Below are 72,089 nucleotides of genomic sequence, written 5' to 3' on the forward strand. Positions count from 1 at the left end.
TAATCATGCTGCTATTCGATATCTGGTCTCGAAGAAAGATTCAAAGCCTCGATTGATTCAATGGATTCTCTTGTTACAGGAATTTAAGCTGAAAATCAAAGACAGGAAATGTACAAAAAATTAGGTAGCGGATCATCTCTCACATTTGGAAGATTAAGGAAAAGCTTCACATGATAAGACGTTGATCAATGAATCTTTTCCAGATGATTAATGTTTTGGGGTGCAAGAAGAAGAACCATGGTCTACAGATATTGTGAACTATCTTGTGAGTAATGTTATTCCCCCAGAACTCTCTTATGCTCAAAGGAAGAAGTTTCTACATAAGGTGAAGTGGTATCGATGGGATGAGCCGTTCTTGCTTAGATAGGGGGCATATCAAATTATCAGGAGGTGCATTCCGTATAGTAAGACGGAGGGTATCTTGCGAGACTGTCATTCTACTGTGTATGGTGGCCATTATGGTGGAGAGAAGACAACTACCCGTATACTTCAAGCGGGATTTTTCTGGCCTACTTTGTTTAAAAATGCTCATTTGTTCATGTTGAGATGTGATCGCTGCCAACGAGTTTGAAATATGTCCAAGAGAGACGAGATGCCTCTCAATGTGCTTCTCGAAGTTGAGATTTTTGATGTTTGGGGAATCGACTTTATTGGGCCATTTGTCTCGTCATATAATAATCATTATATTCTTTTGGCCATGGATTATGTGTCTAAATGGGTTGAGGTTAAAGCTTTGCCAACCAACGATGCTAAGGTGTGATCAATTTTTCTTCATAAACATATATTCATACATTTTGGTACTCCCAGGGTCATAATCAGTAATGAGGGATCGCATTTCTGCAATCACAAATTTACTATATTAATGGAAAGATATCATGTGAATCATCGTGTGGCCACCGCTTATCATCCTCAAACTAATGGGCAAGCTGAAGTCTCTAATCGAGAGATCAAGCGAATCTTGGAGAAGGTTGTGAGTCCGTCAAGGAAAGATTGGTCTTTGAAGCTAGATGAAGCTTTTTGGTCCTACAGAACAACATTCAAGACTCCTCTAGACATGTGTCCTTTCTAGTTGGTATATGGTAAGGCCTGTAATTTGCCTGCAGAGCTAAAATATAAAGCATATTGGGCTTTGAAGAAGCTGAATCTTGACATGGAAGTTGTTGGAGAAAAGAGAATGTTCCAACTTAATGAACTCGACGAATTTCGTCTACAAGCTTATGAAAACAACAAGTTTTACAAGGAGAAAGTCAAGAGATGGCATGATAGGTGGCTAGTGCACAAGACATTTATGCTTGGTCAGCAAGTTCTATTGTTCAATTCTCGTCTCTGACTTTTTCCAGGAAAGATTAAGTCATGGTGGTCAGGTCCTTTCATTGTCAAAACTGTGTTTCCACATGGAGCTGTGGAAATTTTTGATAAGCATCCGGACCAAGCGTTCAAACTAAATGGTCAGAGGTTGAAGCATTATTATGGGGATATGGCGAACTGTGAGGTGGTGAGTGTCTTTCTTGCGATAACTTGATTTCGAAGTTTCACGTCAAGCTAAAGACGTAAAACAAGTGCTTCGTGGGAGGTAACCCATGCATTTGTTGTATTTTTGCTGAAAAAAACAAAAAAAAATCAGTCAAAAAACTGAATTTTTTTCCCGAAATGCAGCGCGCCCACGCTCTACACGGCGCGCCCGCGCGAGGTCCCTGGAAAAGAAAAAAAGAGTGAAAAAAATTAGAAAATCAGAATAACCCAAGCCCAAATCCGAATTGTACCCTAATTCTAATCCTATTTCTACACCCTTAACAACTCCCCACCCCTCTTATCTCTATCCTACATATATATGCATCTACATACATACAAACACATTTCTTATACCCACAAACCCTTGCCTCTACTACATACAATACTTACATCCAAATCTCTATCACTTATGATTATGGCACCTAAAATAGCATGAACCACGGGGAGTAGTAGCACTGATCCCTCACCTACCGAGTATTCTAGTGTGAGTGGAACGGAAAACAGATTTACTTCACCGGAGGCTCAAGCGGAGTTCACTAGGTTGATGTTTAAGCCGATTGCTAAGGAGAGGGGACTTTTACCCACGGCTAAGGATGGGAAGCTGTTGGAGATGATTGTTGAGAAGGGTTGGCAGACTTTCTGTGAGACACCCGTTGCGGTTCCGATGAGTATTGTGCGGGAATTTTACACAAATACTAAGGAGGACAAGAATGGGTATTTTGTTGTTCGTGGGTTGACTTTATTTTCATCTGGATGCTATTCGTCGGGTTATAAATTAACCCATGAGGCCTAGGACTGCAAATGATTGGGTGTAGAAGACTAGGGATGATTTGGACTTAGATTACATTTTGGCAAAGTTCTGTGTTCCAGGCACGGAGTGGAAGTACAAAGCAGGCACCACTGAGCCGCTTACTTTTCCTGCTTCTTGTATAAACATGTATGCTAGGGCTTGGAACCTGTTTGTGTGTGCTAATATCATGCCATATTTACATTCACACGAGGTTACTGTGGATCGGGCTATTCTGCTATTGGGGATTTGAATGAAGAATATGTTGATCTCGGCTATGTGATTCATCAGATTATGCTGCATTTTCTGTGAGGAGGAACCACGGGGGCGATTCCTCATGCCTCTATTATTACGAAGTAGTGTACTTCGGTTGGTGTTAGGTGGCCCGATCATGAGCAGCTGCAGATGCCGAGTGCTCCCATTGATAGCTCGACAATTTCGGTGATGCAGGGGTGGTATGGCGGTAAAGCCCATGAGAAGGGATTGGGTTATACATATGATCATCTACAGGGTGGCCAGCCAGATGACCAAACATATGCAGGGGGTTCTTCTCAGGCACAACAGACAGCTGCTAGTTCCTCTCGTGCAGCCGTTAGATCTTCTCGTGCACAACAGACATGAGATGCTCAGTACAGGAGATTGACTGGGTGTATGGATGCCATGCATGACATTCACAGCCATTTTTCTCAGGATTTGACACAGGCCTGTATTTGGAGTAAGCACTATTTACCCGCCACCTGATTCTCCACCCGAGGAGGGTGATCCTACCGACGACTAGGTATGCCTTGTATCCTTATTATTAACTTTAATAAGGACATTGAATATTTTAAGTTTGGGGGTGATAATGTAAGGATTAGTTGTGTTTCGTATTCATATAGATTCATATTACATGTTTAGTTGTAATTTGTTCATTATTTTTGCATGATTGTTCATATAGGCCAGATTTGTTTGCATATTTTTTCATGTTATTATGTGAGTCCATGTAGTTACATTTGCATGCATATAACATGATCCCGTAGGATGAGCTATTTCTGATTGGTAGGTTGGTGTTGATTTGAGTGTAGTGATGTTGAATAGAGGGATGATTAAGTCCTAATGAATTGATTTGCATGCCCAGAAATAAAGTTTTTTCACAAGTCTTATAGGTTGCTTTTGAACTATATCATGATCATACTTGTTTATTTGTTGGAATTTAATCACTTGGTTATATTTAGATTTTTTTTTATTCTAGTAATGACGCAGGAACACTGAATTTTAAAACTAGGGAAAAACATGGATATCATTGCTAGTTGTGAATAAAATTAGGCGTCCAATGGCTAGTAGATGGCTCATATTTTTATGAGTAGTCTAAGGTTGAATGAGATAGAGCGAAATGCACTCATTCATAATCATTGAAAAATAAAGCAAGAAAAAAAGAAAAAAGAAAAAAGAAAAGAAAAGAAAAAAAATTGTGTTGGTATATGCAGAATTGACCAAAGGTGAGCTCTTTAATACTCGAGCAATTAAGTTCTAGGGGACTTTGTGCCTAGTGACCTAAGGCTTATATAGTCTGGGATCCACTAACCTAACGTTCGCTACATGGGTATTATTATGAAAGTCTTTTGGGACCTCATTCATTGCACGGTCAAATAAGCATTTGTGTTTGATGTGTTTCAGTATTATAGCATGATCCTTGTAAATCTCTAATAAAATTGAGGTGTTGTGAGTCATTATGTGTTTAACGTCTATTCTATTTATAAATTTGTGATTGTTTTGGCGAAGGATATGATATGGTTATTGATATAGTGTTGAGAGTATATCTGATAAGCATCTCACCCATGCACGTTTCTGGTTTGTATGTTGTTTATGGGATTTAGTTGAACTCTGTTTAAAGTCATTGCATTTTTAGAGATATTGCTTATTGATTTGCTTATGGTTATTCTGAGGGGATCGTTGCATTGTCATTTAGTTGCATTTTCACGTAGTTGCATTCATGCAGTAGTTTTGTTATTAGTGTCGAGTCTATTTATGCTTGAGGACAAGCATAGATTTAAGTTTGGGGGGTGTGACAAGTGGATTTTATATCTACTTGGAACGTTTCATATCGGCTTAAGTTGGTGTCTTGGACTCAAGTATTTGGTGTTTTTGATGTGTTTTGTGTTGAGTCATTGCAGGGCACTAGTCAGAGGTGGAAATGAGCTTTTAAATGATTATATATTGATAAGAGATCAGGGAAGGAGTCATGGATGTTTGTACGAAGGACGGAGCACAAAACAAAAGCTGCAGAAATTCTACAGAAAGCAGGCACGCCCGCGCCCAAAAGAGCGCGCCCGCACCCCATTTGTCAGACACAGAGCGCGCTCGCGCCTGTTCAAGGGCGCTCGCGCTAGCCAAATTCTGCAGATTCCGGATTTGATTATAATTTGGTTAGAGCGAGAGTCCAGGTCAGCCAGGGCTATATATGTAAAGAAAAGAAACGTTTTTAAGAAAAAAGGAAGTCAGGAAGAACATTGAGAAGACCTAAAGCACACAAGGAGAAGAAGATTTAGTTTTCACTTTTTTTTTCTTCAATTTAGGAGATACTTTTGGATGCTTTTTTTATTTGTTCTAAGCCCTAGTACTTTTATATTATCTCATTGTATTCTGAACTTATTTATTATCATGTTTTCATTGGAACCTATGGTGACGATGTGTTCGATCATGAACTAACTGTTGTCATGGGGTTCTAGCGGATTTATTTATGGATTTCAATAGTTGATTGTTCTAAATCGTTAGTGTGTGGTGATTTATGATTTCCTAGTATGGTTATGCTTATTCTTCTTAGATGCGTAGCTAACATCTAAGTTATTTGTTAATCTTTATGGAAGCGAAAGTGGATATAGAGGTTTAGAACTTGCCATGCTAGCATAGGTTTATGTATATTGTCATGCATGATTCTTAGTGTAATTTTAACCATCTTACGCTACCCTATGTAATCTCAATAGGTAACTTGCTCATTAAACCGTTGTGCTTTCAAATCTTATAGACATATTGGGTTTAAGTATAATTGGTGTATGCTCAACTTCTATCTTATTTGTGGATGTTTAGTAGTAGGGTATACGTATATCAAAAGATAGCGTATACTAATTTTGTGTTATCTGATTAGTTGTCATCACCATCATATGCTAAGATTAAAGGCATAAACTCTGAATGAAGTATTTAATGAAGTTAGAATCCCATGTTTTATCTCATATAAGTAAATCAGTTTTATTCTCTTAGTTAATGCATGCTAGTATAATTAAATCAAAATTGACACTTGTCTTAGTAGTGAATAATAACCATACATTATTGCATAAGTGCATATTCTGTTTAAACCAGTCTCTGTGGGAATGAACTTAACTTAATCTTATACTACTTGTGATCGCGTATGCTTGCGTGGTTTTGTGCGAACATAGACCGATAGAAGGTTACGTATATTTGAGCATCTTTGGAAAAGCCCCTGAAGGACCAATTGACAACTTTCCTACAAAAGAACAGTGATGTGTTTGCTTGGACAGCAGTTGATATGCCTGGGATTCACCCGAACCTTATAACTCATAGGCTGAATGTTGACCCAACTCGAAATGTTATGAAATAGAAGAGGAGAACTTATGCCCCTGACAGGCTGGAAGTTATTAAGGAGGTGGTTGAGAAGCTCCTAGAAGCTAGATTCATTGAGGAAGTACAATTCCCTGAGTGGTTAGCCAACCCCGTAATGGTCAAGAAGGCAAATGGGAAGTGGAGGATGTGTATCGACTTCACTGACTTGAATGATGCTTGTCCTAAGGACTGCTACCCCTACCAAGGATTGATATCTTGATCGATGCCACCGCGGGGCACATGATGTTAAGTTTTGGGACTTAAGAATGCAGGAGCTACTTACCAAAGGTTGGTAAATAAGATATTTGCACATCTAATTGGGAAGACCATGGAGGTCTATGTTGATGACATATTAGTCAAAAGCCTAAGCAAGGGTGATCATATTAGTCCCTTCAGAGAGGCATTTGAAATATTGAGACACCACAAGATGATGTTAAACCCCGCCAAGTGTGCTTTTTGTGTTGGATCTGGAAATTTTTGGGTAACATTGTCTCAAAGAGGGGCATAGAGGTCAAAACTGACAAGATTAAAGCCATTCTGGACATGGAGCCACCACGCTTCATCAAGGATGTTTAGAAGTTGACAGGAAGAATTGCAGCTCTAGGGAGGTTCATCTCCAAGTCTGGAGATAAATGTCTCCCCTTTTCAGAACCCTTAAGAAGATGAAGAATTTTGAGTGGACAGCTGAGAGCCAAGAGGCCTTTGAACAGCTAAAGAAGTACATGACTGAGGCCCCGTTTATGGCCAAATAAAGTTCGGAGGACACCCTATATATATACCTAGCGGTGGCTGAACAAGCCGTGAATGCAGTCCCTATAAAGGAAGAACAGAAACTCCAAAATCCTGTATACTATGTAAGCAATGTGCTCCACGGAGCAGAGTTAAACTACTCCACCACAGAAAAGTTTCCACTTGCCCTCATCACAGCCTCAAGGAAGTTGAGACCATACTTCGAGGCTCACAAGATCGAAGTCCTGACGGACTAACCTTTGAGGAACATTCTTCATAGCCCGAAGGCCAGTGGAAGGCTCATCAAGTGGGCAATTTAGTTAGGAGAATTTGACATCAAGTACAAGCCTCGAATGGCCATCAAAGCTCAGGCCTTAGCAGACTTCATGGTTGAATACACTATTAACGACCAAAAAGTCGGGGGGTAAGAGATTGTAACCCCAGAAGGAGGAGAGAAAGAGAAAGAGAAGGATAAAGAAATGACCCTAAAAGAGTATTGGGTTCTCCATTTTGATGGATCATACAAAACACAGTCTAGTGGTGCAGGCCTATTCTTGCAAAGTCCCGAAAGATTCATGATTGGGTATGCTTTGAAGTTGGACTTCACAACTACGAACAATAAAGCATAATACGAAGCATTATTAGCCGGCTTAGGCTTGGCTAGATCTGTGAGGACCGAAAAACTTAAGGTCTGTCGAGACTCAAGACTTGTAGTTGCTCAAGTCAATGGAGAGTTTGAGGCTAAAGACGATACTATAACCAAGTACCCGAGAGTCTTGAAGAGAATACTAACTCAGTTTGATGAAAGGTACGCATAACATGTTCCAAGAGAGGAGAACACTACGGCTGATGCCCTATCTCAGTTCCCCTCGTCCGAAATCGAGAACTATCCAAGAAGTATTTACTTCTAGGTCCTGAAGACCCCTACTATATATGTCATAAATCTGATAGCACCGGTTGGTGAGGCAAGTTGTTGGATAGATCCGATCAAATCCCACCTTGAGACTTGATGGCTCCCCAACGATGCCCAGGAGGCACGCAAGCTGTCGGTGAGAGCATTGAGATGTTCATTGAGTGAAGGCCATCTCTACAAAATGTCCTTTTTTATTCCATACCTTAAGTTCTTGAGACCTCTTAAAGCATAGGAGGCGCTTAAAGAAGTTCATGAAAGGATTTGTGAATAACACTTGGGGGGCAGGGCCCTCGCTCACAAGATAACTCGATTGGGATTCTACTAGCCTACTATGCTAGCCGATGCAAAGGCTAATGTGAAGAAATGCGATAGATGCCATAGCCACGCTCCAATAATACGACAGCCCCCAGAGAGGCTTATATATATATCAGCACACCCATCCATTTTGCAATGTGGGGAATGAATATACTTGGACTATTTTCTGTAGCATCGGGACAGAGGAAGTTCATTATGGTAGCCATAAACTAATTCAAAAAGTGGATTGAGGCTAAGGCACTAGCCAAGATAAGCACCAAGCAAATGGCCCAATTCTTCTGGGAGAATGTGATATGTCAATTTGGGATCCCACGCATTCTTGTCACAGATAATGGGCGATAATTTGATAATGCAGAATTTAGAGAGTATTGCAATGGTAACAACATAGAGCTTTGCTTCACCTCGGTTGCACACTCACAAGTGAACGGACATGCAGGAGTTGCTAACAGAATCATCCTTGATGGACTTAAGAAAATGGTTGAACACTCAAGAAACACTTGGGCAGATGAGTTGCTACCTATACTATGGGCATATCGTACCACCTGCAAAGTGACTACTGAAGCTACCCCATTTATGCTGGCTTATGAAGCCGAGACCGTGGTGCCCCTCGAGATCACCCATGGATCCCCTAGGATCGAAGCTTATGAACCAGAGACCAGTGAAGAAGGCACAAGGCTCGCTCTCGATCTCATTGATGAGGTCAGAGATGAGGCCAATGCTCGGAATGTAGAGCATCAATGAAGAGCCTTCCTCTATTAGAATAGTAGGGTTAAAGAAAGGTTATTTCAGCAAGGAGACTTGGTTCTAAGGAATATTGAGGCATCAGGAGTCGGGGAGAGAGGAAACATAGCCCCTAACTGGGAAGGGCCTTATAAGGTTAGGAAGACATCAGGACGAGGATCCTACAAGTTGAAGAGCCTGAACGATGACGAAGTACCCCGTACTTGACACGCTTCGAACCTGAAGATTTATTATATTTAGGAATTTTTTGATATGTTCCTAGTACTTAGTATCAAGTTTACAAATAAGGTCGACGAAACCATCTTACCTAAGGGTTGAACCCGTTTCTCAGAGATATTATCTATTTATGCAAGTTTATTTCTATCATCTTGTCTACAAATTTATTTGAGTACGAGCATCTAAAGAATGTAAGTCCCGAATGACTAAATTCCAAAAATAAAAAATAAATATGAAATAAAATTAAACTGAATGAATGGATAAAGATCCTGAAAGATCATAAGTTAAGTCCCGAAGGACCAATAGAATACAAGTCAATATAATCCAAATAAAAAAAGTCTGAAAATATAGCCACATGGCAACCAAAGCCATGTAAGACCATTATAAAGATCAATCTTCTGAAGAACCCTCCCCCTCGTCCTCATCATATTCCTCATTTGAACCTGCCTCAAAGGAGGAGCTGTTACTCCCTGTAACTGGCTCCCTGATCTTCCCATAAAGGGCTTTTTTGGAGCCGGGTCTACCCGAAGGGGCCTTACCCTTGGAACCAGAACCCCCACGGCTGAAACTGGATTGAGACCGCATACCGGGAGTCTCAGGCACAGAACCGGAGGCCTGCCCATATGGGTCCATACCAAGTAATTCCAAGGGCAAGATAGGAGACTCGGGTCAATAACGTCCAGATACATGCCACGAGCATGATTGACTCCCCACTTCTAACGTAAAGCCAGGTTAACCGGGCAGATCTCATCGTCATGCTCATCCATCATCTTATTGAAAGACGAGAATCTATGGTATGAGTCCACTAGCCCTTTCGATTCCTTCTTCCTTTTCTCTACAACTTTAGAGCACTTCATCTCTAAAGCAGCAATCCTGCCCTCCACCTCATTAAGCTTTAGACTCCCACTCATCTGAAGAGATCTTCATCTTGTTCATAGAGGACTGCAGCGCTGTATAGTCACTTCTCATCTTTATGCTTTGAGTGGAGGACATAGCGAATTAAGCATTGGCCTGACAAGGAGAATATAAAAAGGAGTTATAAAAAGTTTAAGTCAGAAGGGATGAGTCCCCAAACACAAGGCCTAGGCCGACCAGCCTTGGCCGAACAGCATTGGCCGAACAACATAAAACAAGGCCTTTTGGCCAAGCAGGGCCCCCTGTAAGGGTGATTCCTATAAAATTTCTTCAAATTCTAAAAGAAGTACACTTAAACGAAAGTTTATACAAGTTGAAGTGTACCTAATACAAGGCTTGAGCCCCCAACATCTCGACCTTAAGTAGTTTCTCGCCAGAAGAGACAAACAGAAGGTCAGGAGGAGTAACACAGTTCTTCGACCACTCGAGGGATAGGCCAAGACTGCTGAGCATTAATTCATTGGTGGAGATACCCAAGAAGGTTCCCAAGGGATCCTTGCACTCTCATCGAAGTCTTTGGACCTCTTCTGGCCGGATCCAGATGCTTCAAGGAAAACAAGAATCTTAGGGACACAGTTGGCCTGTTTGGCTGCATCCCGAGCCATTCTTCCCGTGACCATATTGCTCTTGTTGGCCATGGCGTCAAGAGTCTCAGCAGCTGAAACAAGATGAAAATAAGGCAGATATAAGAATAAACATGTACAAAGGTGAAGTAGAATAAATAGGGAGTTCTCCTGTCATCATCAATAAGGAGGTCACGGGCAAGAAGCCCAACATCCAAAAGATTGAGGATGTAGTGAGAACTGTCAACCAGACTGCTGAAGTCACATCTGAAGTACGACCCCAGTCTCCACCCTTCCATTCTAAGACCACAAACTTCTTATTTCATTTGTGGTTTGAGTCATGAAGAGAACTCGTGTTCACTATGTGAGGAACATGAGGTCTATGTTGTATGACGACCCAATAATGTCTGTTCGGAGGAGAAGCTTTCATCATGAAGATGATTCGGAACATTGTTACGCTCAATGGGATGCCCAAGTCAAGGCACTTCACTATGAAGAGAATGATAAAAGCATACTCGTTGGGGTAAAGATGATACGAATGATTCTTGAGCTCGGTCATAAGCCTCAGAATAAAGGGGTGCAGGGGAAACCTTAGCCCGGACTTCAGGGCTGCCTTGTACAGAAATAGTCTCGGGGGACTGAAATCGCAAGCCCTCTCAAGAGGCTTAGCCTTACGTATCTCTAAACATTCGGGCCAAGAGTAACTCGGTCGGATCTCTTCAACATCCCCTTCATAGAACATACTCCTATGGTGGAACGCATCAAAATGGACAGTACTTGGGTACTCGTCTGCCCTTTTATCCCGCATGCTTTTCAGACTATTAGAACAACGGTTAATAGAGAAAGGAGAAACAAAAGCTAAACCTTGCAGAGAGCAAATATTAGCCCTCTTGTGCATAGCTTCCTTTATGGAGAAAGAGGATTTTCTAGGACCTTGACCTTGAGACATCTTTGAAAAGCTTGAGAAGAGTTGGGAGCTTGTGAAAGGCTTGAGAGAATTTGAGAAATAAAAGTGTGAATGAAAATGAACACTTCTCATCTTCTTTTGTAGGAAAAGAGCTACCTTATACAGCAGGATGTAACTCTGCCTGGTTCGCGTTAGCAGCACCTGTGACGCCCTCCAAACCCGGGTCAGAAGTTTGGGGTCCACAACACACACACACACCATATTTAAACCTGTATATAAAATATTATATGCATTGACCCTTCTCTACACAACCACGGATCGCAACAGATTAAAGTATAAAAACAAGCCACCACCTTAACTTTTATTTCATCTTACCAAATCCCAACTAGTTCAACTTACAGCTGATAATAATATCGTTCTTATAATCTTACATAACTCATCTACAATATAAAGCTCCTTCTAGCTTGATCCAACTTAACCTGGAATCCTAGCTCGCACACTGGACTGGGAATCCTCGTTACCAACAATTTCCTTTTTAACTATTGAAAACATAAAAAGGTTTGCAAGAATGAGCTAACTTGCTCAGCAAGTCATGTTAGCAATAACTGAGGTTTAACAATAACCAATTGAAACGATTCAGAAAAATCAAGTTTCTGAATAAGCAATGATTAGAATTGGATATTCACTTTTCATTTTAAAAACTAAGGTTAGGCTGCTGATCAGTCACGCACTAACCCCGAGCAAAGCTCCCAACTTTGCTCTATATACTGAATCCAAGGCATGCATTGGCCTATTATGACCACGAATCTGGTCCGACAACAAATCTGGTCCACATTTATAAAACCATCCAATTCTAAAACAATTCAATATGATAACTAATGTAATTCAATAAGCTGAATCATAAAGAACATTTATCTTGGAGCATAGGGTGATTCACAATACCATGAAGGTATAACAAGGAATTCAAAAAGATTGGCTTTCAATCAAGGAAGGAATCAGAAAGTAGAAGACCAAGGGTTCAAGGGTTCCAAGGATTGGTCTTCTGTTAAACAAGGAATAAGGGTTGGTATGTCAATAATTCAATATCATAAATCAGTATATGGTAGATATGTATTTGTGGAGTAGTATCGTATGTGTCTGGCTCGTATCTGAGAATTCAACAATCAATGGGTCATGAAGAATAAGGCTTATGGCTCAAGATCAATAAGAATCAGGGTTCAAGGTTGAATAGTTTAAAGCGCTTGCACTATAAAACATGATTTATTTTGAATACTAGCAACATGTTATGAGAAAGTTTGAAAATATTTGCAATATATCTTGAAGAAGGTTCAGAAGTACTTGCCTTATCACCGATGATTTCCAACTTTACTTGTACTCATCTAACATTTTTACTTTTCCATCACTTTCCTTCTTTTTTATGCCTTGCTTTTATCGATCACTTGCTTTCTTTTTCTACACTTCAGTTCTATTTACTGATCACTGGCTTTCTTTTCTATGCCTCGCTTACTCTGCTAGGCATCATAAGTATCTATCAATACTCAATCTCATATAATTTTAATCGTCACATAAATGTCATAAGCTTTTATCTACCATTCGTTTTACCCAAATCCGATTTACGGATTGAAAGTTATGACTAAAACAGTCAAACAATAACCACATCGGCATATAACACATCAATCAGATATCACGTACCATATAGAAAACAGGATATTCGATCAACATAATTTTTCAAAGAAGATCTGAGGTTAAAACGATTTTCCAGGTGTTCAATACGAATTTTTGAATATTTTTCGGAATTAAAATGGGCCTCCGAATCATTTTATAATTAAATAACAGGGTTTGAACACCCGAAACTGACTTTAAAATAATTTTATAATAATTATATAGCCTTGAAAATAATTTAAAATAATATTTTAAAACTCGAAACTATTTTTCAGAATTTTTAAAACAAAAGAAATTATTAAATCTAATTAAATAATCAATTAAAATTAATTGATAACTAATTAAATTAATTAATCAATTAATATTTAAATTAATTTACTAATTAAATAATTAATTATTAACTAAAATTAATTAATTAAATAATTTAGATTTATTTTGGAATTAAAATAATTTTCAGAATAATAAATGATGTTTTTTGAAATTAAAAATGAATTTTAGAAATTCAAAATAGAACTTTTGAATTATTTTTTTAAATAAAAATCATAAAAAAAAAATTTTGGAAATTGATTTGGGTAAAAAAAGATCAAAGGCGAGTCAAGAAATAACCCAAATGGGTTGGAACCGGGTCGGGACGAACCTGTCGGATTCTGGGAATGAACCCAAATTCCGGTGGCCGTCACCGGACTCCAGTGACCCTTAAATCACCCAGAATTTCATCATTTTTTTCTTTTAAAGCTCCAGTTCAATCCAAATCGCACCCAGTAATTATATGATGCAATCAAACTCTATAAACAACCGTTGAAATTAGTTTTCCGGCAAAAACACATAAACACCGGCTGAATATTGAATTTTCCAACGAGCATGCTCCTGATATCCTTCGAACAAAATAAGACCATAAATCGAACCTATTTTCCAAGATCTATTCAATAGTACTATTTAATTGAATCAATAACCCTTAAAACAAAAAGTCCCAAAATTCAATCAAGAACATTCATATTCTTAAAACCCTAATTTAATAATTCGATAATCAAACTCACTTTTATACATGTTATTGAACTCCAAATTAGTCATATAATATACCAAAATGACCAGGAAGAAAAAATCTACATGATTCTAGCATCAAATCATATCAACAATATCAAGAACAAAAATTCCTAATTTAATCTTTAATTAATTCAAAATAAAATAATTAAATAAGAAAATTAACTCGATTTCTGCACCAAAATAGTTGATTGATTCAGAAAGGTATTTTCGAGAGCTTCGATTTGATATATTGCACGCCCGAATCAGAGTTCGATAACGCCTTCGTTCGTGCATTTGATTCTCAAGAACGTAATATTTTTAGGGTTTTTCTCTGTATTTCACTGGTTGTAACTGACAGATTGTGATTATACGACTAAAATGAAATAATAAAAGGGCTATATATATTTATGGAATATTGGTTCATTTTGGATCAATAAATTAGTTACTTAGCCGCTAATTAACTACAAAAACGATCCGTTTTAATACCCGTATTGGATAACCTAACCAGGCTTTTTACAAAACACTTTATACGAAAATAATGTAATAGTATCCCGTCTTTCGAGAATATGGGTTTTGTTGATATATCCAAATAATTATCGTATCAAAAATTGTACGCCGAAACGCATACGGGTCAAACCGTAATCCGGATCGAAAAAGTCAAAACACGGAATATGTCCGGAATTACCATATTAGGTTAGGATGGAGTTTTCCGAAGAGTTTCGGGTTGTAAAAACGTAAAAATGGTTGAAGTTGGGCGATTCCCAGCTTTATAAAATAATTTTATAATTATTCAGAAAATGATTAATAAATTCATAAATCACTATAAAATCATATAACAGTCTAAAAATTAAAAGAAAATACCGTAATTATATTTTATTCTGGTCATAATAAAATTAACATACTTATACTTTATCACATATAAGCATCCACTTATCCACACCCATCATCAGATAGTTCACCAAAAATTACATAATAATCATATAAAAATCATTTATTGATAAAAATAATTACACGCAATATCCCAGATATTACATCCTTCCCCCCTTAAAAGGATTCTGTCCTCAGAATCACACTAAGGATTAGATAATAATATATTCAAGTATCTCACTTCCATTTTCTCAGGTTGATTACAACTTATCATAAATTTTACTCGCAGCATCACTCATTACTTAACAACCTCTTGCTGACATCAAATTCTATTAATTGCTCATATAAATCAACTCAAGTCTCCATTTTATATACAATAGAGTTTAATTACTTTTCCTGAATATACACCTATAAACACCCTATGAATCAGCTATATGTGTGATGGTGAAACCAGCTAACTTGCACTTATCCTGCCTATTTTACTGTCTCAAGAGGACCAGCATAACGCATATTAATTCTCTTTTCTTTCTAATTCTAGTAATTCATGCTCATGAACGTTTGCAATAGTTACTGGTTATTGAACTCCATTCCCACGTGTTTCTCTGTTCAATTAACCTGGTTGGTAATCGCTTCCAATTTCAAGGCTCTTTAATCGTTCTCTTAATCTTCCCGTCCATCTGCAAATGATATACTGAAACCATGGCGTATTCGATTTCTAACGTTCTCGAAATTTCTTCAAAATTAAAAATTAATGAGAAAATCTCAACTGAATATGGTTAACGCACAAACTTATCACCATAACTTATTTTCCTTGAATCACAATCGAGTATACTTGCTGAGCGAAAATCTCTTACTACTTTGAAGAAAATACACTAACCCGGAGGTATCACCAGCATATTCTAACCCATATTATCATTTATTTTGGTTCTAAAAAGTTCTCATATGACCTATGTCACATGATGTTGGCAAGACTTGTAAAGTGGATACAAGTGTTTCATTGTATGTAGAAGAAATTTGAGAGATTAGATTAGTGATTTGAGAAGTGAGTGTTGGCAGCTCCCCTTGAACAGATGAGGGAGCTTCAAATGATGTGCTCTCAAAGTGTGTGCCATCCTTATTCCTTCTTTAATACACTTGAATGTGTTCAAGTTGTGGTGCAGACTCTTTACAAGATGCACTAGGGAGAGTGGGAGACACCCTGTTGAGAGGATGCCTCTAGAGTCAGTTTTAAACCCTCTTTTACAACTGTATCTTTTTAGGAGGATTTAGAGGAAGCTAGTTGAGTGGTCAACTCAGTTCTCTTTACCTTCTTTGGCTTCTTGACCAAGGTAGACTCTGTTTGTGTTTGATCCTCACCACTCTCATTTGTTATTGTCAAAGGTGGCTGATTTCTCTTCTTTTTACTCACTTCACCCTTTTAAGAGGATGAAGTGGTTGGTTTCCTAGCTTCTAATAGTAGAGAATCAAGGGTCTCAGTTTGGGAAGGCCCTTGTTGGTGTTCCTGTGTTTGTTCTTCCATAGGTACAGGAGCCATTAATGTACTAGTTTGGATATTTGACCTCATATCAGGCATTGGGTAAGGGTAAGTCTTGAATCTCTCCAACATAAATGGAGTGATTCTAAGACTTACAGGTACCTTATTTTTTGTAATAAGTGAGCCAAATAGAATTTTGGACACCTGTTTACCGTTTTTTATCTGTGTTCAATCTATACCATTAAGTAAATGAATGTCTTGAACTTTATAGTAGACATTGTGAGCCTTGTGTTAACTTCCTGCAAAATTAGAAGCCCCGCATTTAAGTGTCTGTTGTGAGCCATGGAGAACACCAGCTTCTGGACCACACTTGAGATGTTATCTTATCCTATCTTTCTGTAGGTGAAAGCCCTCACAATTGAGTCAAACAGGAATGACCATTCCCTCTGTTAGGTCACACACACACTGTAGAGGGGGTGAATACAGTGTATAATACAATCAAATCAAACTTTTATAACTCAAGTAACAGAAAACAAACTTTATTGAAATAATAAACTCTGTTACAGTATGGAACTGTTACCTCTCAGTGATGAACAAATATCACAAGAGCTGCTAGGGTTACATGAATAATCTTCTCGAACCTGATAACACTTTTAGTGTAAACCCTATGTATGTGTTTATATACTACACAGTTACAAGATAATCGCTAATTGATATGGAATATAATTCTGTTTCCTAAAATATATCAATCAGATATCTTTTCTTCCAAGTATTCTATTCTTCATAGAATTCCTTCTTCATGCATATCTCTATTTATGTTTATCTCGATCTTCTTTCCTTTAATCAGCTGTTGTCCTTATCTGAACGTCCTTCAGTACTTAAGTTCTGATATCCATCTTCTGATGATTATCTCCTGATAATATAAGTACTGATATCCTTAAGTCCTGACTTTCAGTAAGTACTGATTTATCCTGTTTAAGTAAGATCTGAAAACTAAACATAAATCATATTAGCCATGACATTATTAAATATATCTAACAATCTCCCCCAACTTGTAAATTAGCATAATATACAAGTTTAACAGATATTTGATGATGTCAAAAACATTAAGTACAAATGCATGAGAATTAGACTAGATAACTACAACTTACAATCCTTAAAGCTTTACCAATCTTTAACATCTGATAACAACTTAAGTCTGTATTCATATCAGAATTTAAGTAGTTGTAGATCTTGACTTGGCTTTATCTTTTGATCTCTCTGATGTCAGGAGTTGTTCTGAGATAGTTCTTCAACAAACATCTCTCAGCATATCTGAGTTCATCAATCATCCTCCTTTTAGCATCTTTAAGTTCTGCAGTATCTTCACCAATTTTAAAGATTGCAGCCCTGAGATCATTAATTCTAGCTTTTCTTATATCCTGATCCAGTCTGATCAAATATGCCTTGTCAGACTCAAGATTGAATTCCACAGCCCTGTAATCCAGAAAGGTAGTTATAATCTTAGCAGTGTTGGGCTTCATTTCAACTATATCACCCTTGAAAGGCATATGGCATAGCCTATTTGTATATTCGAGGATTTAACTCAACTCAAATAAGAATGTAATAAGTAAATAGTGGATCTATCGTCAGAGAGATCTCATATAGTAACATCTGTCAAAGGGTTAAGAAACATTATTCATCTACAGACTTGAAGACTTAATTCACTGGAAGAAGCTCAAGATATTGATCAAGCCTCAGTGATATAAATCAGGATTGTGGATTTAATCAAGTGACAGAGATCTCGTCAGGGTATCAATTAATTACAAGGATTTAGTCTGAAGAAAATCAAGAGTATCAAGGTCAAGACTTGAAGAAACATCACGGAAGTTAGTCACTCATGAACCAGACAGTACATCGAGTGTCAACATTTAAATGGTGGAATTGATTCATACTTGACAGTAATTTTCAGAAGATTTTCAGAAGAATGGTTGCTGCTCAAGATTAATATTAATTCTCTATTAATTAATTAAGTCATATAATTTAATTAAGAAAATAAATTATATCTGCAAAGATTAATTTATTGATTAATTGAATTAATTGATTAATTAATTCAGAATTAATTTTAAGGATTTTCAGAATTATTATTAGATTAAAATCTATTAATAATTCAGTAAGACAATTTTAATTTGAACTACTATGACAATCGGTATGACAATTGATAGTCATACCGAAAGTCTTCTAGTTCATTCTGATTGTCTTGCTAGCTATTGGGATTGTCTTGCTAGTTCAAAAGGATAGTCTCACCGAAAGTCCTACCAGTTCAAATGGATTGTCATACCAGTTCATTTGATTGTCTTGCCGAAAGTCTTGCTGAGTAAACTAGATGGCTTTGTTTACTTAAACAAACAGAAACACAGCAGAAGACGTCATGCAATAATTCAACAAAAACACAAGTCAAGAACTCAGCAGAAAACAAAGGCTCAACATTTTATTTTTCATCTGCTTTATTCAAGATCAAAATTCTAGATTGAAAAGTTAAATCCAATCCACTAGAATTATTTATCTTGTTCTTGTGTATCAATGTAGCGGATTAAAATCCCTAGAACTTAATCTCAAATCGCATTTAGCATTTGATCTTTTAATTGCAAAAATAGAAAAAGTTCATGTCGAATTTATTCTAGATTTGTAATAATTGATTTGAGATTAATCCCTTGTAACCGATACCGTAGTTGTAACACCTTTCAAGTTTAATAAAAGTTTTATTTAACTTGAATTTTGTTTCACATTTTTATTCCGCATTTTATTCGATTAAACGGTATTGTTTACATTCAACCCCCCTTCTACAAACAAATTGGGACCTAACAATTGGTATCAGAACCTTCTGATTAACGAACCAATCAAGATCCTAGACTTTTGTGATTTTTCAACTCTTTGAATTTTTATTCATTCAAAAAATTCATAATGACTTCACAAAAAGTTGGAACCGTTAAAATTCCACTTTTCGATAAAGAAAATTATGTTATGTGGAAGAAGAAGATGCTACTGTTTTTACAAGTGGCTAATCCCAAATATTTGCAAGTGTTAAAGAAGGGTCCAAAAATTCCTATGGTTATTGAACCAGAGGTAATAGAAAATGATGTGGTGATCACCAAAGCGAGAACTTATGTGAAAGATCCTGAGGATTTCTCTCCTGCTGAAATAGAAGAAGCCTCCCTGGATGCTAGCCTTCAACTAATTTTAGTAGATTCCCTTAATCCCTTGATGAATAGACATGTGATGAATTGTAAAGATTCCAAACATATCTGGGAAACTATTGAGATTATTAATGAAGGCACAGAGGAAGTTAGGGAGAACAAACTAGAAATCCTAACCTTTGAGTATGAATACTTTAAATCCAATCCAGGGGAAGGAATCACTGAAGTGTTTGAGAGGTACAATGCATTGATCAACAACCTGAACATTAATGGTAAATACTACTCCATCAGGGAGGTCAACAAAAAGTTCCTTTTAACACTGCCAACTCATCTCGAACATAGAATCACTGCCATAAGAGAAGCAAGAGATCTGAGTGAGATTTCTTTGGAAAGGCTCTATGGTGTGTTAAAGACTTATGAGTTGGAGCAGATTCAGCAGAAGGAAGTTTATGGGAAAGGAAGAGTGGTCAGCACGTCTACTGCTCTAGTAGTTGATGAACAACAACAACAACCACATTATCAACAACAATCTCAACAGTCAGAAAGAATGGTACAGTCTTCCAAGTTTGAAGATAATGTGATAGTAGCAGAATTTGATTCTCCTACTACAAATCAATCAGGAGATGATTATTATTCCTTGGAAGAACTGGAGCAATTGGAGAATGAGTCAATGGCCCTGATTGTCAAGAGATTCTCAAATGTCAGATTCAAAAGGAATCCCAAGTTCAAGTACAAGTCCAACTACAACAGATTCCAGAAAGGTGGATCTTCATCCTCTAACACCAGCAGTGGTGGGTATAAAACAGGGATGGTTGATCGAAGCACCATTCGATGCTTCAACTGTAATGAGTTGGGACACTTTGCCACAGAATGCAGGAAGCCAAAACAAGCAAGGAAGAACTCTTACGATTCTAATCAAAAGAGTAAATCTGAAAGGGCTTACCTGGCAAAGGGAAGAAGATGGGATGATACTGACAGTGAAGATGAAGAAGTTGGGAATCTTGCTCTCATGGCTAGTGATGCAAACACCTCATCGTCAAGAAAAGAGGGTATTAAGCAGGTACAACCGGTAGTGTGGATTCTTGACAGCGGATCGTCAAGACATATGACCGGAGATAGAGCCCTGCTATCAAATGTGGTTGAGAAAGCTGGCCCAGTGGTTACCTTTGGAGATAACAGCAAAGGTTTAACGGAGGGATATGGCTGTTTGCTAGCTGGAAATGTTATCATTGAAAATGTATATGTTGTGCAAGGACTTGAACACAATCTGCTTAGCATTAGTCAGTTCTGTGACAACGGCTACAATGTTTTATTCGACAAGCTGAAGTGTCAGATTCTGCACAAGAAAAGTGAAAAACCCTCCTTAATGGGAATCCGGAAAGGAAATCTGTTCGTAGCTGACATGAACTCTGGAAGCAATCCTGAAGTCAATTGCTTCTATGCAAAGGCATCGTCAGATGAGAGTTGGCTATGGCACAAGAGACTTTCTCATCTCAATTTCAAAACAATGAATTCTCTTGTAAAAAGAGAATTGGTAAGAGGTCTGCCTCAGCTGGAATTCTCTCCAGAAGGACTATGTGAGGCTTTCCAGAAAGGAAAGTCAAAGAAAGCAAGTCACAAAGGCACTGACACATCTTCCATAACTGGTGTTCTGCAATTATTGCACATGGATTTATTTGGACCAGTTAATGTCCTTTCGATGTCAAAAAAGTGTTACTGTCTTGTGATAGTTGATGACTATTCCAAGTATACGTGGGTTTTATTTCTTCACTCTAAGGATGAAATACCACAAGTTGTGATTGATCATATCAAGATGATTGAGTTAGATTCTAACGTCCCTGTAAGAGCAATAAAGTCAGATAATGGGACAAAATTCAAGAATGCACTTCTCAATGAATTCTGTACAGACAAAGGGATTACCAGACAATTTTCAGCTCCTAGAACCCCTCAGCAAAATGGAGTGGTAGAAAGGAAGAATCGTACATTGATTGAAGCTGCAAGAACGATGTTAAGTGAATCAGGTCTTCCAATGTACTTTTGGGCTGAAGCTGTCAATACTGCATGTTATACTCAGAATCGAACTCTAATCAACAAAGACTTCATGAAAACTCCTTACGAGATTTTGAATGAACATAAACCTTCTATCAAATACTTTCATGTATTTGGTGCCAGATGCTTCGTGCTCAAGGATGGAGATGAGCGTCGTGGTAAATTCGAGGCAAAGGCATATGAGGGTATTTTTGTTGGATATGGAAGAAGATCATACAGAGTGTATATCATTGATCAACACAAAGTAACTGAAAGTGTCAATGTTACATTTGATGACACTAAACTCCCTAGTATCCAATCTGAAGATCCTTCTGAGAAACTGAAGTTTGATGATATGTCAGATTCAGAATCAGAATATGGTCAAGAACCTGAGGTTGTTGCTTGTGAAGAACCTGTTAATCTTGATGATACTCAAGGTAATAGTGATGGAAACTTTGGCAACAATGTATATACCACTGCTACTGATGGAGAATCTTCAAGTCAACATGGCAACAACTCAGGGGGAGATGCAGAAGGATCATCTAGTAGGACACAACATCACAATGAATTTCAAGGCGAATCATCAAGATCAAATCTTCCAAGACAGACTGTCTGGAATAAAGCTCACCCTTTTGAGTTGATTATTGGTGATCCAGATGTTGGAGTCAGAACTAGATGTGCTACTCAAAATGAGTGTCTGTTCTCAGGATTTCTTTCTGAGATGGAACCTAAGAAGATTGAAGAAGCACTAACTGATCCAGATTGGGTAATTGCTATGCAGGATGAGCTCAATCAGTTTGAAAGTCAACAAGTCTGGAAACTAGTACCTAGACCTACACACAAGAAAGTTGTTGGTACTAGGTGGGTATTCAGGAATAAACTAGATGAAGATGGTGTGGTTACAAGAAACAAGGCAAGACTGGTAGCAAAAGGATATTCTCAAGCTGAAGGCATTGATTATGATGAAACCTATGCTCCAGTGGCTAGACTTGAGGCCATCAGGATATTTCTGGCATTCGCAGCATTCTCAAACTTTAAAGTTTATCAAATGGATGTCAAGAGCGCCTTTCTGAATGGAAAGTTGGATGAAGAGGTATATGTAGAGCAACCTCCTGGTTTTGAAGATCCATATCATTTGGATTTTGTCTTCTTTCTTTTCAAGGCTATCTATGGGCTCATACAGTCTCCAAGAAAATGGTATGACACTCTCTCTGAATTTCTTATTGAAAATAGCTTTATTAGAGGTGTCATAGACAAAACTCTCTTTTCTAAAAAACATAAGAATGATACTATATTAGTCCAAGTCTATGTGGATGATATAATATTTGGGTCTACTAATGTTAATCTCTGTAAGAGATTTGCTAAGTTAATGCACAGCAAGTTTGAAATGAGCATGATGGGAGAGCTGAAGTTCTTTCTTGGATTACAAGTAAATCAAAGGTTAGATGGAACATTTATTTATCAATCCAAGTATCTCAAGGAACTCCTCAAAAAGTACAATCTAGAGGATTCTACATCAGCAAGGACTCCATCAACTACAGCTGTCAAGCTTGGACCATGTGAAAACTCCATTAAGGTAGATGTCACAAGCTATAGAGGTATGATTGGCTCGTTACTCTATCTTACTGCAAGTAGACCAGATATTATGTATGCTACATGTTTATGTGTAAGGTTCCAAGTGGATCCTAGAGATATTCATCTCGTTGCTGTTAAACGAATCTTAAGATATCTTAAGGGAACACCAAATCTAGGTATTTGGTACCCTAAAGAATCTGGTTTTAACCTTGTTGGATATACAGATTCAGATTACGCAGGAAGTGTTGTTGATAGGAAAAGCACCTCAGGGAGTTGTCAATTCCTAGGAAGCAGGCTAGTCTCATGGTACAGCAAGAAACAGCAAACAGTTTCCAACTCAACGGCCGAGGCTGAATATATTGCTGCTGGAAGCTGCTGTGCTCAGATCTTGTGGATTAGGAACCAGCTTCGAGACTATGGCTCTGTATTGAACAAAATTCCTATTTTATGTGACAATACAAGTGCAATAGCCATCACCAACAACCCTGTGCAGCACTCGAGGACAAAGCACATTGACATCAGGTATCATTTTATTAGAGAGCACGTCATGAATGGTACTGTTGAACTATTCTTTGTTCCAACAGAAGAACAAATAGCAGATATTTTCACTAAACCACTTGATGAATCCACATTTACCAGATTAGTTGGTAAATTGGGCATGTTGAATAGTTTTAGTGACTAATTTAATTAATATCTGAGATCTGTTCTTGAATGAATTTACAAATGAATTTTTCATTTATGAAAAATTTATTTGCAAATTTGTTTTATCATTCTATCATATTTCTTGCTTATTTCTATGGAATTTTTATTATCTTATCTGTTTTATTTACTCGACTTGTTAACTTCAAATATCTCAGAATATTTTAATTTCTCTAAAAATATTTTTCTATGAATTTTATTTGTTAAAATTCAACAGAAATCTATTTTTGAAATAAAAATAATTAATTCTGAAATATTGTCTTTGTTTTTGTAAATATTTTCTGAATTTTTACTATTAATATAACACTTTACTTCAGTTTTCCCTATTTGTTAATATATTCTGTTAATAATATATATATAGTCTTTCTATTGGAATGACAATCGGCAAGACAATTAAAATTGTCTTGCTGAAAATCATTTCAGTACACATGTATATATAAATCTGTTAATACTTATTTTATCTTATTCTAGAATGACAATCGGCAAGACAATTGAAATTGTCTTGCTGAAAGTCATTTTAGTAATAATGATTGCTTATTTTAAAATCAGATTAATTTTATAACTGGCAAGACAATCGGTATGACTATTGATTGTCATGCCAGTAATAAAATTAATATCAGAATTATATTGTTTTATTTTGTACTGGTATGACAATCGGTATGACTATCAGATTGTCATACCAGTTATTTATTTTTATTTGTTTTGTTTTAGTTGTTTTTTTCTGTCTTTAAGCTGGTGTGACAATCGGTATGACAATCCGATTGTCATACCAATTATACTACTTAATGGTTTGTGTGTCTGTTTGTTTTATTTAATTATCATTAGTTCATTTTATTTCCAAATTTCAACAGTCTCCTTCTTTTTCCCTCTCTATTCGAACTGCTACTCCAAAGTCACCATTGTTTCTTGCTCGAGTTCTTACTCAGCATACCAATTCATCACTCTGTGATATATACATACAAGTATATACATACAGAAGTGTTGTTGGATTTTTTTAAAGAAATCAAACCAATCAAAATCAGTTTCTGTTTATTTTGATTTTGGGTATTTTTTTATTTTATTTTATTTTATTTTTAATTTCTGATTTGTGTCTTTTGGTTTTTCAAAACTGTGTTTGTGAGTTAGGAATTTTAACGAGATACATTCCTGTCTAAATTTTTCGATTATAATTAATTTAATTCAAATTATTAAATTAATTTAATTAATTCGAATTTTCTTAATATTATTCTTAAAATTCTGAAAGTGTGTGTCTTATTATTATTTTAAATGGCTCTCAATTTCCAAATTGTCGCGCATAATCAGGTTGGTTATTTTAATCCGGAAAAATGTGATGTTGAAAAATTTAAGCCTTGGATTAGATTTTTAAATGACCATTCGATTGTTAGCTCTGCTATTAAATCAAATGTGATTTTAAATGTCGATCTTCTTAGACTGATTTGCACAACCTCTACTGTGGCCGATGATTCAAAATCTTTTTCATTCACCGTGGCAAACACACAGTATGTAGTTGATGAATCAGTCATCAATCAGGCGTTAAATTTTCCATTAGACAATTTCTGTAATTTACCCTCTGAAAATGATATCACAAACTTTTTCCATGCTATTCACTATCAGGGGGTGATCAATTTAACCAAACTTTCTAAATCCAATTTGGTGTCTGAATGGGATATTTTCTTCGATACACTTTCTAAAGTGTTTGCCAACTGCACTAAATCCAACTTTCACAACATCACTTCCACTCTGCAGTATATTGGTCTTGCGGTTGTTTTCAATCAAAGGATCAATTTTGGCAAACTACTTTTTCCCATTCTCTTGAGACGTCTCACTACTGCTTTACGTGATCATTCTACAAATCGTAGGGTATCATGTTACTATGCTCGTTTTCTCATGCTTATAGAATATCATCTTCTTTCACCTGAACACAAAGCCCTTTTTGCTAACTCTGCAGTAACCGAACCCCCTCCAGTTAGCAAAAAGATTTACACCCGCCAAGACACAACCTTTAAATTCATGCAAGTTCCAGTACTTGTATCTGCTTTCATGGCCACTTATATTCCTTTACCTATTTTCAATCTTCACGGTCATGAACAGCAACCTCAACCTCCAGTGGTTCAAGCCACCCAGGCTCCTCCAACATCAGATGTTCTTCCATTACAGGTAGTAATTCCTCACTCTCACTCCGTTCCTACTTCTGTTGAAAGACCCCCAGTGGTTGATAGGGCTGACCATGAAGTTGTAGAACCACAGCTTCAATCCCAGGTCATAGAGCCAAACACAGAGTCACATTCTATCTCAACCACTCCCCCTCTGTCTAAAATGTTACCCAGAAGATTAATAGGAAGTAGTGCATTGTTAAATATGAGTGAACCCTCAGCTCTGCCTCCTCCAAAGAAAAGAAGAACTTATACTGAGGCATCTGAAAGCCTATCCTTGTCCTCCTAACAGGACATGGACTTTGAAATGGCCGATGAACAGTTACTAGAGACATTCTCTCAACAGGATGAATCTATTGAAATTCGCCATAGGGCCATGGCATCTTGTACTGAGTCAAGCACAATTCCATTACTCACAATGGAACCATACATATCCACAGATGATACTCAGGACACAGAGCGAGGAGCGCACATAGAGTCTGTTAAAGTGCCTGTCATAGTTACGACAGAAGAGCAGTCACATGCTTCTGAGGGAAAATTTGACTCTCAGCCACCCTTAATAGAGTCATTTTCTCCCCTCCCAGATCAAACACCTTTGGCTCCCTCACGGGATTCTCCACTCGCAGATTTATCTGGAGAAAGTGGAGGGCAACTCGGTCAATCTATCCCTGAAGCAATTCAGACATCTATTTCACATGAAATGATAGGTTTGACTGAGGATCGGGACTCGCGAATTCCCATTGCACCACCACTGACCTCTCTTGAAGAGGCTAGGGTGATTTTAACTGCAGGTACAGAAGAACAGCAACAGGAAGACTCCTCACGAGCAATTATACTGAGAGAAACACAAGCACGTGAGGCGAGTGAACCAAACACGAGTGAAATTCAGGTGAGAGCACACACAAACACTGATACTGTAAACCTGTTAGCTCAAATTGCTGCTCTAAAAGAAGAACTTGCTAAAAGCCAAGCTGAAGCTCAAGCATTCAAAGCACAAGTGGTTGAACGGTCTTCTTCTTCCACCTCTGTCAATAATCAGCTGGCACTCATAAGGAATGATATCTCAGATCTCAAAAACACTGTCACACCAAAGCTCAATTCCATTCAGGAAACTCCAACTTTATCAGCTGATGACATTTCTGACTTCTGCTCTCTACATACAAGGATGACTTCTCTTGAAGATTTGGTTGAAATGAATCATTCACTGGATTCCTCTAGATTTCTGAAGATAGAGACAGGTATGGAACATCTGAATGAAGGGATGAAGCACCTGTACTACATGATCAAAAATTCTCACTGTCCCAATGAAGAACAAAGAACTTACTTTGAAGGGCCGTCTGGTGGAGGCTCAGGCTCGGGAGGTGATGGAGGTCATGGAGGATCTAAGGGAAAATCAGTAAAGGATCCCTCAACTAAGGGGGAGAAGAAAGGGAGTAGTGGAAAGGGGAAAGAAAAAGATACCTCTGCTGGGGACAAAGGAAAGGCTGATGATGTCTATTACAGTGGAGAACAGGATGACTTTGACATTTTTGACATTCCCACTGAACCAGTCTTGGAAGATAAAGATGGTTTATTTGAAGCTGAAGAGGAAAGTGATTTTGGAGATTGGGAAGAAGAAGCTACAGTGGATCCTATCTTTGAGAAAGAGTTTCAGCAGCAGCAGTCAGAGATGAAAAGAAAAGAAGCTGAACTCAAAAAGGTCTCCCAGATCATTGACATGAGGAAAGACATACAAAGAACAGAAACTCTACAAAAGCAACGTCTTCATGACATTAAGGCTCAAGAAAGGAGAAGAGATGTCAGACTGAAGATTGGTGAGAAATGGGATGAAGCTAGGAGAGTACTTGATATGCCTCAGCTGAGCACTAACAATGATAGACAGTTTCTACATCTTCTTGACAAGCTGGAAATCTCAAATCCTAACAATGATATGTACATGAATGTTATCAAGACTGAAGTCTCAAGGATCACAGCTGCTTTTGATAGATCCCTAAATGAGATGAGCATTTTTGTATATTGTCAGAGTGAAGGATCTTTCAAGGTGTCACTTCATATGTTTGAGAATCGTTCTTTGTCAGAGACTTGGGTTCTTCTCAACAAGGTAAAAAGAAGCTCAGAGTTGAATGAAGTTCTTCGAGAAAGGCTTAAAGAGTTTGCCAGCAGGACTAGTCCTCAAGTGGTCAACAATCCTCATCAAGTGAGATTCTTTAAGTCTGATTGTCTTCAAATCTGTCAGCTAGATGTACAATCTCTTAAAGACTACTCAGCTAAGCATCTGGTCTGGATGGAACATCATATAAGAACTGCTGGATACTCATCTATGTTGAAGACTCAAGCTGCTGATTTGATTCAAGCTTATTGTGAAAAAAATATTAAAAGGTACAATCAGATCAAGAATAAGCTGAAGTCAGTTGGAGTTCAACCAGTCAGACCAGCAAGCTTCACTTCAGAAAAGGATCGTGTCTTTGACAAAGAGTTGCTTCAAGAGTTAGAAGAAGGTGAAGTCAGAAGAGAAGACAACTGAAGTAAATTAGCTCAAAACTCAATGTAATATGATTAGAGCTTTATGAATCAAGATAGTCTAATGTAGTTATATGTTCAGGCTAGAGGAACATCTATCTTGTATTCACTTGTAAATTCATTTGGAATCTGGAAAATGTTAAATATAATCCAGAACTTTTCTGCTATTTACTTTGCATTACTGTTTATATCTTTTTCTTATTTGTTAGTTGAGTTATCCTCTAGGTATTTGTTGTTATTGTCTAACAAGCAAATAGGGGGAGATTGAAAGGCATATGGCATAGCCTATTTGTATATTCGAGGATTTAACTCAACTCAAATAAAAATGTAATAAGTAAATAGTGGATCTATCGTCAGAGAGATCTCATATAGTAACATCTGTCAAAGGGTTAAGAAACATTATTCATCTACAGACTTGAAGACTTAATTCACTGGAAGAAGCTCAAGAAATTGATCAAGCCTCAGTGATATAAATCAGGATTGTGGATTTAATCAAGTGACAGAGATCTCGTCAGGGTATCAATTAATTACAAGGATTTAGTCTGAAGAAAATCAAGAGTATCAAGGTCAAGACTTGAAGAAACGTCACGGAAGTTAGTCACTCATGAACCAGACAGTACATCGAGTGTCAACATTGAAGTGGTGGAATTGATTCATACTTGACAGTAATTTTCAGAAGATTTTCAGAAGAATGGTTGCTGCTCAAGATTAATATTAATTCTCTATTAATTAATTAAGTCATATAATTTAATTAAGAAAATAAATTATATCTGCAAAGATTAATTTATTGATTAATTAAATTAATTGATTAATTAATTCAGAATTAATTTTAAGGATTTTCAGAATTATTATTAGATTAAAATCTATTAATAATTCAGTAAGACAATTTTAATTTGAACTACTATGACAATCGGTATGACAATTGATAGTCATACCGAAAGTCTTGCTAGTTCATTCTGATTGTCTTGCTAGCTATTGGGATTGTCTTGCTAGTTCAAAAGGATAGTCTCACCGAAAGTCCTACCAGTTCAAATGGATTGTCATACCAGTTCATTTGATTGTCTTGCCGAAAGTCTTGCTGAGTAAACTAGATGGTTTTGTTTACTTAAACAAACAGAAACACAGCAGAAGACATCATGCAATAATTCAACAAAAACACAAGTCAAGAACTCAGCAGAAAACAAAGGCTCAACATTTTATTTTTCATCTGCTTTATTCAAGATCAAAATTCTAGATTGAAAAGTTAAATCCAATCCACTAGAATTATTTATCTTGTTCTTGTGTATCAATCTAGCGGATTAAAATCCCTAGAAATTAATCTCAAATCGCATTTAGCATTTGATCTTTTAATTGCAAAAATAGAAAAAGTTCATGTCGAATTTATTCTAGATTTGTAATAATTGATTTGAGATTAATCCCTTGTAACCGATACCGTAGTTGTAACACCTTTCAAGTTTAATAAAAGTTTTATTTAACTTGAATTTTGTTTCACATTTTTATTCCGCATTTTATTCGATTAAACGGTATTGTTTGCATTCAACCCCCCTTCTACAAACAAATTGGGACCTAACAACCCTTGTGATCTCTGTACTTTGGAAGATATGTGCTGTCAGACTTAACAGAATAAAGCCTTTTCTGTCTCTGAATCTGATTCTTCAAGTAGTTTGCAGCACTTTCAGTTATTCTGTCATTCACTTGAAGTAAGAATAATACATGCTCCAGTTCTTCAAAATACTTCAATGGAATGGCATTTTCCCTTATATGATAAACCCTACCATCTGTCATGAAGTACAACAGGATCTGTTCTTTCAAGTAGGTATGGTAAACCATTTGCACATATTCTAGTTGATTCAATCTCTCAGGAGTTGCTCCAATACCTGGTTCACTTAAGGAAGTTGGATCATTGGTAGTGTTATGTATTCTTCTTTCATCAGCACTTCCCAATCCAGTTTTATCTCTTGCTTCCTTTCCAGTAACCACTCTTGCTTCAAAACCACTTGCAGCAGTCTTCAAAGGTTGAGTCTGTTTTGCTTTAGTGAATCCTGGTAGGAGTGTCTTTGATTTATCTTCTGATATCAAGTTAACTTGAGCTATGTCAGAGGTTACTTGCTTCTTTGAAATATCAGAACTTACTATCTCTTGACTTTGAACAACTTGAGCCATGTCAGAGGTTGTCTTAAAAAATTTTCTTGAAGTCAGAGCAAGATCATCATCTTCATCAGTAATTTCTTCATTCACAGGAGGCACATAAACCTTGATAGGTTCACCAACTTTTTCTTTACCCTTGGACCTTGGATCTATCTGCCATTGTGATTAAGCCATGATTGCTTCAGTATTTATCCTTTCTTTTATCACAATGCCTTTGAGTTTTGGAAGTTTCTTTTTACCAGAAGCTTCAGATTTAGACTTGACTTTTTCTGATTTAAGTCTGGCTTCTTCTTCCATTAAACTCTCCAAGTCCATTCCTGGATTTTCTTGAAGAAATAACTGTCTTGACATTTCTTCATCAAGATCTAAAAGTTCATCAGAACTTATCCTTTTACCAGTAGCAGAACTAATTCTTTTTCCAGCATCAGAACTTGTTCTGTGACTTGTGATTTTAGCTTTTCTTGATGAGAAACCTCTACCTTGACTATGACCTCTACCCATTCCAGGGTTTCCTTGATCATCCTTTTCATCATCCTTCCCCTTCAGTGTCTTATCAGTTTTGCATTTGGACTTAATTACTTTCTCCCCCTTTTTGGCATCAGCAGGTAAGAGAAGAGAGACAAGCAATTCCACTGAGGCTTGGATTTCATTAAGTTGAGATTGCTGAGAAGCTTGATTTTTCAGAATATCATCAATCTGAGCTTGTTGTTTCTCTTGAGTCTTCTCAATATAAGCAACTCTGTCAAAGGTAGGTTGAAAGAAATTTTTTCTTATCAATCTTCTGAACCTGTTCTTGCTTCATTAATTCTTCCTGAATTTTATGTATCTCTGCATGAGTAGTTGAATGAAGACCTTGTAGATGTTTAGTACTCAATGCAGTGACTCTAAGCTGTGTTTTGAAATCATCAGTAATTAACATCTCATCAGCTTTAGTCAAGTGCTCAGCAAGATGCTTTGCAGATGGAACACAGGTAACTGAGTTCCATTCCTTAGTCCACTGCTGTCCTGCAGGAGTTTCACTCCAAGGAACTGGTGCTTATCTGGTTATAAACTTCTTAACGAGTTCAGATTTAAGAATAGTTTGTTGAGGTGCATGTCTTGAAGGACCTGCTTTATCAGCATCTGCATTTGGAGCAGCATCACCAGTATCTCCATCATTTGCAGCATCAGAACTTTTAGAATCAGCATTTTCTGATAAAACAACAGCATGAGAAGCAATTGAGGCTTCAGCATCATCCTCTAATTGCTGATCTGGTTCCATGTTCTGATCAACAGCCATATCCTGATGCTCACCTATATTCTGATCATCATCATCTAGATGCAGAGAAGGTGTAGTAGATAATTCTGGAGTTTGAGCAGCATCAGGAACAGGTGTTGTTGATGGAGTAGTTGTTGTTGGAGCTTCTAAGTAAAGTACCTTAGGCACAACCAGGTTCTGAATATCAATTTCAGCACTTGTGCCTGAATCAACAGGAGATACAGTCTTGTGAACAGGAGACACATATGGTGTGTTAGCCTTTTCAGTAGTAGCTTCCTGAGTTAGAGTTGATGGAGAAGCAGTGGCTTTAGCAGATTCTGGTTCTTGTGAGATCAGAGATTCCTGATCTCCTTCCTTAGCTACTGCTTCCTCATCATCTGAAACTGGCCTTTTAGCTCTCTGTTTCTTGTATCTGTTTGAAGGTGGGGATTCCTTGGGAGTTTCAGGAGAAGTCATTTTTCTAAGCCTTTTGAGAAGCTTAGATCCCCCGATTCCAGAATCCTTCTGAGAATGAACTTTCTCAGCTTCTTTGACAATAGGTTCTGATGTAGAAACATGTTCCTCACTGTCAGATTCATCTCTCAAAACAATCCTCCTTCTCTTCTGAGGTGTTTGAGGAACAGTCTTTGTCCTCTTAGGCTTGGAAGATGAAGGCTTTACAGTAGGTGCCGAGGATGAGGGTTGAGCAGTCTGTGAAGTGGAGAGATATGATTTGAGATATGTTCTGAGGGATGGTTGAGTAGTATGAATGGTATGTTCTGTTGGTTGCTGTGATGTTTGAGATATGGTGGTAGGTTAGATATCAGGATAAACAGATCTATAGGTGTCAGGATCAACATTTACCAAGATCTGTTGTACAGACTGAGGAATCTGTAAAGGTCTAACCACTGTTTTCTTAAGATCAGCATTTACCAAATCATTAAAGGCTCGTTTTTTAATTTTGAAAGGTGGAGTTAAGTCAGTGGTAGTTTGGGGTTCATCAGCACAACAAAAATTATATATAAGCTGACAAAATCTAGCAAAGTAGACAACATTCCTATCTTCTGTCATCCTATCCCCAATAAAACCTATCACAGCATTTGCAAAATTGAAATGAGTTTGGTTAATGATAGCATACCCGATGTCCTGACTCATTATAGGGATGGCATCAAAGTTGGAACACTTATTCCCAAAAGCTTTAGTGATGCAGTCGAAGAAGAAGCTCCATTCCTTTCTGATATGAGCCCGTTTCAACTGCCCAAGCTTTGCCAAACTCTGCTCATACCCCAAACTAGCCATTAATTCTTTAAGAGTTGATTCCTCCGGGGTTGAAAAAGTACATCCTTCTGGTAAATGTAGAGCCTTTCGAATTGTACCAGGAGTTACCACATGTGTAGAATCAGCCACTTCGAAAACAATACTGGGAGTACCATGTGTACCATAATTATCAAAGTGCCCAGTCCGCCAAAACGTCAGAACTTGTTGGCCGGAAAAGACTGAAGGCTGGGTCAATGTATACCCGATTTCAATGTGTGCAAGAAGATCTTGCACAAAATGTAACTCAGACGGAGCTTCGGCATGATCGAGAATTGCAGCATAGTTGTTTGGAACAAATTTAGCTCCATCTATGATCAAATCCTTAGGAGCCACGAGAATAATTGAGATTTAAGAGTGCCTGTTAGGTGTTTGATAAAATGTCTGTATGAAAAACCAACGTCAGGAGATGAAAGAGAGTAAAAGCAAAGAGAGAGATAAAGTTGAAAAAGTAAATAAAAGATTGTATAATCTTCTCTCTCTTTTACTTATACTTGGTAAAAAATATAACCGTTGGACACTTGTCAGACATGCAGCAATAATGAATATTTAATGGGTACGGGAAAACAGTAATCATTACTTACCCACTTGCAGTTTTTCAAGGAAAAACCGTGCCACTTACCTAGTAATTCCATTAATCGAGGTAAATTAGTTTTAATTCAAAATTTAAACTATTCTCGCCTATTCAATTATTTTTCACTGCAACACCAATATTCTGAAAAACAAATTCGAGTGAGAATGACCAAAATAAATCAAGTAAACAAGTACTGATATTGTAAGATCAGAACTTAATTTAAATCAAAATTGAAATGGTCATCAGAATATGGGTATATCAGGATTTATCAGTGCATTTAAAGTACAAACATCTCAGAGATAAAAACTTGCAAAAAGTAGAAATTCCATTAATATATCAAGAGAATACATTCATGAAATTTAAATTACATCAGAACTTTACAAGATTGTCCTAAGCTTCTAAACCTAACATCAACAGCCTTTGTCCTAGCTCAAGAAGCAGGGCAAGGCTGACGATGAAGAAAAACAGGAAGAAGAAAATTAATTATTTCTTCTTCCTACTCTCGACAAACAGAATAGTGAGTCTGATGATTCGCTCTTGCTGGCGGAGAGCTTCCAGCCTTTCCTCCTCCAATCGCTCCAGATGGCGATGGTAGTCCATATAGAAGAACAGGAGGTGGGTGAGTACCTCCTGGGGAACTGAGTCCCATATCTCATCAGGAATGGCAGTGACGTGCCATTCCTGCTGCCAGGCTTCACAGCTCAGCTCCATGTTGAATGTTTCATAGTTCAAAAACATATTGTAATTGACCATGGTGTTTTTGATATAAAGAAAATGAAGGTGAGTTTGTGATAAAAGAATTGATGTATAGGCTGATGTGAAGTGGGTGTTTATATAGGCAAACGAATGCCAGGAGACGCAAGGAATTTAATACTGACAGGTAGAATTAATTCTACCTCGTCTCCCTAGACTTGGAAAAAGAAAAATAGTCATTGGAAAGGTAAAACATGGTTTAATGCGCACAAGAAGTAAGTAAAAATGACTGTGCATGTACATGTACCACTATCCCTAAATATAGTGACTGTTAATCTTCCACAAATTCTGATATACATTCTTCAGAACTTAATCATTAAAACGTGCAACAGAACTTATCCTCAGAATTTATGCAATCTGACACATGAACTGTTCATCTAAAATAACATAGATCACCACAGTAATTTCCATTATTAATATGGAGTGTTTAGTGTGTGCATTAAGCTAAATATCAGACAAAGAGTAAAGTCTGATTCACTTCAGTACATCTTAGAAATAAGGCATAACTAAAACTTTACTAAAAACCTGTCATTATTCTGAAGCCTACTATTGAATGAGTTCATACTTGAGTCCACCTCAACTGTTTTGTGCCAATATTGTGCATCTTTTTAAATTCCATTGTATAGTGGCTTCTCAGTGTAAGTGAGTCACGACTGCTTATCAGAATTTATGCTATTATCAGAGTATTTCTCCAGTAATCATAGAGTGTGAAAAGTTACCAAGAAAATATTTTACTTTTCTGATGCATATTTACTTAATACCAGCAATGCACTTGGGTCGTCCCTTCCACATTTTTACTCTAGATCTCAAAGGAGTACCTGATCTTAATCATTGATTCCTTTTCTTTTTCTTTTGATAAGTGAGGTTTATCAGTACTTAGTACATTCAACAGATTTACTAGCATCAGAACTTAACAGATGAAAAGCATTATTATAGTTTGTGACTTAGTAATAAGATAGAAAAAGTAAACTCAACTAAGCTCAATATCAGAATTTGCTTGTGTTAATAGATTTCCACAGAAATAATTACTTCTAACATGGGATCTTTAGTATATTGAAGATTACTAGGTCAGCATCTAGCACATGTATCCTCATAGGATTGAATAGTTACACAAACAGACATATCATTATCAGAGTTTAGAGAGTCACATCAGGCAACAGTCAGTACTTAAGCAATTTTCATTTAAGCACAGAATACACAAGGAAACTAATTTCTGTAAATACTGATCATAAAGTCTGATGCATCAGAACAAAACTAAGAAGATTTAGAGAAAGAACCTGAAACCATTCCAAGTTCATTTACCAATCTTGTAAAAGTAGCTTCACACAGTGGTTTTGTGAAGATATCTGCTAGTTGTTGATTTGTTGGAACAAAGTGTAATTCCACTGTACCTTCATCCACATGTTCCCTTATGAAGTGGTACCTAATGCTGATGTGCTTTGTCATTGAGTGTTGAACTGGATTACCTGTCATAGCAATAACACTTTGATTATCACAGAAAATAGGGATTTTGAAATATGTTAACACATAATCCAGTAACTGATTCTTCATCCAAAGAATCTGTGCACAACAGCTTCCTGCAGCAATGTACTCTGCTTCTACAGTTGATGTGGAAATTGACTTTTGTTTCTTGCTAAACCAAGAAACCAATCTGCCTCCAAGAAATTGGCAGCTTCCACTTGTGATTTTCCTGTCAATTTTGCAACCTACAAAATCTGCATCTGAGTAACCTATTAGTTTAAAATCTGATTCTCTGGGATACCACAATCCCAGATCAGTTGTTCCTTTAAGATACTTGAATATTCTTTTCACAGCTGTTAAGTGAGGTTCTCTTGGATCTGCTTGAAATCTTACACAAAGACAGGTAGCATACATGATATCAGGTCTACTAGCAGTTAGATAGAGTGGAGAGCCAATCATACCTCTGTAATCAGTAATATCTACTGATTTACCAGTATCCTTGTCCAGTTTTGTTGCAGTGGCCATGGGAGTGGATGCACTTGAACAATCTTGCATTCCAAATTTCTTCAGCAAATTTCTGGTGTACTTAGTTTGACAAATAAAAGTGCCTTCTTCATTCTGCTTGACTTGAAGGCCCAGAAAATAGCTAAGTTCCCCCATCATACTCATTTGATATCTTGACTGTATCAGTTTGGCAAACTTCTTGCAAAGTCTGTCATTTGTAAAACCAAAAATGATATCATCAACATAAATCTGGACCAGAAGTAAGTCCTTTCCATGGTTGAGGTAGAACAGTGTTTTGTCTATAGTTCCTCTGTTAAATCCTCTTTCCAGAAGAAACTGAGCTAAAGTCTCATACCATGCTCTTGGAGCTTGCTTAAGTCCATAAAGTGCTTTATCAAGCATGTAGACATTATCTGGATATTTTGAATCTACAAAGCTTGGAGGTTGTTCAACATATACTTCTTCCTCCAATTCTCCATTGAGAAAAGCACTTTTCACATCCATTTGAAAGACAGTAAACTTTTTGTGAGCAGCATAAGCCAAAAATATCCTTATGGCTTCTAATCTAGCAACTGGTGCAAATGTTTCATCATAATCAATTCCCTCATGTTGAGAATATCCTTTTGCAACCAGCCTTGCCTTATTCCTTGTAATTATGCCATCACTATCAGTTTTGTTTCTGAATACCCATTTTGTACCAACAACAGATCTGTTCTTTGGTCTTGGTACTAGGGTCCAGACTTTGTTTCTTTCAAATTCATTTAACTCTTCCTGCATTGCTTGCACCCAATCAGCATCTTGAAGAGCTTCTTCAACTTTCTTTGGCTCAGTCTGAGAAAGAAAAGAGTTGAAAAGACATTCATTTGAAGTAGCTATTCTAGTTCTGACACCTGCATCAGGATTTCCAATTATCAAATCAGGTGGATGTGATTTAGTCCACTTCCTTGCAGATGGAAGGTTCTCTCTAGAACTGGATGCTCCCCCATGATCCATGATGTCTTCATTTTCATTTTCTGATGCTCCCCCTGAAACTATGCTCTCTGAGTTGGATTCTTCATAATTTAGATTTTCAGACCTATCAGAACTTGTCTTATCAGAACTTGAAGAGCCAGATGTATGTTCTGATGCTTCTTGAGATATTGTTAGATCTTGAGTATGCTCCTTCTGCATAGGTGCATCTTCCTTTGGCGTAGTCACCACAGTTTCAATAACATCAGAGTTTAATCCATCAGAGTTTGCAGTATCAGGACTTAGATTGTTAGGATTATCAGTATCAGAATTTGAGTCTTCATTTTCAAATCTCAGCTGATCATGATCAATAAAATCTTCAAGTCCAGTAATCTTCTTGTCATCAAAAGAGACATTGATAGATTCCATGACCACTCTTGTTCTCAAGTTATAGACTCTGAAGGCTTTTGTGGAAAGTGGATATCTAACAAAAATTCCTTCACCAGCTTTTAAATCAAATTTAGATAGCTGTTCAGGATGAGTCTTAAGAACAAAACACTTGCATCCAAATACATGAAAATACTTCAGATTTGGCTTCTTTTTCTTCACCATCTCATATGGTGTCTTTCCTTGCTTGTTAATGAGTGTTGCATTTTGAGTAAAACAAGCAGTCTGCACAGCTTCAGCCCAGAAATAGATTGGAAGCTTTGCCTCATCAAGCATTGTACGTGCAGCTTCAATGAGAGTTCTATTCTTCCTTTCAACAACTCCATTTTGCTGTGGAGTTCCAGGAGCAGAAAATTCCTGCTTGATTCCATGGTTTTTGCAGAACTCTTCCATTATCAAATTCTTGAACTCAGTACCATTATCACTCCTTAATTTCTTTACTAAATTTTTGACCAATTTATCCAGTTGCCTGACATGATCAATCAAGATATATGCAGTTTCACTTTTTGTGTGCAAGAAATACACCCATGTGTATCTGGTGAACTCATCCACTATGACCAAAGTATATTTCTTCTTTGTAATAGACATGACATTTACTGGATCAAATAGATCAACATGTAGTAGGTGATAAGGCTCAAGAATTGATGATTCAGTCTTGCTCTTGAATGAAGATTTCCTTTGTTTGGCCTTCTAACAAGAATCACAAAGGCCATCAGGAGCAAATACTGACTTTGGCAGTCCTCTCACAAGATCTTTCTTGACCAACTCATTTATATTGTTGAAATTTATATGAGAGAGTTTCTTGTGCCAATTCCAGCTTTCTTCAATTGATGCTCTACTTATCAGACAGATTGCAGAACCATCAGTACTTGTTGAAAGCTTAGCTTCATAAATGTTACCACGCCTGTATCCTTTCAGAACAACTTTGCCTTTAGATTTACTTACAACTTCACAGTGTTCTTCAAAGAAATCAACATGATAAACTCTGTCACATATTTGACTTATACTTAGCATATTGTGTTTAAGTCCTGAGACCAGAGCTACTTCTTTAATGATGACATTCCCAAGACTGATATTGCCATATCCCAATGTTTTTCCAACGTTGCCATCTCCATAAGAAACACTTGGGCTAGCTTTCTCCACAAAGTCTGATAGCAGGGCTTTATTTCCAGTCATATGTCCTGAACATCCACTGTCCAGAACTAGGATGTTTTTCCTGTTGCCCTGCAATCACAAAGACTACTAATGATTAGTTTTAAGGACCCAGACTTGCTTGGATCCTTTGGCCTTATTAAGTTTGTTAACATTTGCAGCGGATTTAGCATCAAAGTTTATGTTAACATTTTTCTTATCAGAATTTACACTATTAGACTTTGAATCAGAACTTACACTAGAAGGAACAATGGAAACTTTCTTTAAAGAAGGTTTTATTTGATAATAATCATAGTACAAACTATGATATTCCTTACAAGTATAAATGGAATGCCATAAACTACAACAATGAAAATAAGGATTTTGTGGCTTATATCTAACAAACTGACTCTTAACTCCTGACTTTGAAGGTAAGGAGTTTATGTTCTTATTCTTCCTGCAAAAAGAAGCCAGATGGTTAGAACTTCCACAGTTATGACATGTTTTCCTAAGAGCTTCAGGAACAGGCTTATAATCATTGCTTTTATTCACTCCTTCCTTTCCATTCCTATTTTCCTTGATGATTTTACCTTGTTTGCATTCTTAACATCTTTCAGCTTATGCTTAAGCTGCTTCTTTGTCATTAAGCCTATGTTTACTTCAGCTGTCTTTTCCTGTTTTAGTTTGTCAGAAGTTAATTCCTTTTTAACTTCTGATTTCTCATTATAGAACTTTACAGCTACAAACTTGACAGGTTTTAACTTTGGCTTTTGTTTAACAACTACAGGCTTAATACTTTCAGTTCCTTTATCATTCTTATCCTCTCCATAACCTAAGCCCTCTTTCCAGTTTTCACTACTTAACAAATTCTGAGTTGTTCTGCCATAATTAGTCCAAGTCCTGATAACCTCTTTTTCCTTTTCTAACTCAGTTTTTAGAGATTCATTCATTTTTAGCACTTCATCCCTAACATAAAAAGCATCATCTCTATCTTTCTGAGTTTGATGGAGCATAACTAACTCCTTTTCTAAGAAATCATTTCTTTTCTTAAAAGCAAGATTTTCAGAAGTTAATCTTTCACATGTTAAAGTTTGATCTCTATAACTAACAAACATGGTTTTAAGATATCTTCTCAACTCATTTATATCATCAGTATGAAAGGCATAAGTAGTTTGAGGTACCTTTGATTCAGTAGCTTCAGGACTGCTTTCAGCACTTGCCTTATCAGCATTTGCCATCAAGGCATAATTCTCCTCACTTTCATAATCTGAGGTGTCTGTCCAGCTTTTTTTCTTTGTGACAAGAGCCTTGCCTTTGTCACTCTTCACTTTCTTGCAATCAGGAGATATGTGGCCTTTTTCACCACAGTTGTAGCATTTGACATTTGTATAATCTCCTATGTCAGACTTTCCTCCTCTGCTCTCAGATCTTCTGAAATTCTTCTTATCAGAACTTGTGCCTTTCCTGGAAAACTTCTTTCCCTTCCTGAACTTCCTGTATGCAATCTTTGTGATCCCTTTCACCATAAGAGCACATAGCTTCATCATCTCCTCATCAGCATCCGTCTCAGGCAAGCTTTCAGATTCTGAGTCATCATCACTTTCAGAATTTGATGACTCGGTATCAGACTTTATGAAGAGAGCTTTACCCTTGTTTTTCCTTGAGGTAGCTGCCTTGGGGGATTCTTCTTCAGCCTTAAGAGCAACTGTCCTTGACTTTCCACCTTTTCTCTTGCTTCTTTGTTCTATCTCAAGTTCATGAGTCTTGAGCATTCCATAAATTTCATCAAGAATTGTTTCATCAAGATTGTAGTTGTCTCTTATTGTTGTCGCCTTCAAATCCCAACATTCAGGAAGAGCTAACAGGAATTTAAGGTTTGAATCTTCAAGATCATACTCCTTATCAACCAGTGACAGATCATTCAAGAGTTTGACAAATCTATCATACAAATCAGTCAATGACTCATTAGCCTTTGAGTCAAAGTGTTCATACTCTTGAGTGAGTATTGTCTTTCTGTTCTTCTTAATTGTATCAATTCCCTGACACCTTGTTTCCAGAGCATCCCATATCTCCTTTGCAGTCTTGCAGTTTATTACCCTGTTTGACGTTACATTATCAATGGCACTATGCAGTAAGTGTCGTACCTTAGCATCCTTAGCAATTGATGCGATATCTTCAGCAGTGTAATCACTCTTCTCCTTTGGTACAGTCTTTGCTACTTCACCTGTAACTGCAAGAGCGAGCTTGGTTGGTTTGTGAGGTCCTTCCTTGATTCTATCAAGATATTCTGGATCTGTAGCTTCCAGAAACATGGTCATCCTCACCTTCCATATGGCATATTCATATGGTCTCAAGATGGGAACTCTGATGGTCTCATACCGACTTTGAATTTGTGTCTTTGGAGGTTCTTCAGTTTTGGTGGGCTTAGTTGGAGTTTCTGTATCAGACATGATTGTGTTTGGATCTTAAATTGTTTGTGTGTTAACAGACAGGCTCTGATACCACTTGTTAGGTCACACACACACTGTAGAGGGGGTGAATACAGTGTATAATACAATCAAATCAAACTTTTATAACTCAAGTAACAGAAAATAAACTTTATTGAAACAATAAACTCTGTTACAGTATGGAACTGTTACCTCTCAATGATGAACAAATATCACGAGAGCTGCTAGGGTTACAATGAATAATCTTCTCGAATCTGATAACACTTTTAGTGTAAACCCTATGTTTGTGTTTGTATACTACACAGTTACAAGATAATCGCTAATTGATATGGAATATAATTCTGCTTCCTAAAATATATCAATCAGATATCTTTTCTTCCAAGTATTCTATTCTTCATAGAATTTCTTCTTCATGCATATCTCTATTTATGTTTATCTCGATCTTCTTTCCTTTAATCAGCTGCTGTCCTTATCTGAACGTCCTTCAGTACTTAAGTTCTGATATCCATCTTCTGATGATTATCTCCTGATAATATAAGTACTGATATCCTTAAGTCCTGACTTTCAGTAAGTACTGATTTATCCTGTTTAAGTAAGATCTGAAAACTAAACATAAATCATATTAGCCATGACATTATTAAATATATCTAACACCCTCATCAAATGCTTCTTGTTCAAGCTGGTCAGGTTGATTTTCTCACTATAGTTGATGAAGTCCATGAACTCAGCTAGCTCTTCTTGAGTAGGCATCTCCATCAGGTTGTCAGTAGGAATCCCCAAAGCTTTTTTTGACATCATTTTCATTGAATTCCACATGTTGCCCTTGAATTAAGCAATTAACCACCAAAGATGTAGCTTGGCTCTCATGCACAACTGTCCTAACCGCAGATGTGTTCTAGAAATTATTGAGAACATCCAGATACATAATTGGATTTATAGTTAGAGCACCTGCAAAATAATGTATCAGATAGAAACTTAATAAAACTCTTGAAGCTATCAGGAGCCTGATTAGCATCTGTGAATGCAAGGTAGTTAGTATCCTCCTTTGGGATAAAAGATCTAGCGGTGTTTGATTCTATTTGAAGTGTTTGAATTTTAGTGGGTAAGATATTTGAGAGAGAAAGAGATTGAAACGAGAGAGAACGGTTAAGATTTGCAGAAATTAGGTCACTTGAGATCTCGAAAGCGTAAAGAGCGGTTATGTCGAGATGTCTGGGTATTTATAGAAAAAGGTAAGTGACTTGTCGAGAAGTGGAAATAAACCTTTGGGATTTGCTTATCAAGAAGTCACGTATAAGAATAGATACATATTGATATGTCACTTTCCTGACTCTTATCGAGAACTAGATAGTAACTTATCTAGATGTAAAAAAAATACCCAGTTTGTCCTGAATGGACTGAATTTTTCCAATTTTATTTGAATAAATCGAAATAAAATTAGAATTGTTTTGTATCAAAGGTATTTTACTAAAAAATTTATTTATTTAAATTATTTCAATTCTAAGTTGTCAAGAAGTCTAAAATACATAAACTTGTAGAGTACTCTATGAATTAACATATATTGAGATCTCTACAATGGCTTATCGAGAAGTCATAATAAGGCTTGTCGAAAAGTCCTTCGAGAAGTCTAGAGAAAGACTTATCGAGAACTCCATCGAGAAGTCTCAAAATGACTTGTCGAGAAGTCAGTTAGACTTATCAAGAACTTGGTTCTCTATATACTTTTGTTATTTTTGATTATGTCTTGTGTTAAGTTCACATATTAAAAATAAAAATAACACTTGGATAGATTTCTTAGAATTTGAAAAATTCTAAGCTAAATTTTGAATTTTGAAAAAAAAATATACAAAGAATTCTGAAATATTTATAACTCATATTCCAGTTAATTTCTAATTAAATCAAATTAATTTTGATTCACTAGAAATTAATCTGCTGCAACACATTAGCTGAGTTCTTGCCTTTAGGATAAAGAATTTAACATTCCAATTTCACCAACAAGTCTAGTGAAAGTTGCTTCATCCAAAGGTTTAGTAAAAATGTCAGCTGATAGTTTTCTGTTGGAACAAAAATAAGCTTAATAGTACCATTTACAGCATGTTCTCTAATAAAATGGTACCTTACATCAATGTGCTTTATTCTAGAATGATTAACTAGATTAACCATAATAGAAATAGCACTAGTATTGTCACACATAATTGGAATTTTGTGTAACACTAGGTCATAGTCCATTAGCTGATTTCTAATCCAAAGCATTTGAGCACAACAACCTCCAACAACTATATATTCAACCTCAGTTGTGGAAGTTGACACAGATTGTTGTTTCTTGCTATACCAGGATACAAGTCTTTGTCCAGAAAATTGACAGCTTCCACTAGTACTCTTCATGTCAACCTTGCATCCAACAAAATCTGCATCTGTATATCCAACAACTTCAAATCCAGTTCCCTTAGGATACCATAATCCCAAGTTTGGTGTACCCTTCAAGTATCTGAAAGTTCTTTTCACAACCACCAAATGTGATTCCTTTGGATTGGCTTGAAATCTTGCACACAGACATATTGGAAACATAATGTCTAGTCTACTTGCAGTCAAATACAACAAAGATCCAATCATCCCTCTATAACCTAAAATGTCTACACTTTTTCCTTTCTTATCTTCATCTAACTTTGTAGCTGGGGACATAGGTGTTGATGAAGGTGAACAATCAACCATTCCAAATTTCTTCAATAAATCTTGAACATACTTGGTTTGGCTGATTAAGAAAGGAAAAAGTTTCATCATAATCAATTCTTTCCTCCCGTGAGTATCCTTTTGCAACCAACCTTACTTTGTTTCTTATCACAATTCCATTTTCATCCATCTTGTTCCTGTACACCCATTTTGTTCCAATTATAGTTCTGTTCTTTGGTGCATGAACCAACTTCTAAACTTTGTTTCTTTCAAACTGATTTAGCTCTTCTTCCATAGCAGATATCCAGTCAGGATCAAGTAGAGCTTCCTCAGTTTTCTTAGGCTCAATTTGTGAAAGAAAGCATGCATATAGACATTCATTAGCAGTTGCACTTCTAGTCCTCACACCCGTATTTGGATCACTAATAATTGCATCTCTAGTGTGACTCATATCCCACTTTCTGGTATGATTTGTTGACTTGAAATTTCAGCATTTTCTTCACCATTGGCATGACCTGCATAACTTTCTTCTCTTTCTCCCCCTGAGTTTATGCTATCAAATTCAGGGGTTTGAGTTGAGTTTCCATTATTATGATTCACTTGCTCATTTGACTCTTCATTCATTCTGTTGCTTGTGTTGATTTCAGTTTCATCTTTAGAATAACTATCAATGTTCAAATTTTCAAACTTAAGAGCTTCAACTTCATTTTCATCAAGGCACTCCAAGCCTGGACACTTTTTATCATCAAAAATCATATATGTACTTTCCATAATCTTCTTTTCTTCAAGCATATAAACTCTGTAGGCAGTTCTTTCCAATGAATATCCTAAAAAAATTGCTTCAAAAACTTTAGAGTCAAATTTTCCTACATATTCAGAGTTGTCTTTTAACATAAAACACTTGCTTCCAAACACATGTAGATGCTTTACAATAGGCTTCCTTTTTGATAAAATTGAGTAGGGTGACTTGCCAATATTTTTGTTGATGAGATATTTGTTTTGAGTGTAGCATGCAATATTGACAACTTATTCCCTAAAACTTGTTGGCAACTTGGCATCTTGCAGTATTGTTCTAGCAGCTTTTACTAGTGTTCTATTCTTTCTCTCAACTACCCCATTTTGTTGAGGGGTCCTTGCAGCTGAGAACTCTTGAACAATTCCCTTATCTTTGTAGAATTTATGTAGAATTGCATTCCCGAATTATGTGTCATTGTCACTCCTCAATCTTTTTATACAATTTTGATCTTCAGCCTGCTTCTCAATTTTCTTGATGTGTTCAATTATGATGTGTGGAGTTTCATCCTTAGAATGCATAAACTCTACCCATGTGTATCTTGAGTAGTCATCATAAGTACATATTTCATTTTAGAAATAGATAAGACATTGACTGGTCCAGAAAGGTCCATGTGAAAGAGTTGCAAAGGTGCACTTATGGAATTCACAGTTTTGCTCTTGTGACTAGACCTCTTCATTTTGCCTTTTGACAAGCCTCACAAACTTCATTTTGAGCAAACTCCAAGTTTGGCATGTCTCTCACTAATTCCTTTTTCACTAGGGTATTGATTGCCTTGTAATTCAAGTGAGAGAGCTTTTTGTGCCATAGCTTGCTTTTCTCAACAGATGCCTTGGTGTAAAAGCAGTATATTCTATCCTTATTTGCTGAGTATAAATCTGCAACAAACAAGCTTCTCTTTCTTTCTCCTTCCAAAGCAACTTTACTAGTCTTTTTGCTGATAATTGAGCATTCTCTTTTTTCAAATGAAATATTGAATCCTTTATCTGTCAATTGACTGACACTCAGGAGATTAACCTCAAGACCAGCTATCAGTGCTACATCTTCAATGGCAACATTTTCAGAAATTAATTTTCCATATCCTATTGTGAATCCTATGCTGTTGTTTCCAAAAGTCACCAATGGGTCATCCATCTCCTCAAATTATGATAGCAGGGCTTTATCACCTGTCATATGTCTGGAGCATCCACTGTCTATGATCCATATGACCTTCTTCACTTTTCCCTACACACAATAAGAATTAAGTGTGTTTAGCTACCCAAGCAATGTTGGGTACTTTCTTCTTATTGACAGAATTTACAGAAGTAGAATGTGATGATTCAGAAAGAACAGTGTTCAAATTTTGATTTGTAATTCCCTTCTCAGATGTAGACTCAATTCTTGTATCATTGAGATTTACTCTCAATCTATGGCATCTTGTCATTAGTTTCATATTGCAAGGAATGTAATTTGTCACATAAGGAATATGAATCTTTAGCCTTTGCTTCATTGTATCTGCAGGCTCCCACTTTTGGCTCACTAACATCCTTTCTACAAAGGTGAGTTAGGTAATTTGTAGAGCCATACTTCTGACATTGTTTCCAGGGAGCATCTTCAATAAATGTAAAGTTATTTCTTTTGTTCACTCCAATCTTCCCATTCCTATTCTTCTTTTTCCTTCCTGCATTCTCGGTCTTGATTTTTTTGACTAGCTTTTTAGAAACTTGATCTACCATGGGCTTCTTCTCATTTTCCTCATCTGCAAGCTCTTGCTTGATAAATAACTCAACTTCACTGAAATTGACTTCACATGCTTTGAACAAAGATGTATCAACTTTTTTCAGCATAACCGGGACATCTTGATTTGCAGTTGCTTTACCTTTGTCACCTACACTTTTCTTATTATTGTTCAAAGCATCATATTCCAAACCAATGGCTATGTTAGCACATGGTTTGTTCTTCTCATGGTACTGACTAACTAGCTGGGACGCATTCTTGAAAGATTTTGGTTTCACCTCATTCTTCTCTATCTTTTCCCACAAAACAGCTTCTAATTCACTAACACACTTCAGTTTATTCTTCAAATATTCATTTTCTGGCTTGACAGTTTCAAGCTTAACAAGCTGCGATTCCAAATCTTGCTTCTCAATCTCAAGATTCTCATTCAACTTTGACAACATACTCACTTCCTCAGTAGCTATCACTATGCTTGTGTGGATATAAAATATCTCTACACTCATCTTTTCAACAGTTTCTTTTTATTGGCATGTATTTAAATCAATGGTGGTTAGAGTTGGTACCTCAGATTTTGTTGAGGATGATTCTCCTTGCTTAAGGGCCATTAGTGCATAGTTTCTAAAATCTTTATTCTCGTCTTTATCATCAGTATCATCCCAACTTTTGCCTTCTTCAATGTAAGCATATCCTTGCTTTTTTTTCAAGAGAGCTTCATACTTTGCCTCCAATTCCAAATATGTTTTATCATTCTTCACCTTCTTAGGCTTCATGCACTCAGTAGCAAAGTGACCCAACTCATCGCAGTTGTAGCACCTTATCTTTGATCTATCAACAGATCCAGTCTTGTAGCCACCTTTGCTAGCTGAGTTATACTGAGTTTTTGGTTTCTAGTTGTTTTTGTTGGAAGACTGTCCCTTGTTCTCAAAAAACCTAGGATTCTTAACTCTAATGTTAGAGAATTTCCTAGACAAGTAAGCCATGGATTGGTCCATCTCATCTAGCTCATCCAAGGTGTAAAACTCATCTTTCTCTAGCTCCAACACAACTTTCTTCTGAGGTCCTTTGTTCTTTTGCTCCACAGCTTGAATAACTGGAACTTGAGCATCATGTTCATCTTCACTTGATTCACTGTCATTAACAAATAAGGCACTGGAACCATCAATAACATGTCCTTGGTTTGCCTTTAATGACTTTCTTTGTAACATTTCAAGTTCATAAGTTTTCAAGATCCCATATAAAACTTCCAGAGTTATTCTGCTCAAATCTCTTCGTTCTCTAATAGTTGAAGGTGGTCAGGAAGAGCTAGCAAGAATTTTAGTGTAACCTCCTCAGCTTCAAAATACTTATCATGAAGATGCAAGTCATTTATCAATTTGTTAAACCTTTCAAAAACTTCAGTATTTCCATCCTTAGGCTTTTCCATGAATCCCTCATACTGAGACACCAATATCTTTCTTTGATTTGATCTAATTTCCTCTATAACCTCACACAAGATCTCAATCTTCTCTTAAATCTGTTTGGCTGTGTCATAATTGTCAATATTGTTATACATAACATTGTCAAGTGACTCTATCAGAATTAGTTATAGGCCACTATCCAGGGACTCTTTTTTCTTTTCAATTTCAGTGTATTTTGAAGGGTCTTTATAGGCATAATGAGCTGGGATGACCATATCTCCGTCAGTAGATTCATCAACCCTTTTCATGGGAGTAAAAGGGCCATGCTTGAGAATATGGATATAATGGGTTGGCCATCCTTATGAACAATATCATTTTCTTTTTCCAAAGTGTGTAATTGATTCTATCAAAGGCTGGTATCTTGATACAGCTTGTCTTTTGTGCACTCATACTTCCAAGATCTTTATCAGTTTTCTTTCAGATTTTGCTCTGATACAACTTGTTAGCTATTGAGTACAACACAGAAGGGGGTGAATGTGTTTTCTTGATTTTTAGCCTTTTTAAAGTTTGGATAAAGGTGTATGAACAAAGCAGTTTAATTTGTAGAGATATTATGTTAGCAGAATTAAAACACAAGTACAACAAACACAATATTTCAAAACTCACTTAATTTGTATTAATTAAGTTTGTCTTGCTACAAATTCTATGTTATTAAAAATATAAGTACTCGGCTTCTTCCTTGAGAGAAATACAAGAAAATGTAAAACTGTTTGATACCTCTAAACTAAGGACCAGTGCATGCTTTATACACTAGCAGCACGGGTTTACAAAATGTGCACTAAAATGTACTAAACTCTTTTCTAAAGCAACCTTTTTCTATTTTCATTTCTAGCTTTGAAAATCTATAAAGAATCTTGCAGGTCTGTGACCATCCTTGTTCAGTTAATCTTGGCCCTTGATCTTATCTTCTCCCCCAGCTACTTTATAGACTTTTCAATCTAGTTGATAGATCGTTTGTTGACTGATAATCTTGAACCTTTATTTATTTGCATTCTGTATTTGAGAGGCATATCGAGATCTCCAGTTTGTATTATAGAGAAGTGACATCTCAATAAGTATTATAACTTATCGAGATCTATGAGTTCTCTATAGGTATATTTGACTTGTCCAGGTCTCTTGATATTTGGATGCTAAATGACTTGTCGATATGTCTGAGATCTCTACATGTAGAATTGACTTGTCAATGTCTCTAATCTTCATATCTTCATTTGACTTGTCAATATCTCTGAGACTTCTCTATAAGCCATTTTGGACTTCTCAATAAGTCATTCTGGAGTTCTCAAATGAATTCTCTATATTGCTTGATATGTGACTTGTCGATATCTTGATTATAACATTTTTCATAAAACAGAGTTATTTAAATCCAAACTTCTGTATCATTTCTCTAAGGCCTGATCCAACTTGATCTTCTTCCAGAGTTTATTCCTTAGGCTTGAACTGTTTACAAAAAAAATACTCCAGTCTAATCTTCTAATCATTTTATAGACTCAAGTAATACAATACAAAATACAAAGTTGATTATCAAACAACTAAATCTTAGGGTTATCTGTGGCACCCTCCAAACCCAAGTCAGAAGTTTAGGGTCTACACACACACACCTTATTTATAACCTGCTTATAACAATAATAAAGATAATAATAATATGCAGTGACCCTACTTACCAACTACCACGGACCGCAACAGGTTAAAGTATGTACACAAACCACACACACACTTTATATTACAAACGTCCAAATCCCAACTATTCAAACTCAGAACTGAGTATTAAACATTATTACAAACTTTTACAAACTTAAATTATCTCAAAAGATGCCTGCTAACTTAACTCGATCAACCTGGACCCCTAGCTCTCGCACTGGATTGGGGATCCTCGCTACCAACTGGTTCCTTCTTAACTGGAAAAGAACATAAACAACATCGCACAAATGAGATAACTAGTTCAGCAAGTCTCAATAACAAGACTGAGAATAATGATCATCAAGTGGAAAGGGTTATGATATCAAGTGAACAATGAATTATTATTTAGAATTGGATATTATATTTTTATTTTAAAAACCAAGGTTAGGCTGCTGATCAGTCATGCACTAACCCCGAGCAAAGCACACAAAATTGCTCTAACTACTGGATCCAAGGCACACATTGGCCTAACTTGACCATTAATATGGCCTGACCACGAATCTGGTCCACAATTTTATAAAAACAATCCAATTCTAACATGATAATAGAATAAACAATGTAAAGCAATAACCAGAATCATAAAGGGCAATGGATGTTTGATAATAAAATGGTTTCAATCTTCACAAAGGATCAATGTGGCAATTTCAAAGCTTGGTTGTTAAGTAATGAAAGAATTGGATAACAAAGGAATCAACATTTCATGGTTTCAAGAATTTGGTCTCTCAAAGCATAAGGTACAATGGTTTGAATATGTAAGTAATTCGGTTCAGTGTTTGGTATTTAGTTTGTATGCATTTGTGGAGTAGTATCGTATATTTATGGTTCATATGTGGGTATACAACAATCAATGGTTTAGAAAGAATAAGGTTTACGGCTCAAGATCAATAACTGGAATCAGGGTTTAGGGTTCACTGCTTCAAAGCACTTGCAATATAAAATAGGACTATCAAGCAACTACAATATATTTCGAGAAAGTTCAGAACACTTGCCTGGTACTAGCTTGCTATACTGCACTAACTTCCAATTACAACCATCTATTCATCGACTATCTGTTTCCCTTTCCTACGCCTTGCCTCTTCTGCTCACATATAATAAGTATCTATCAATATTCAACTCATATGATTCTATTCGATACACACTTCTATCTACCCTTCGTTTTACCCAAATCCGATTAACGGATTGAAAGTTACGCAATAAACAAGTAAACACCAAACATATAAACCGGTAATCAATCAACAAGTCACATATAAAACGTAACACGTCAAACAATCAATGATATATTATTTATAAAGGAGTCTCGGGTTGTAAACAGGCTTTCGGGTATTTAATATGATTTTTAAAATATTTTTCGGAATTAAAACAGGTTGTTGGATAAATTTTAAAGCAATAAACAAGGTTCGGTTGGCCAAATCTGGCTCCAAAATAATTTTATAATAATTATCGAACGTTGAAAACAATTTAAAATAATATTTTAAAGCTCGAACTATTTTCAGAATTTTTAAATCATTTTTAAATTGTGACGACTTAGAACTTTGCGACGTAATCAAGTCAATAAAGTATGTTATGTGATTATAATTATGTGATTAAGTGTTGACCAAATGTCTTTGCTGTATATTAGAATATAGGAGCGTAAATAAAAACGTTCCAATTTAAAGAGTCAGCTTAGAAGTTAAGTTGTGTCGTCAGGCCGTCAGGTAGAACGAAACTCGTCCTAATAAGGAATTAAAGAATATAAAATATGAATTATGTGTGATTGAATGAATTGAATGAGTAAATAAAGTATTTCGTCCTAAGTGACGTGTTGATTGGAAAAGATAATGAGAAGCGTAATTAAAATGCTGAGCGTCGGGCCGTCAGGCTGAACGTGACCCGGTACGCGTAGAAAAGGATAAAGAAGGATAAATTCCATGATTAGCTTGAGTCGTTATGTGATTATATATGTGAGATTGTTGTCTGTGTGCATGACTATGTGTTCTGTGACATTTTTATGAATTTTTAAGGAATTATGTGACTTAAATAAAGGTTTAATTAACCTTCGTGCATTTTTATAAAATTATCCGAGTAAGATAAAAACATGGGATTTGTTTTGATATCTTCTTAGTAGTCCTAGAGACTTTTTAAAAATCATAAGTGGATTTATTGGGTGGTCTTTGCGTTTTTAAATTGATTTTATGTGGAAAAATGTTATTATTAAGGCGAGATTGCGAAATTCATATAAAATCAACCGTATGCTCAAAACCTTATTATGAGTAATGGTCGGAAAGCTAATTTCGAGATCTACGTTTTGAAATTGTCATTTGCAATAATTTTCAAATTTCTGAGAGAGATATAATTTATATTTAGTTTTTATCTTATTTGAGTAAAAAGAAAAAGATTAATCAACATAAGTGGGGATTAGTTAATTACTAAAATGCCCCTACCCTCTAAGCATATATATACACTCATTTCCTCCTCCTTTTCTTTCCACCCGGCCACACTTTCATTCTCTCTCTTTCTCTCATCTCTCTCACTCTCGAAGCTCACTCTCTTCTCTCTCTCTATTCCACTCGGTATATCACTCTTCTACACTTGATTTTTATAGATTCTTCCATGGAAATTCGTTCTTGTTCCATATATGAGCTCTAATCCTATTGCATACATAGTTTGATACTTGCATGTGGGTTGTGTGTGTGTGTGTAGGTTCGGCTAGGACGAATTTTTGCTTTATAAAAATAAGATGAAGTGAACTTGTGGTGATCTTGTCTTGTATGTGTTTGTTGTTGTGATTTTAGAAAATAATCGGAGGTTTTATGGTAGGATACCCTCGAATGAGGGTACCACCGTGAGGCCACCTCCACCGGTGATGAACTCCGGTGAAACGGTGGTGAGTAATGATGTAACCACTGAACTCTACTACACCAAAACTTGTTCTTTTGATTGTTGCATGTGTTAATCTTGAAAACACCCGAATGGGTTTTGATTTTTTAAAAGAATTAAATTGATGATAGTTGATGAAATGAGTTGTTAATGTTTAATCTTAGAAATTATTGTTTGATTAGAGTGATTGGTAGTGTAAAGGGTCGAAATTGTCCATGCATGTGTTGATTAGTGTAAAAGCCGAATAGGGTTTTGGGTTATCAAAGAATAAATTGATTTTGGTTGATAAAAATGATTGTTTGATAGTTGTTTTTGAAATTGATGGATTAACTAAGGGCCTAAATTGAATTAAAGGTTAAATTCGAGTATGCATGTGGGATTGTGTTATGTTTGGTTCGAATTCTTGCTCAATATAGAAGAAGATAGCAACTTGGTGTGTTATTCTTGCTTGTATCAACTAGGATTTAGGTTTAAACCATGAAAATACTCTTGCATGTCATTTGTAAGATTAAATTAAAGTTGTATGTTGTATTTCTTGAGAAATTCGAATGGTATAGTTGTTTTATAAGAATATTAAGTTGGATTATATGTCTAAATGATTGTTTATGTGTTTATGTGGATTTGGTATGAAAAATTGATTGATTTTGATTGGTATTTATAGTAGGGCCGAATGGATCATGATTTTTAAGAAGTCAAATTTAAAATTAAGTGATGGATTTGATTATAGAAGATAACTAGGTGATTACATGTGAAAATTTTAAGAATTGTTTGCTTATTTGCTATTTTTGGTTCGAATTATAGAATTTTAAAAAGAAGAATTAGTTGCCTTGATTCTAAACGGTTATAAGTAGTGTTATGATTATGGAATTGAGTTTTGAATGAAATGTGTACTCATGTGAGTTGTGGTTGCTTTATTTGGTATAAAGTCGAATTAAAAGTGTGTTTTAAGATATAAGTTGTTCGTTGAATACTTGAAAGTATAAAGGGTAAGAGTGAAGTATATTATATGATATGTGTATTTGTGTAACTATACTCATATAGTTAAGGTCAATCGTTTGATAGGATTACCGTAAATAGTAAACGTTCCGAGAACGAGAGTTGAGAATCTGATTAAGGTTTTGGTTTTATTGTAGATTCGGAGCGTGAGGGCATTTAGGCTAGGAAAGGAAAGGATTTACTAGGTGGCAGTAGTCCAACCTTCAGGAAAGCAAATCCATGCAAGTAACTCTGATTACTTGTGTAAATGGTTATAAAGAGAATGTTGTTCATACCATGTAGAGTATTGAACTGTTTAATTATGAAACCCTGATATTGATTTGAGGTACCCCGCCTTTGTTCTTGATAAACTGTTATTGATAAACTTAATGATTCAACCCTTTGATAATCTGTCCTTTCTGTTCAAATTATGTATTGAGCCATGAAATATATTGAACCCTCTGATTATCCTCGTTAACCCTGTTTAATGATACCCTGTTCCTCCTTATCACCCTATTGATCCCTAAACAGATGTTGATCCTTCTAACTTAAGTGCTTTGTTATCCCTGATACAGAATTCTCATGAATTGTTCCTTGTGTATCTTTGAATCACCCCCTGAACTTTTTTTCCTTAAAATCTGAATTAAGAATGTGTTTCGACTTGAAAAAGTCTGAATGATATCAAATTCTTGGTAATGATAAAATGAATTTTAGAAAACCTATTTGTTTTTCTAACTCAAGGTTTTCCAAATGAATTCCTGATGGATTGGATTGGGACGTAAGAGGCTAGTGGGACTAGTCCAGTCATGGTAAGAGGCTAGCGGGGCTAGTTCAACTTAAGGCTAAAATTATGTTGATTGGTACCTTAAAGACCGGATGGAGGTCGGTACGGGCTGATCACCCGTATTAATATGAAATGGAAAGATAAAGTGATCCAATCAAGGGTTCTAAATGATTATTTAAAAAGGGAACTGAAACTTTCTGTTCAGTAAATTGATTTTTGAAAATGAAAATGGTTTATATTGCTTTGAAAAGAGTTGATTATGTTAATGTGAAGCTTAAAGCTCGAAAACCCTGATTCTTAAATCTGTTGATCATATGATTGATTCCATATATTGAAATACTGTTGCTTTCCTCTATCGAAAGATCTATTCTGATCCTTTATTGATTTGTGATGAATGTCGGCTTTTGACCTACGTTGAGCCTTGTTCCTTAAAAGCTCCATATTGTTCCTTCAAAAACCTATCCTTAACCCAAAAGCTGGAAATCTGCCACCTAGATCAAATAAAGTAGAATGCCCTGAGTTTGGTAAAGCATATTGAGAATTGATATTGTAGAACTTCTATATAGTTGCTTGCTGAGTTTTATACTCATTTGTTTTGTTTTAATCTAACCATGGCAGTTAAGCAAGAGGATGACCAGGCTTAGGCGCACTACTCGTAAGAGCGTACCTGGTGGTCCCTACCATGTTAAGGGCTTCCGGTTGCCAGAGCAGGTAGTGGTAATTACGAGTGAGCTCGCGCCTAGAAAGAAGTGTTTAAAGATACAATGGGTTATCTGTCGGTTCTCAGCCGGAATCGATATTGTTTATTTAATAATAATTTGGGTTTGTAAGTTATATTTTGTGATTGGTAGTTGTAATCTTATCTCATACTTTATCATGTTGATCCCGTTAGTAGATAATCGGGGTTTATGCATATTTAATTATTAGATTAAAGGTGTGTGAGTCCTCATTTCCTAACCCCGAGATTGAGGGCGTCACATAAATAATTAAATCTAATTAAATAATTAATTAAAATCAATTAATAATTAATTAAATCAATTAATCAATTAATTTTTGAATTAATTAACCAATTAATCAATTAATTATTAACTAAAATTAATTAACTAATTAATTCAGATTTATTTTTGAATTAAAAATAAATTTTGGAATTAAAATAATAATTTTTGGAATTTTCAGAAATTAAAAATGAATTTTTATAATTAAAATAAATAGAAAATATGATTTTTAAACATTTTTAAAATAGGAATCCTATTTTTGCAAATTCTGGAAACTTCAGGGACCAAACTGCATCGTCCCCAAAAGTTTAGGTATCAAACTGTAATTTTACAGGGGGTCGCCGGAAAATGCCCTGTCTTGTCGGAGCAGACGAGTCAGGGATGCTCAGGCCACCACCACCTCCAGATATGATCTACACCACACCAGGAATCTAACCATGCCATCAAATCACACAACCCATCCCTGAGTTGGCCGGAATTTGGCCGAGAAGTTCGCCGGGTTCGATTCACGAATCCTCTGTTAACGAGCTATATACCAATCGATTGCAAATTTCATAAGGAACACAACCCACTATATATCAACAACTAATAACCCCTAGATCAAAAAGCCCTAAATTTCAATTAAGAACATTCATACGGGTTATAAACCCTAATTTCAAAATTCAAAAATCAAACTTAATTTTGAACATGTTATTGAACTCCAAATCAGTCATATAATATATCAAAATCATCAGCAAAACAATCTCTACAACATGCAATCATCAAATCATTTAAACAATCATCCGAACAAAAATTCATATTTTTATTTAAAATAATTCGAAAATAATAAAAATTATAGAAAAATAACCTTGATTTCTGAAGGTGTATAGATCACAGATTCTGAAAGTACTCATCAAGACCTTCGATTTGGTTACTCGAGCTTTCCAAACAGAGATCACTAACACCTCGATTTGTTGGTTTGATTTTCAGAAAGGTTTATGAATATATGAATTTTCTCTGTAAAAACTATATAATTACTGTTTGCAAATGATTTCGGTACGAAATAAAATACGGGAAAGGCTATTTATAATTACGGAAAATTAGTATCCCGTTAGATCATTCCGGATATAAAATTGTACGTTTATTTATAAAAACTGATCCAAACGGTACCGGTTTTGGGATAATTATCCAAATCAGTACAATTTGTACTGCGGTCTTGGTCTCAACGCCTGGTTATACGTATTACGAGGTGATAATTGTGATAGTTTAATAAAAAGATCCTGTTTATCAAAAATACGAGTTTTATTGATTTACCGAAATGAATAATGTATCGAAAATGTTACGCCGTGACACGCACAGGACAAACCGTATTCCAGATCGAAAAAGTCGAAACATGGAAAATGCTCGGAATATTGCAATTAGGTTAGGAAGGAGTTCGCGGAAGAGTTTCGGGTTATAAAAACATAAAAACGGATGACGTCGGTTGGTTCCCGATTGTATAAAATAGTTTTTAAATACTCGGAAAAAGATTTTATAAAATCAATATATTTCCTATAAAATCATATATCAACATAAAAATAAATAGGAAGATATGAGAATTATTTATATTTTATTTTGGACATATGAAAATTAAAATACTCAATTAAAATTATTTTTTAAACATCCAAACACATTTAACACTTAACAAATAACTCACAAAATAAATACTAAACATACATAATAATTATTTATTAGCAAAATAATTACACGATATATCCTAGATATTACATCCTTCCCCCCTTAAAAGGATTCTGTCCTCGTAATCTCCTAAGAAAACAAATGAGGTGCTTTTTCTTTCATATCACTTTCTAACTCCCAGGTTGACTCTTCAACCTTTGGGTTTCTCCACAATACTCTTACAAACTTTACCACTTTATTTCTTAATACTTTATCTCTTTCCTCTAGAATCTCTATCGGACTCTCTACATATGACAAATCTGCTTGAAGCTCTATTGGCTCATATTCTATTACATGCCTAGAGTCTGGATTATACTTCTTAAGCATCGATACGTGAAAAACATTGTGAATGTGCTCCATGTGCGGAGGTAATACTAACTCGTAAGCTACTTTTCCAACACGCTTTAAAATCTCAAAAGGTCCAACATATCTTGGGCTCAATTTTTCTTTCTTTCTAAATCTCGTCAATCCCTTCCACAGTGGTAGTTTCAGTAATACCAAATTTCCTTCTTCGAATTCCATATTTTTCCTTGATTGATCTGCATACTTCCTTTGACAGTCTTGTGCTGCTATCAATCTCTTCTGGATAACTTCAACAACTTCCTTCATCTGCTGTACTAATTCAGGTCCAAGTATTTTGCATTCTCCAACTTCGTCCCAATATACAGGAGATCGATATTTGCGTCCATAAAGAGCTTCATAGGGTGGCATTCCAATACTAGCGTGATAACTGTTGTTGTAAGCAAATTCTACCAGGGGTAAATGCTCGTCCCAACTTCCTTTGAAATCAATAGCACAAACACGTAACATTTCTTCGATTGTCTGGATCGTTCTCTCACTCTGGCCGTCCATCTGTGGATGTTAAGCCGTACTCATATTCAGTCTCGTTCCCAAACATTCTTAAAAACTCTTCCAAAATCTTGAATTAAATCTCGGATCTTGATCGGATACGATAGACAGAGGAACTCCATGACGAACTACAATTTCTTTCTAGTACATATGGACTAACTTGTTGAGTGAAAATCTTTAATTTATAGGCAGAAAATGAGTTGACTTGGTAAGTCTATCCACTATAACCCAGATGGCATCATGATTATCTTTTGTCCTTGGTAATCCAACTATGAAATCCATGGCAATATGCCCCTACTTCCACTCTAGAATCTTCAATGGTTGTAATAATCCACTTGGTCTCTGATGCTCTGCTTCAACTCTCTGACATGTATAACATCTGCTAACCCATTCCGCAATTTCCCTCTTTATATCTGGCCACCAATAATTTTCCTTTAAATCTCTGTACATCTTGGTACTCCCTGGATGGATTGAATACCTTGAACTATGAGCTTCCTGTAAAATTTCATTCTTCAACTCCGTTACTGGTGGAATCCAAATTCTAGAAGAAAACCTAAGAATATCATGATCGTCCTTTTGTGTGCACAATTCTTCACCTACCAAATGATTTATGTCCTGATCCATTACTTCTTCGTGACACCTCTTTATCTTCTCTAACAACTCCGGCTGGAAAGTCATACTATACACTTTCGCTTCATCAGGCTTGCAAATTCTAATTTCTAATTCCAATTTCTGAAATTCCTTATATATCTCTTCGGGTGCTGATAATACATTTAACTTTTCTTTCCGACTTAACGCGTCCGCTACAATGTTTACTTTACTGGGATGATAGTTAATCGTGTAGTCGTAGTCCTTAATCAACTCTAACCATCTCCTCTGTCTCATATTAAGCTCCTTCTGTGTGAAAAATACTTCAAGCTTTTATGATCCGTGTAAATCTTGTAATTTTCTCCATATAGATAATGTCTCCAAATTTTTAAAGCAAAAACTATGGTTGCTAGCTCCAAATCATGAGTAGGATATTTTTGTTCGTGTGGTTTCAGTTGCCTTGACGCATACGCAATCACCTTATCGTGCTGCATCAGAACGCATCCGAGTCCTTTATGGGAAGCATCGCTATAGATTACAAAATTTCCTTGATCATCTAGAAGTGACAAAACAGGTGCCATGATTAATTTTCGCTTCAATTCCTGAAAACTTTCTTCACATTTATCGTTCCATATAAACTTTTCATTCTTTCGTGTAAGCTTCGTTAATGGTGTTGCAATCCTTGAGAAATTTTGAACAAATCGACGATAATATCCCGCTAATCCCAAGAAACTTCTTACTTCTATTGGTCTTTCCCAATTTATAATTGCCTCAATCTTTGCTGGGTCCACTTTGATCCCTTCATTACTAACTATGTGTCCTAAGAACTGAACTTCCTGTACCCAAAACTCACACTTCGAGAATTTAGCATATAACTTCTTTCTCCTTAAAATCTCCAAAGCTGTTCTTAAATGTTCTGCATGATCCTCTTCTGTCTTTGAATAAATCAAAATATCATCTATAAACACAATAACAAACTTGTCCAAGTATTCCTTGAAAATTCTGTTCGTCAGGTCCACAAACGCTGTCGGGGCATTGGTCAATCCAAAAGACATCACTAAAGATTCATAATGTCCATACCTTGTTCTGAAAGCTGTCTTTGGTATATGTTCTGGCTTAATCTTTAGTTGATGATATCCTGATCTCAAATCGATCTTGGAGAAGTACTTGGCTCCTTTCAATTGGTAAAACAAATCATCAATTCTAGGTAATGGATACTTGTTCTTAATTGTAAGCTTGTTGAGCTCCCTATAGTCAATGCACAGTCTCATGCTTCCATCCTTTTTCTTGAAAAATAATATCGGTGCACCCCACGGGGATACACTGAGTCTAATTACTCCTTTCTCTAGCAACTCTTGCTATTGCTTTGCTAGTTCCTTCATCTCAACGGGCGCCATTCTGTACGGGGCCTTGGATACTGGTTCCGTTCCAGGTGCTAAGTTGATTGCAAATTCAATTTCTTTATCTAGAGGAACTCCTGGTAACTCATCGGGAAATACGTCTGGAAATTCATTAACTACTGGAATATCTTCAACTTTTGCTGGCTCCTGACTTCTATCAATCACATATGCAACGAAATGCTCGCATCCCTGTCATAGTAACTTCTTGGTTTGAATCATCGTTAAGAACTTCTTTGCTTGCTTCTGGCCCTTAAACGTTACTATCTTCTCGTCTGGCGTCTTCACCATTACCTTCTTATTTTGACAATCTATCTGGGCATCGTGCTTAGATAACCAATCCATTCCTAAGATAACGTCAAATTCCCCTAACTTAAATGGTATCAAATCTACAGAAAACTTACTACCAGAAATCTCAATCTCACAATTTCCACAAACTTGATTAACTGATACATGTTCTTGATTTGCCAATTCTACAGTCATTATTTCAATTAAATACTCAACTGGACAATTTACCTTACTAACAAAATCTTGTGGGACAAATGATCGAGTTGCTCCCGAATCTATTAACACTTTGGCACATAAAGAATTCACATTAAGCATACCTTCCATGACATCAGTATCCTGGATAGCGTCCTTCATAGACATATCGAAAACTCTAGCCCTTGGAGTATCATTTACTACTGGGGTAGATCCAATAATTCTCAACGCATTATTGACTGGGGCTAGTGTCTTGCAATCCCTGGCTATATGTCTTGGCTTTCCACATTTAAAGCATGTAAATCCAATAGCTAGAACCTTAACTGCTGGATTCCGGATAGGCTGATCCTTATTTGCTGGCTCTCTCGCTGGCTGATTTCGGCACTCCCTCGAATAGTGCCCTTTCTGATTACACTTGAAACAAACTACATTCAACTTGTTATAAACTCCTTCATGTTTCTTCCCACATACCTGACAATCTGGAAAAGTTAACCTTAACTGATTCGGCTGATTCATATTGACTCGACGGTTGCCCTGGCCTCCATCGCCTGCATTTTGCCTCCTGAAATTAAAATTTCTCCCTGGCTGAAACTTGCCCTTCTTAAAATTTGGAAACTTCCCTGGTTATGACTGATCTTCATTCCCTTCAAATTTCCTTTTCTTACTTTCTTTTTCCTTCTGTGACATCTCACTCTCTGTCTCTGCAATCATGGCCTTCTGTACAACTCCTGTATAGGTATCCAATTCAAAAATGGCTACCTTCCCTCTGATCCATGGCTTCAGACCTTGCTGGAATCTTTTAGCCTTCTTCCTGTCAGTATCCACATATGACAGCACATACCTTGACAACTCTTCAAACTTACTCTTATAATCTGCCACCGACATATTTCCTTGCTTTAACTCTAAAAATTTCAGCTCCATCTGGTCCTGAACAAACTGGGAAAAATATGTTTCTAAAAATAATTCCTTGAACCTCTCCCAAGTAATAACATCTGTACCTTCCAATGTCTTCACAGTCTCCCACCAATAGGTGGCCTCATTCTTCAAATAATAACTCGCAAACTCAACCTTCTGTTCTTCCTTCACTTTCACTAAAGCAAACGACTTCTCTATTTCCTTTACCCAAACATTTGCTTCAATCGGATCTAAGGAACCCTTGAATTCTGGTGGGTTTACTGCTTGAAAAGTTTTGAAAGTTACCTGGGGATTGGTCTGTCTCTGTTGTTTTTGTGCCAGGTGAACTGTTTGTTGAGCCAAGATTTGAAAATTTTGGGCTATTGCTGGGTCTATGGGTCCTGGGTTTACATTCTGGTTTGTGTCATCTTGGTTGATATTGTTATTGGTTTCTTCATTCTGGGTGTTGGTGCGGGTATTTCTTTTGGGAGGCATTTTTCTGTAAAGAATCAAACAACTTATTTAGCTTTTAAATCAAATCCTTTGCATAAAAGAAAAGTTTTGTAAAACAGAATTATCTCTTTTTTTAAAAACAGTTGTAACAGTTGAACTAAGTAAATTGCATGCTTCTTTACAGAATATAAACAGTTAAGGGAACATGGTACATGGTATCACAGGGGTATAACTGGTGCAATAAATAAATAAGGTAAAGTAAAACAGGTGCAGTAAAGTAAATGACAATGCTGAAAAGGAAAAGGTACTGATATATATAGATCAAAAGTTTTAGGTAGTACAAGCGTAAAGACGCTTCGGAAGTAAAAGCAAAAAGGGGTACAACAAACCTACTAACTAGTCAGCATATCTAGTCTATAAATATAACTCAAAAGTCTACTGATACATACTACACACTACTGTACATACTACACAACCATAACAACTCTGATCAGCATCTCTATATTTGGATCTCTGACTCATGGCAAGTCTGGATCTCCAATCTCCTCAAGCTCCTCTAGAACCCACTGAGCCCACACTACTAGAAAATCAGGGGTGATGTCCTCATGAGTAACCTCAGTAATCCTCACAGCAGCTGCTCTACGAAACACGTGGAGCCTCTCTCTGAGTCGCCTCTCACCACTCCCAACCTCTCTGGTACGCATGATATGTAACAACTCCTGAATCTGACCCTGTAAGAATCGCTGCTCCATAAGGCAAGCCTCGAACTGATTATATGGGATAGGATAGGAAGAGAACTGGAAAGGTACACCTGTAACTGAATGACCAGTAAAGCCTGAATTAGCAGGTGGGGGTCTTCTGATAGGTGGCCTCATGCCTGGGGGTGGAATAGCCTGTAGTAGTACGGGCTATAACACAGGTGAAGGTAGAATAGCCAATACTGGTGGAACAACAGGATATGGATCTGAAGATGGTACTCCAACTGAGGGCTCTGAGTGATCAGCTGATACGGGGATGAAAGAGTTGGCCATCGCTGCTATCTGAAATCATATCGCAATATAAGAATCTTGAACCACAACGCGTATCATACTAATACCTATTATGTCATAGCACTCAACATCTCGATGTTCTATTTTTATATTCCTTACTTCTAATCCTAACCCTTTACCCATTCCCGTCAACCTAGGCCTGTGTCAGTGACTTATAACATGTAGCTCTGATACCAAACCTGTGGCACCCTCCAAACCCGGGTCAGAAGTTTGGGGTCCACACACACACACACCTTATTTATAACCTGCTTATAACAATAATAAAGATAATAATAATATACAGTGACCCTACTTACCAACTACCACGAACCGCAACAGGTTAAAGTATGTACACAAGCCACACACACACACTTTATATTACAAACATCCAAATCCTAACTATTCAAACTCAGAACTGAGTATTAAACATTATTACAAACTTTTACAAACTTAAATTATCTCAAAAGATGCCTATTAGCTTAACTCGATCAACCTGGACCCCTAGCTCTCGCACTGGATTGGGGATCCTCGCTACCTACCGGTTCCTTCTTAACTGGAAAAAACATAAACAACATCGCACAAATGAGCTAAGTAGCTCTGCAAGTCTCAATGACAAGACTGAGAATAATGATCATCAAGTGGAAAGGGTTATGATATCAAGTGAACAATGAATTATGATTTAGAATTGGATATTATATTTTTATTTTAAAAACCAAGTTTAGGCAGCTGATCAGTCACGTACTAACCCCGAGCAAAGCACACATAACTGCTCTAACTACTGGATCCAAGGCACACATTGGCCTAACTTGACCATTAATATGGTCTGACCACGAATCTGGTCCACAATTTTATAAAACAATCCAATTCTAACATGATAACAGAATAAACAATGTAAAGCAATAACCAGAATCATAAATAGCAATGGATGTTTGATAATAAAATGGTTTCAATCTTCATAAAGGATCAATGTGGCAATTTCAAAGCTTGGCTGTTAAGTAATGAAAGAATTGGATAACAAAGGAATCAACATTTCAAGGTTTCAAGGATTTGGTCTCTCAAAGCATAAGGTACAATGGTTTGAATATGTAAGTAATCAGGTTCAGTGTTTGGTATTTAGTTTGTATGTATTTGTGGAGTAGTATCGTATATTTATGGTTCATATGTGGGTATACAACAATCAATGGTTTAGAAAGAATATGGTTTATGTCTCAAGATCAATAACTGGAATCAGGGTTTAGGGTTGAGTGCTTCAAAGTACTTGCAATATAAAACAGGACTATCAAGCAACAACAATATATTTCGAGAAAGTTCAGAACACTTGCTTGGTACTAGCTTGCTATACTGCACTAACTTCCAATTACAACCGTCTATTCCTTGACTCTCTATTTCCCTTTCCTACGCCTTGCCTCTTCTGCTCACATATCATAAGCATCAATCAATATTCAACTCATACGATTCTATTCGATACAAACTTCTATCTACCCTTCGTTTTACCCAAATCCGATTAACGGATTGAAAGTTATGCAATAAACAAGTAAACACCGAACATATAAACCGATAATCAATCAACAAGTCACATATAACACGTAACACGTCAAACAATCAATGATATATTATTTATAAAGGAGTCTCGGGTTGTAAACATGCTTTCGGGTATTTAAAATGATTTTTAAAATATTTTTTGGAATTAAAACGGGTCGTTGTATAAATTTTAAAGCAATAAACAACGTTCGGTTGGCCAAATCTGGCTCCAAAACAATTTTATAATAATTATCGAGCCTTGAACACAATTTAAAATAATATTTTAAAGCTCGAAACTATTTTTCGGAATTTTTAAATTATTTTTAAATAATTAAATATAATTAAATAATTAATTAAAATCAATTAATAATTAATTAAATCAATTAATCAATTAATTGACCAATTAATCAATTAATTATTAACTAAAATTAATTAACTAATTAATTCAGATTTATTTTTGAATTAAAAATAAATTTTGGAATTAAAATAATAATTTTTGGAATTCTCAGAAATTAAAAACGAATTTTTGTAATTAAAATAAATAGAAAATATGATTTTTAAATATTTTTAAAACAGGAATCCTATTTTTGCAAACTCTGGAAACTTCAAGGACTAAATTGCATTGTCCCCAAAAGTTTAGGTATCAAACTGTAATTTTACAGGGAGGTCGCCGGAAAATGCCATGTCTTGCCGGAGAAGACGATTCAGCGATGCTCTGGCCACCACCACCTCCAGATATGATCTACACTACACCAAGAATCTAACCATGCCATCAAATCAAACAACCCATCCCTGAGTTGGCCAGAATTTGGCCGAGAAGTAAGCAAATTTCATAAGCAACATAACCCACTATATATCAACAGCTAATAACCCCTAGATCAAAAAGCCCTAAATTTCAATTACGAACATTCATACGGGTTATAAACCCTAATTTCAAAATCCGAAAATCAAACTCAATTTTAAACATGTTATTGAACTCCATATCAGTCATATAATATATCAAAATCATCAGGAAAACAAGCTCTACAACATGCAATCATCAAATCATTCAAACAATCATCTAAACAAAAATTCATATTTTTAATTAATATAATTCGAAAATAATAAAAATTATAGAAAAATAACGTTGATTTCTGCAGGTGTATGGATCACAGATTCTGAAAGTACTCCTCAAGACCTTCGATTTGGTTACTCGAGCTTTCCAAACAGAGATCACTAACACCTCGATTTGTTGGTTTGATTTTCAGAAAGGTTTGTGAATATATGAATTTTCTCTGTAAAAACTATATAATTACTGTTTGCAAATGATTTTCGGTACGAAATAAAATACGGTAAAGGCTATATATAATTACGGAAAATTAGTATCCCATTGGATCATTCCGGATATTAAATTGTACGTTTATTTCTAAAAACTGATCCAAACGGTACCGATTTTCGGGATAATTATCCAAATCAGTACAATTTGTACTGCGATCTTGGTCTCAGCGCCTGGTTACACGTATTACGAGATGATAATTGTGATAGTTTAATAAAAAGATCCCGTTTATGAAAAATACGAGTTTTATTGATTTACCGAAACGAATAATGTATCGAAAATTTTACGTCGGGACCCGCACAGGACAAAGCGTACTCCGGATCGAAAAAGTCGAAACATGGAAAATGCTCGGAATATTACAATTAGGTTAGGAAGGAGTTCTCGGAAGAGTTTCGGGTTATAAAAACATAAAAACGGATGACGTCGGTTGGTTCCCGATTGTATAAAATAATTTTTAAATACTCGGAAAAAGATTTTATAAAATCCATATATTTCCTATAAAATCATAAATCAACATAAAAATAAATAGGAAGATATGACAATTATTTATATTTTATTTTGGACATATGAAAATTAAATTACTCAATTAATATTATTTTTTAAACATCCAAACACATTTAACACTTAACAAATAATTCACAGAATAAATACTAAACATACATAATAATTATTTATTAGCAAAATAATTACACGGTATATCCCAGATATTACATTGTCAATTTGACTTAGTCTTGTTATTGTATAGGTAAGTCTTGCACAACACTAATAATAGTAGTTAGTTTTCTTTCACAAATCACTGACGCCTAGTGCAATGGTCTGGTTCAGGAGCGACTAGTTCCGCTCTCAGGCCTTCGTACTGTAATCTTCTCAAATTATTGTCAAGTCTTCTACCAGATACAATCAACTTCACATAGAATCCTTTAGGTCTTCACACTAATCATAATACCTGTTTCTAATGACTTCAACCTTTATTTATTCGTTGCCTAAACATATTAATGAACTTCATACGAATCTCCGTTGACGTCTTTTTCACTACAACTACCAAGATCATTATGTATATGCCCAGTAAACAATTTGTGTTGATTCGAGTAGAAAATAGATTATTTTCAAGTCTTTTGTTCTATGTTGAATTATCCAAACCAACATTGTTGAGTTAAATATACAGCTTTAATCTTGTTCAACATTTAAAGTGTCGGATCTTCCAGAAGAAATATTGTTTCTGCGGATATTACCCAAACTAAATAGCAAGGATATTCTTCCAATGATCATGGTGTCAAAGAGTTAGGATTCATTTATTCTTCATGATGGACCAGGTTTGATGTTGTTTAAACAACCAGGAAATCCAATTCATAATTCCATTTTGATTGATATAACACCTGATAACATATTTTTATTATATAATATTAGTGTAATATATTAATTACTTAGTACGTTATTTTCTCTTTTACGCTTGGTTTTGCGGTAATTCTGATTATGCAGGTAGTAAAGAAATTTTTTGGATTTGTCGTTAAATAAAATGAATTAGGCCACAAGTCTGAATATTGCGATATGTCATCACGAGTCACCAGAATCGTGGTGAATCAAGCGAGAAATCTTTTAAAGAGGGAAATCAAAGTAAGCACGTGATCGCGAAGATCGCTGTATATCAATTAGGAGATCTTTGTAATTAATGCTAGTGTGTAAGTTTTTAGTATAAATAGAGCCCTAGGCTCATTGTAAAAACACATCTCATATCACATCTTACATCTCACACATCTCATCTCTTGTATTTCTCTTCTCCCTTGTATCAAAGGTTTTATTAATAAAAGTTTCGAGTTCGTCTCGATTCTTGGTATGAGTTCTTTATTTTCTTATATGATGATGGTCTCGATGATGTGCAACTAAGCCCTCTCTAAGGGGGGGGCGGATGTAGTTGGCTAAAGAGACCCGATATCATGGTGTATGCGCTTTAATTATTACATGTTTATTTATTGATTATCTCCAATTTCATGTCTATGTGAGTATTTTCAAACGTTCCACGTAAGTAAAGTTGGGAGTTCGTATAGTTAGGATCCATATGATTTTGAGAGTTGATTTAATTGGTAAAATGAATGTGAAATATTTTTATGGTTTTGAATAAAATTTAATTTGGAGTCACTGAATGTCTTTACTCTAAATACTTGTGAGTTTATTTGCTATTAAAAATACATGTTTATGCCATGATAATCGTGTTTAGCCGATAAAATCCATTCCTTGATCTATTAAATATGATATCTTTGAGTGATATTTAATTGTGTTTGTTAGTTTATTAAATTAAAATTTTGATTCGCGTTCTGGTTCGATCAGTACTTGTCCCGTACTCACGTACGCATGTACACTTGTGATTTTGTTAGTTTTGGATTTTTTTCCCAGAAAACACCGGTTCCCGACTCTATTTTTAGTTGGGTTATCCTCGAAAATCCGCCAGATTTGTACAGAATCTAGGTTTCTGATTGTTCCTGTCATAAATTCACTTATAAAACCTTGGTTTCCTCTTTTTACCGTCCGTCCAAAATTCATAAAGGAAGGGGATATTGCTTCTGTAGTAGGGTCTTGCAATGGTATCATATGCCTTCACATCGCTTCTGCCTCTACATTTTTCCTAGTCAACCCACTAACACAATTCTTTAAAGAGGCTAGGGCCCCCCAGACTTCTCTACCATACTTTCGGTCTTCTACTAAACCAAATGTTGTTGGGTCTTTTCTATGATCAATCGAGTGAGGACATGAAAGTTGTCCAATTCCTCACACGGGACTCGCAGGATAATAGCATGGATCTATCCGGGCCACAGACTATTCATGCTCGTCGTGTATATTCTGTACAGTCGGGACAGTGGCAGTCTGTTGGCTTGGAGGCAGTTAACAATTGTGGTTTATATCAGACTCTCATGAAGCCTCTCGCTAATTTGTAGATCCATATTATATAGTGCCAGAGAAATCTTTTCTTGTAAATCTTGATATATATTTTTGATGCATGTTCCGGTTATTGAAGGGGTTGAAATGAGCAGTGCTTGCATTTGTTGGCTTGATAAGGTTGGGGTGAGGACAACAGATAATTGCATTATGTTCTTAATGAACACTGTGAAAGTTGGAAGCAGTGTGCAGCCCTTCCCAACGAGGTGAGAAAAAATTGTATATTCTTCTGTTTGAGATGGAAGCAACATTGTGGTGGCAGAAGCTGGATAATATGATCTTTTTAATTCTACAACCAGAGAATTTCATCATTTCCTCTCGGACCCGTAGAAAACATAAAGCTGATATTTGAATACAGACACTATTTGTGTATATGTTAACCGGGAAAAAACAAATGATGGATCTTATCCCATACATTAAAGAGAGATGGACCAAAACGTCACTTTTGAGTGTTAAATGGTCCAAAATGTCATATTTGAAAATAATGGCCCAAAATGTCACTTCATAACGGTACTTCATCTTACGTTTTGTATTTTTAATGCAAAACGGAACATAGTGTGCCGTTTTGGTACTTTAATTTTTTTTTAAAATTTTTTTAAAATGTGCAAAACGGTGGTTGAAGTAGCGTTTTAGCTCAAAACGGTATATCATATAGCGTTTTGTACCAAAACGTTACTTTATCTACCGTTTTGCTCATAAAAAATTCAAAATGTCAAAACGTTACACGAAGTTCCGTTTTAGGTGTTTTGCATAAACGGTACATGATGTACCATTTTGAAGTGACATGTAGGGCCATTTTTAACTCCCAAGTGACACTTAGGGCCACCACCCTACATTAAAGCAAGTACATGCAAATTATATATAGGCTAACTACTAGTGAATGGATGCTAAAAACCAGCAACTACATTCCAATTTTGACTCCACTACTCCCACACTCCTGAAAATTCTAACAACCAATTTTGGAGTACTTCTCATCAAAAACAATTTTGGAGTACTTCTCTCCAGGGTGCACTTCTCACCCACACTTCTAAAATAAAATTTCTTTCATGGCCACTTGTGCCATTATATCTTTCTCATTATTTTCACCGCTCATGTTCCTCCTTGATTTTTGTTCTTGCTTCTCTTTTCTTTTTCCACGTACAATTTCATCTTGATACTTAACTAAATATATATGGAGAAATTTTTAATTCCATTTGAAATCACCGGCCCTTTAGATCTATGCTCTGATACCAAGTGTAGAAAACATACAGCTGATATTTGAACACAGACACTATTTGTGTATATGTTAACCGGGAAAAAACAAATGATTAATCTTATCCCATACATTAAAACTAGTACATGCAAATTATATATAGGCTGACTACTAGTGAATGGATGCTAAAAATCAACAACTACATTCCAATTTTGACTTCACTACTCCCACACTCCTGAAAATGCTAAACAACCAAATGACTAAGTCCTATGCATTACAATAAACTGATTACAATGTTTATTTTAAAACAAAACAATCAAACAATTAAATAAATAAAACAATTAAAACAAGTTTAAGATTATTTTTCCAACAGGACCTCTCCTTATCAGATTCTTGTTTATTTCCTTATGCTCCAACACTATTCTGTGTTGAGGGAATGAACAGATTCTAGGTTTAGATACAGATTTTTCAGGCTCCACTATTCAAAAGAGAGATTTTTCTGCTGTTGTCTTGTGATAGAATTCCAAGAACGAGATGTAAGCTGATGTTAAAATCATATATATATTTTTCATGCTACTGAATTCCAAATATATGAAGTTTACATGAATTGGTTTTGTTTAGTAAATTGCAGCAATGTAATGTTTATTCTGGTGCTTTTTATCTCTATTTGCTTGTAAATTCGGGATACAGTTAGGTTTCTGTAGCTGGTCTTTTTTCTTAAAGAAGTTATTATTTATTTAGACACAGCAGACTGCTTCTTATCTTTGGTTGCTTTTGATTAAAATGCATTGCTTGTGAGCCTATCTGCGCTGCACATCTTTGCCCCAGAAGAGTATATCAAGAAATAACATTGTTTTAGTTAATGTTTACACTAGTGTATTTGCAGCTGATTTTATGAAAAACATGATTTGTTGTTTTATAATGATGTTCCGTCGACAATTCAGATCAATAAAACTTGTCAGACATATGAGACTGACACCCCGGTTAATGCAGTCACACTCTCTCCGCTAATTGATCATGTCGTGCTGGGAGGGGGTCAGGATGCATCAAGTGTTACAAACAATCCCCGTGCTGGGAAGTTTGAGGCTAAATTTTATCACAAGGTCCTTGAAGAAGAAATTGGAGCTGTGAAAGGATACTTTGGGCCGATAAATGCTTTGGCATTCAACCCTGATGGAAAAAGTTTCTCAAGTGGAGGTGAAGATGGGTATGTACGATTAAATCACTTTGATCAAGACTACTACAACAACGCATTTGAATCCAATTACGTAGTTAGGTTCCTACTTACCTTTTTTCAGTTTCAGTTGAGTATTTTTTTCATGTATTGGAAAACAAAATAAATTGGACTCCAAATGCTGTAGAATTGATTGGTATGTAATTTTTAGCAATTTTAGTAACTTTATTTATCGTTCAGCGATAAACAACGTATTTTGATAAACTAATTTGGTAGATCCAATGTCTCGGTTCCTCGCAATGTCTCAGGATGACATTTTATGAGCTCGAGTATGGTAGTTCCATGTCAAAAGTTAAAAAAGGATAGAAAAGTTTTTAATGTCCATATAGGTTGATACCTTATTCAAAAAGAACCCCCTCCATAATTATTATGGTAATAGCCTAATAGAACTGGAGCCACTGAGTTTGGGGCTTGTACAAAGTGTTTTTTATAGGTTGAAGGTCTGGCTGACCAAAGTTCCTAATCGAAGATTAGTTGGCAGAGAGCTGTACAACTCGGTGGTGTTACATTTGGCTCCTTTTTTCACAAAAATAAAAAAAACTTACAACGTGTGTGTGGAGACGGATTATCTCCGATTGGGATTGACAAGAGGTTGTCAAAATTGATTTGCCAAGGTACTCTTGATTACGTACCTATATATTGGAGTTGATAGATTGCAACAACATTGTCAATCAACGTTATTAATTTTTGACAAATTTCCCAAATGGTTAAAGTAGGTATATAAATGCAAAAAAATTATAATATCGATAGTTTTTTATTTTAAGAATTATTTACAATTTAATTTACAGGACCACAAGACAACTTAAAAAGTTTATTAATTATTGAAGTAGAAAGATCCTAAGTTGACATGAAATTGTGTTAAAATAAAAAATTAATATATACGATGATTTGGCAAGGATTGACAACTATCTTAGCATTCCTAATTGGAGATGCTCTGGAAGAGATAGTTGAGAGAGATTAGTTGATTGCGAGAGAGATTAGTTGATTTTGTGAAAAGATTATATATATTATGTATCTTATAGACCTGGGTCTTGTACATGTATATTCGTTCCGTGTACTTTCGTATTTTCGTGTTAAAATATTAAATCTGTATTCGACCCTAATCTTTATTTGTGTACCATTTGACTGAGACTAACTCGAAACTAATAAATTTGTATCTACCCGTTTGGTACACGGAAATATACTAATTATATAGGAAAAAAATTAATTTATAAAAAATACAATAACTAATTAAATTGTCTAGGATAGTAAAC

Source organism: Apium graveolens, chromosome 7 (assembly GCF_009905375.1).
Source record: "Apium graveolens cultivar Ventura chromosome 7, ASM990537v1, whole genome shotgun sequence".
NCBI lineage: Eukaryota > Viridiplantae > Streptophyta > Magnoliopsida > Apiales > Apiaceae > Apium > Apium graveolens.